A 68298-nucleotide genomic window follows, 5' to 3' on the forward strand; every position below is an offset into this window, starting at 1 on the left:
TGCTGGGGACCAGGTCCCGCTGGTCCACGCAGGGCTGGCAGCTCTGCCAGGTGGCCGGGGAGCGTTGAGGCAGCTTCTGTTTGTATGAGGCGGAAGGTGGCAGACACCTCACACAGCAGGCCACTGTCTGTACCATGCTCGTCACCCTGGTACCCAAACAGCTTCCACACTCACGCAGCATGCAGAGGGTGTCACCCGGTCCCCCCTCACCTGTCACTCAGCCAAACTCAGCAGAGCTAATTGTTTCACTCTTTGTGCGTCCATCAGTCCATCCAGCCCCTGATCATTTCTGTGGCTCATCTCTGAACATCCTCCACCTTGTCAGTGTTTGAGCACAATATCAACAGGGCAGGGGCCCCCAGGGCATTGTAATCAGCCTGACAACCTCCCTGCATGGTGATGGCATGGCTCTGATATGAAGGCCAAAACTGCCTTGGTCTTTTGTTCTGCAAACTCCTTTATAACTTGTTCGCTGACATCCGGAGATTTCTCACAGCTGTTACACCTTTCCAGGTTTCTGCCTTCCCTGGGGTAGCTGGAATGTAAATGATTTTCCCCCATCTGTGTTGGCTGCAAGACGCCTAACACCCCCACTTGTATCGATTTCAGAGAAAGTGATACGACTGCAGTTATATGGGTTACGGGTGCTTATTCCGGTGTAGCTATTCCTGGGAAGGAAGGGGAATAAGCTCTACTGGTATAAAGCACCTTTGGACTGGTACAGCAGCATCCACACGTGGGGCTCTATTAGTTTAACTATTCTCGTAAAAAAATCACAGCTCGATTCACTTCATTACACCAGAACAAACACTGTGTGCAGCCCAGGCCCCAGCACACTGTTGTCAAATGTGTCTAAGTGGTTTAGGAACCTCAGTCCCATTTTATCAGTGAGATGGGGCTCAGGATGCTGCATGACACTGACAGCCAGTGGGATTTAGGCTCTGGAGGGCCAATGTTGCTTGTGAAAATGGGACACCAGCTTGTACATTGCTCAGGTGCTTTTGAAACATTTGTCTTAAAACTCCCAGGCTTAGCTCCCGCTGAGGTTTTCAGCAGCCGCAGGCCCCTTTGTTTTGTTCTGGGTGGTCCCCGCTGTCTGTAACTCCATTCAGTTTTGCATTATCTGTGAATTTCATTACCCTGCTGTTTACTCCTGCTCTCCTGTTAATGAGACTGGTCTAACGCTGATCCCTGCAGGACCTGCTACACACCTCCCTGCAAGCTGATCCATAGCTCTTTATCTGTCCCCTTGTTTACAGCCTTTTAGCCAGCTTCCAGTGACAGATCCAAGCCACTGTGAATTAAGGTTTCAGGTAAGATGCTGTGGGATCCAGAATCAAACACTTGCCGATACCCCAGTACATCACTGTGAGGTCCTGCTTGGGACACCCAGAACTGTGAGCCACGGTGTTACCCCTCTGGCTCAGTGAGTGAGAGCTTTGCTGCCAGCCAGCTCCTCAGGACTCTGCTCATCCAAACCTTGTCTTGCAGGTAAAGTTCCCCACCCTTTTTATATAAGTGAATGTAAATGTATACATCTAGGAACAAAGACTGCAGGCCACACTTACATGATGGAGGACTCTATCCTGGGAAGCAGTGACTCTGAAAAAGATTTGGGGATCCTCGTGGATAATCAGCTGAACATGAGCTCCCAGGATGATGCTGTGGCCAAAAGGGCTAATGCAATCCTAGACTACATAAACAGGGGAATATTGAGTAAGAGTAGAGAGGTTATTTTACCTCTGTATTCGGCACTGGTGACTGGTGACCGCTGCTGGAATCCTGTGTCCAGTTCTGTTGCCGGCCACTGAAGAAGGATTTTGATAAACTGGAGAGGGTTCATGTAAGAGCCACAAGAATTATTAAAGGATTGGAAAACACGCTTTGAGTGAGAGACTCAAGGAGCTCGATCTGTTTATCTTAACAAAGAGAAGCTTAAGGGGTGACTTGATCATAGTCTATAAGTACCTACATGGGGAACAAATATTTACTAATGGGCTCTTCAATCCAGCAAAGAAAGGTCTAACACGATCCAATTGCTGGAAATTGAAGCTAGATGAAATCAGACTGGCAATAATGTGTCAATTTTTAAGTGGGAGTAATTAGCTACTGAAATAATTTACCAAGAATTGTGGTGGATTCTCCATCCCTGACAGTGTTTAAATCAAGATTGGATCTTTTTCTAAAAGCTCTCCTCTAGGAATTATTTGGGGGCAGGTCTCTGGCCTGTGTGATACAGGAGGTTAGACTAGATGATTATCATGGTCCCTTCTGGACTTGGAATCGATGAATCTATAAGAACCAAAAACAGAGAGAGAGAGAAAGCAAGCTGTTCCTTAAGAGAGAGAGGCACAGCTCATTCCACCTTTACTGTTAGGCTCTCTGTCTGCAGACTGACTGCTGCTAGGTCCAGATCACATGCATATCTAGCGCGCAAGCAGGAACAGGAAACCCCATAGCACTGATAGTGACAGCTGACAATTTCAGTACAGTTTTCAATACACTGCAGTACCCGAGTTGTCGGTACGGTGCTGGAATTCAATCTCTGTGCAGGTCAATCCAGAGCCTCCGGGAGGCCAGCAGGGCCTTTCCACTGACCTCACCAGGCTTCAGACAGACCCTAACTTTGTTAAAAAGAAGAAGAAAAATCCCTTTGGCTTGCCCCTTCCCATTGCTGGTGGCAGCCCCTAGGCAGCTGCTGAAGGCCGGCGTGAATCTGCCTGGCAGAGCTGGGTTTGTGTCACAGGAAGCAGAGGGCGAACAGTTCTGATCTGTGTAGTGTGTAGCCCCAAGCTTTGGTCCTTCCCTTCCGACAGCACAGGAAGGCTCCAAAATGCTATCCGCAGAGATCAAAGGGTTTCCAGCCTCGCGGACACTTCTTGATCTCAGGGAAGGGCAAAGCCTTTCAGGCCACCGTGGTTTGCTGGCTTCAGCTTTAGAATGAGGGCAGAGACATTACTTGCAGCATCAGACACAAGGACAGGCGCTCCAAGCACCATAGAAAAGACAGGGGTGAGATCCCCAGGGAAGCCGGCACCCCCGGACAGACAGAGAGAGCTCCAAGGAAATGAGCACAGGCAGGCAGCGTGAGACATCGCCTGCTGTCAGGGGACACTGAAGTTAGACCTCGGTTAGAGAGTGACTCTGCAGAAGGAAGCATGGGGCAGTGGTTAGGGCACCCACAGCTTGATATTGTGCCGCCATGAGTCCAGCCTTGCGGCCTCACCAGCTGGCGTGTGATGGGGCAGCAGTACCCACACGGACTGGCCTCGGCTGCTCCCAGGAGACGAAGGGTGGCTTGGCCAGAGAGGGGCAGTGCTCAGTAGGGCAGGGCTCTCCCAAGCACTGAGTCCCTGTGCTGTAGGAGGTAGCCTGACTTCGTGATTCTCTCTCCTTCTCACGCGGGGCTCAGTTCTGGCACCTGCCGGACAGAAGACAGCACCAGCCCGGCCCTGTCTGCTCCATGGAGACACGCGCCATGCAGAAGCACCGGGCTCCCCTACATCTCGTGCTGCCCTCCCCACGCCCACTCGCTGCCCTGGGGGTGGCACATGCCAAGACTTCAGTGGCTCAGGGTAGACCTGAGAGCAGCCTCCCATGCTGGATATGCCCCCAGCCCTGGGGAGCTTTCCTTCCCTGGGAGACGGTGACCCAACCCATGCCCTCCCCCATGCTCTCCCAGGAGCTGTGAGAAGAGACGGGGGCCGGGGTAGCTGAGAGTGAGCTAGTGACGTCCAAGGGCGGGCAGGCGCTGGGGGCTGGCACGCTGGCTTTCGAGGTGAGGCAGCCTCACGCACCACACAGAACTGCAGTGCCAAGAATCTGTTCCTCCCTCCCCTCACCCGAGCCCATCTCCCCGGTTCCCTCCCACGAGCCGGGCTTGCTGCCCTCTGAACCGTGCTGCAAGCATGCGAAAGGAGCTGGCAGTCCCCAGGGAGCAGCTGGTCCCCACCAGAAAAACTACCATCCCCCTGGGCACCCTGTCTGGTTGTGGCTGTGTGACCCCTGCCCCAGCTGCTATACAACTGCAGGGGGGCTGGGGGCCCGGTGCTCCTACCGCCAGCCACATGGGGCCCTTTTACTTTGTCCTAGCCCAGACAGGCCCTGAGCGCTGAGGCATGTGGAAAAGTGGAGAGGGGCAGTGCTGGCATGTGGCAAAACTGCAGCCCTTGCCCTCCAGGGCTGTCAGTCTAGCGCCTTGCACCCCAAAATAAAATCAAAATGTGGCCAGCTCCTCCCCTGGGGCCTCCCAGCCCTTCCGCGGCTCGTCACTAAATACAGCCACCGCCAAAGGTTTAAAATATGCAGCTCAGTGCGGTGTGGACATGGGGAAATGGCATGAGCCACTCACTGCCGATCCAGCCCTCTGCACATGGCTGTCATCTTTGGGGCGTCACTTAGAGACACAGCTTCCAACCAGCTGCTTCCCAAAGCACTGATCTACTCCAGGCCCCCAGAGCAGCAAGCCCACCCCTGCAACCAGGAGGGCCACGCATGAAGGGAGAGAGGGTGAGAGAGGAGAAGCAGTTCTCCTCCAACCCCTTCTCTGAGCGCAGGGTGCCTGGGCCAGGACAGGGTCACGGCTAGAACTAGGCAATGCCTACGAAGCAATCCTCCCTCCAGCTCAGTGTCTTCCAGGGAGTAAGAGCTCCCTCTAGAGTTCTCAGCTAGCATAGCCCCTTCCTTACCCTGTTCCCATGCAGTGCATCGGACAGAACATCCCCAACTTCATAAACTCTGGAATAGTGAGATCCCGGGGGCACTTCCAGACATGCTGCTGCCATGCCTCCTCTCCACAGGCACCAGTGAGCCATGCTCTTTGCAGGGGAAAAAACCCGGTGCGATCAGCTCAGCCTAGCACAGAGCGGGAAATGACACATGATGCTGCCAGGCCTTGCGCATGGTACGAGAGGGAGCAGCCGTAGAGCAGGGGCCTTGCTCTGCTCGGGGCTGCACAGGTCCCTCTGTGCTCCCCGCCTGCTCAGCACCTTCAGCTCCGTTCAATGCCCCACCCAGGCACACTGCAGCATCGAGCCCTGAATGCCACCGCTGCAAAAATTGCACATGGCCCCAAGGCAGCTTCCCATTGTTCGGAGGAGGCTGGCCATGCAGGGTCTGGAATCTGCAGTCTGTGGGCAGGTGCTGCTCACTGTGGTTGTGAACGAGGGCACGTGCCTCATTCAAAGCCCAGGGTGCAGCGATGCCCACCCTACAAGGGCAATAGGCCAGCGGGGAGTTAAACAATGGGCAAATCGCCGGGGCTTGGCTCTGCCTTCTGATATTTTAACCTTTCCAGGAATGCTCCCTGCCCTCAATTGACACGTGATCTTTGCAACTTACACACCAAGCACAGTCCCTCTGCCTGCTGGTGCAAGGGGGCTCTTCCCATGGGCGGGGTAGCTGCCGTTCAACCCCTCTTCTTCCCTTGCGGCCTCCTGCCCCTGCACTGTCCCCTGCTCTCTCTCTCTTCTCAGTTTGGGGCACCTAGCTTTTGAATCTGTTGGCTTTGCTGCACTGAGATTCTCAGATGTTAATGTTCTCAGGATATCAGCAGGAAAAGGACATTTCCTGAAAGCATCACGGCTGGTGGGTGTGCTGAGAAACCGTGAATGCGTTAGGGCACTGCCTATGTAGCTACCCTCTGGCCCTCTTTGCTGTAGTATCTGAGAGCACTGCTTAGTATGTCCCTGAACCCCAGCAGCACCAAAGAAAGGGACCAGCAAGTGCAATGAGCCGTGTCTCGGCACAGTTCTAGTGTGTCAGATGATCTCTAAGCCTGTGTCCTTTCAGACCGGGACAAAGGACATTATTGTGGTGACCTGGGAGCTATTCCCTTACGGGAAAAGAAGCAACCTTCACATGGGTGGAAGGTTCTTCCCAGTCACCTAGAATTCTTTATTGGTTAACCACTTCCCTCCACCCGTGGTTCAGCCATGCCCCTCGCTCAAGGTGATGGGTCCAGGCCAAATTGGGGATCTCAAGCCACAGCCATTTTTCATTATCTAAAGGACCCAATACATTTGACCTATGCATATAATTGAGAAATGGGTGAACAGAATTTGGGTCAAGACAGAGCAGGTGCCATTTCAACCCCAGAGGAAAATGCAGTAAGAAATGGCTGCATATGGGGTTCTTGGGGCGCTGGCTCTTTGAATATATCTAGCTATATGGTGACATAGCCACTAGCAATCCCCACGGGGATGGGTGACCAGCAGAGGTCAAGGTTCTGCCACGCTCAAGAGATTTTACAAGTATTCTCTGAACTAGCAGAATGAGGTTGGGCCGAGTATGCGATCCCGTGGCTTTCATAGAATCATAGAATATCAGGGTTGGAAGGGATCTCAGGAGGTCATCTAGTCCAACCCCCTGCTCAAAGCAGGACCAATCCCCAATTAAATCATCCCAGCCAGGGCTTTGTCAAGCCTGACCTTAAAAACTTCTAAGGAAGGAGACTCCACCACCTCCCTAGGTAACGCATTCCAGTGTTTCACCACCCTCCCAGTGAAAAAGTTTTTCCTAATATCCAACCTAAACCTCCCCCACTGCAACTTGAGACCATTACTCCTCGTTCTGTCCTTGTTCAGTGGCGATGTGATTAAAAACCCCAGGGAAACAGCACAGCAAGACCATTGAAGGCTGCATGCACATTACTGCCGTACCCAGTGCTGCAGTACGGCGGGGCAGTTCCAAAGCAGCTGAAGAGAGCTGGACTAATCGCCATCCAAAGAGAATCTGCTGGCTGCCCAGTTCTGCACTCGGAAGCGAGGAAAGGCCACCACTCAGACAGCACTAGTGCTGCCCTATCTGCATTGCAATCGTCATTAATGACAGGCTCATCCACTAGTTATCGAGCAATGCAATGCAACCTCCGACAATTCCTTCCATTGGCTTTGCTATGCATGTGCAGCCTCCCACCTTACCGGTCTGATTCTTCTTTACTGAAAGGAAGTTTGCTGTCAGAAGCCTGGCCTGTAAGATGGGAGGCGGGCTTGTGGTTAAAAGACTCCAGCCATCTGGGTTCGGCACCTAGCTCTGTCACAGATTCACTGGCGAAGTCCCTCCAGCTCTCAGGCACGGCTGTGAAATGAGGGGGGATATTTCATTCCTTTTCCCCACCCTATGTGGATTGTGAGGTCTCCACCAGCTCTCACTGACTGTAGGTATAGCACCTAGCACACGGGGCCCTGCAAGGAGACCCTCCTGGAGATTTCCTGCCATTTAGCCCCTCCCCGTGTCTTTATAGTAAGATGCCTGAATGAAGCTCCCCTGAGGGTGCTGAGCCTGTAGGGACTGAAAGAATTCCCGCTGTCCTTTGATCCCAAGCCCCTCCAAGTAGCAGCACGTGGCCAGGGTTGCTCTTGGGGGTGTGAGGCAACACACCTCTTTCCTCATGCCAAAACTCAGTGTTTCTCCCTCTGTCGATGGTGGGGGGACGGGCTGGAGTAAATCCGTCCTTTGCCAGAGGTTTAATTAATGAGGTTGGTTCATTTATAGGGTAGGCCCAAAAGTTGGCCAAAGAGATTTCTTCAGACAACAGCAAACAACGAAGATTTCTGAACTCCCACTGCAAGCCCCCCGCTCTAATGCACTCTAAGCCCAACCACGCTGGGAACCAAGGCCCCCAAACACAAGCTGTCCCCTTGATAGAAAAGGGGAGTTCTTAACCCAGAGAGGCCTTTCCCCCTGGCTGCACACAACCCTTCGGCACCTTGCTTCTCATCCCTCCTCTCCCCTCTCGCTCACTGGCAGCAGAGGTATTGCAAGGTCACAAGCAGCCCTGAATTGAACTCGGGTGCCCATATTAACCCAAGGTTACCTCTTGCGGTTCATAGGAAAACGGGCTTTCACCATTCTACAATGGACGTACCTGCCTTCGACTGCCCCGCCAGAACTGTCAGGTCTGACTTTGTCATACGGCACTTGCAGCATGTTGTCCAAGCACCGCAGTGGGTGAATTTCTCCTAGGATTCCCTTCCCTGGGGTGCTTGTCTGGTGAGCACAGCGCCCACTCTGTGTGTGTCTCAAAGGCCTCACCCAGTGCCCCGCAGCACCACCTAGGCCTAATCAGATGGAATGTAAAATCCTTCCAGCCTCTGATGGGGTTGCTCAGTGAAAAATAATCTCCACGAGAGCATCAGTGATTCCCAGATGAGAGCAAAGCAAACACCCTCTCTCTGGGCCGCACGCAAAGCGCAAGCACTAGGTGCCAGATTCTGCCACTGTCGCGCTAGCTGAACCTTCCTGCACAAGTGACAGCTTCTGACCCTACGTGAATTGCCTGAGTGATGCCTCTGTGCCCAGCGCCACACGGCTACAGGCGGGATCTGTGGAGACCCCTGAGCTGGAGCTGCCCTGGTGTAGATGGAAGGGGACCAACACAGGGTGGTTTCCATGAAGGCACGAGGAATGTGCTTCCCTCCCTTGGCCCAGCCCAGATCTATGAACAGGCTGCAAGACTTGCTTTGGCCGTGGGGGGAGGGGCAAGATGGGTTATTTTACTGCTTAGAATCATAGACTCTCAAGGTTGGAAGGGACCTCAGGAGGTCATCTAGTCCAACCCCCTGCTCGAAGCAGGACCCTGGTGAATGGTGGTGGGTTAGAGATATCTGGGCAGCCTATTGGTATGTTATTGTACTGTGTCTTAAGTGCTGATGGTTATAGTTTAATTATTGTGAATATGAATTGTTAACGTGCCGAGAGCTTTGGATGGGCACTTTGATTTGTTGTATAGTTAAATGCGTACAAGTAATTAAAAGACAGAACACACAACATACAACAGGTTTGGAGTAGCAGCCGTGTTAGTCTGTATCCATAAAAAGACCAGGAGTACTTATGGCACCTTAGAGACTAACAAATTTATTAGAGCATAAGTTTTCGTGGGCTACAGCCCACTTCATCGGATGCATAGAATGGAAAATATAGTAAGAAGATATATATATATATATATATATACATACACATACAGAGAAGGTGGAAGTTGCCATACAAACTGTAAGAGGCTAATTAATTAAGATGGGCTTACTTTAATTCATTGTCACTAGGTGGCAGCATTGTCCCCTAGAAAAGTGACCCAGAACACGGGAGCCTTTGGCCGCCAATCTTCCTCCATGTTTCGTGGTCTTCACGCAGCCTCAAGAAGCGCTGTAGAGCATCCTGTCCAGTCAGCCACCTCCTGGACCCACGCTCATCGCGAGTGTCCCCTGCTCCTGGCATGTGGCACCAGTCCCTGCAAAACCAGCTTCAGCAAACTTCCTCCGCTCATCCACCCGCCTGGCCCACAAACTCAATTTTCCTTCGTCCACTCGTCCTGACAATGTCAGGTCTCCCTCTGGGTATGCTGTAAAATTGGGCGATTGCGTGTGTGAGGTAGAGCTAACGCGCAGCAATCACCTGCAGCATTTCAGTCTCTTTCGAAGTGACGTTCAGCGTCCCTCGTAGTCACACTGCCCAGATATTCCACGTGCTCAGCGCACTCCAGTGCCTCCTCAGATTTGGGTAAGAATATCTTCGCCTTAGATGTGACCATTGTCTTTGTCTATTTGTGGGATATCTTTAGATCTAACTTCTCTGCTTCCACTGCTAATCCTTCTAGCAGTTTTTGCACCTAATGACTAATGTCATGCATAGGTGACTAATTTCCCCCGCAACAATGGGTACACCCTCATGCAGGTTTCCATCTGCGGCTCTTCTGTCTGACACCTGCCCTCGATTCCAACCGACTACGCAGCTCACACCCCACAAACACTGAAGCACCATGTTCCATAAAGATTTTGTATATGCCTTATTGCATTGGACCAGCTCCACCCAGACATACGATTGCCCCACTAGGTTTGTGCCATATGCTGTCAAACGCCTTAGCAAAATTCCCTCAAACAGGGACCGCCTTCCCATCATTCCCCAATGTTTTCTCACTGCACATGCAGATGGAATATTTGCTCTGCCGTACCGCTTTTGGGTCTAACCCCAGCTTGCCCTTCAGCCAGGAAGTTCTCTCTCCTGGGTGCCATTCTCTTCCAGCTGACGCACAGCGCTGTGTTGCTGGGGAGTGGCAATAACAAGACTGTTTGGTAATTGTCACAAACAGCGAGCTCCTCCTTTTTGTAAACAGGAATCATCAGGGCCTGTGTCCAAGGCTGGGGCATCTTCCAGACCTCACAGGGGTTGGGAGCTCGTCCCCAACCCCAGCCTGGACATACCAGCTCTTTGGGAGGTGAATCAAGATTGGAGGGCTCTCCAAGATAGGCTCCAGCTCAGCCAGACATGGGCTTCATGCCGGGCTCGCTGGGTGGGGCTCTCTGGCATGTGCAACGCAGGACTCAAGAGTAGATGATCACACAGGTCCCTCCCGACCTTACACTCTATGAATTAAGACCTGGGAGCTGTGCATGGTGGGGCACATGCATCAACAGCTCCTCCAACAGCTGGGGTCTAACAGCAGAGGAGCAAAGGCCAGGGAAGCAGTCAGGGTCAGGACCGCGCGCCCATGTTCTGAACGAAGGAAATCCTCCAGCCCACGTTTTCAGAAGTGGGCAGTACCCCAGTGTTTGGGTTCCCCGCTTATGACAGACTTGGGCCTGACTGTCTGAAAACCAGGCCAGTGGCAACTCGGGAAAGGGAGCTGTTTTGTCTCCACCAAGGGATACTCATCGACACACATGCATGTCATGAGGTTCTCTGTTCTTAGTCAATCTGTCTGCGTGCGATGACTGGGCAAGGGACACCCCCTCATGGCTTTATCCAGGCGAAGTGCCACCCTCTGGGAGGCTGCCAGGCCCAGGAGGTCTGTGGAAGTCTCCTTGGCTTTCCTTTGGGGGAACAAATAACATATTTCAGTCTCACCAGCTGGCCTGAGAATCCAGGGCAGTCAGCGCTCTGGAGTCATCCTGGGGTTGGGGGCAGCCACCCCTGGCCAGCCCATCTTGTGATGTCCACAGTGCAGTGAGGATGCTGATAAACGGGAGAGGGCTCAGAGATGAGCCACAAGGATGACTGCGGGACTGGAATGCTCGCCCTGCAGTGAGAGGCCCCAGGAGTTTGGTCTCAGTTCAGGAGCTGACGGCTAAGGGGTTTATGCCCATATGTGTAAGGACAGGCAGGGAGGCTGTCTCAGAGCAGGGACTTGAATGGGGCTCTCCTGAGTTCTAGGCCCCGTCTTTAACCACAAACCCACCCTACCCCTCTGGCAGCGCCGGGGGCGGATGCTGTATCCATGCTAAATCTAGTAGTTCCATCAGCAGCCTTGGCATAAGCTGTGGCTCTTAGGCCTATGGGCTGGGAATGCACCTGCAGAGGACCCAAAAGACAATCTTTTCTTCTTCCTCTGCAGTGTCCTCCAGAGTCAGAGATGGGCCCTTGTTTTTCCCCATAAAGATGACCTGAAAGGCTTTGTTAAAAAATCTCGCCCGTTTTAACCCTTAGACGTACCAGGAATGCCGAGTTTGGGGCTCCCTGGTTTTCTGGGGACTCGCCGGGCTCTCACAGGGTCCCTTTCCCCACTAGCTCAGGTTGTGCTGCCTTTCCTCCTCTTTTCCTTGGGCTTCCTTCTCTTTCAGTTCCACGGTTTGGTGGCGTGCTTCCTCCTGCTTTTGTTTTTCTGCCCCTCTCTGTCCGTCCCTGAGTCAGCTTCCCGGTTTTGGTGCTCACGTCCTTTTTCTCTTTGTGCAGCTTCCCAGCTCAGCCGCTTGCTTGGCTTCTTGTGCTATATCTTTTCAAGCAGCCTCTAATCTGGCCAGTTCTAACTTTGTGGTTGCTTTGCTGTTGCTCATTTTATAGGTTTATTTGTTCTGTTTCCTCACCTGAAATAACCAGACAACCACAAACTAACCTTTTCTGTTTCCAGCCCGTCACTCTGAATTACGTAAGGATTTAGTTTAGCAGTGCTTGAAGTGTGAACCTCCCTCGACCAGCAAGCTGTGTGTAAATCCTGCTGACTATGCCACTGTGACATCATGCTCAGGGCACCCAGAACCAAGAGTCACCATGTTACAGTCATAGGTGTAGTTTGGCTTCTGTATTTGCGGGGACAGCTCCAGTCAGGCCACAAGGGCTGTTTGGGGGGGGGAATTCCACACCTGCCTGAGGCTTGCAGTTTGAGGGGGCAACACCCCCCTAACACCCTCCAAACTATGCCCACTGTTATCATTCTGTCTTAGCTTCTAAACTGCATATCAGCCTGTCTGCTTTGCCAGCCAACTCCTCGGGACACTGCCCGTCCAAACCTTGCCTTGCCAGTGACAATCAGTGAACCCCAGTTCCTGAGTTCCCCCGAGATGTCTCCCTGCAGTGTCCAGCCCCTCTCCCTGCAGCACTCACAGGAATGATCAAGTTCACTGCCTCCAAAGAGACAGAGCACTCCCCAGCCTCTTAGGGTCACTGAAAACTCGCACTCCACTTCAGTACAGCAGCACTGAGATGGTTTATAGTAAAACTAAGAAAATGTTTATTAATGAAGAACAGAGATTTAAACGATACAAAGCAAGAACAAAAAAGGCATGTCTGGTTACAAACAAAACAAAATGCTTTCTAGCAAGTGAAACATAATTTTAGCAAGTTACAATCTTTGCCTAACCAGTTTCCTTACTCACATCAAGTTACCAGCATCCCTAGACTGCCAGACTAGGGGATCCAACTTTCATAGGCTCAGAAGGTGCTGTACCCTGTGTGCCCTCTAATGGATAATTAAAGGGTTTTTTGCTCCCTTTTTATTACCCAAAGTCCATTGTCTCTGTCTCAAGAGGCAGGAGGCCTTCCTGGGGTGCAGATTCTGTCCTCCGGTGTGATTATTAAACACTCTTCTCTCACACTCATTCAGCCTGATGGCTTTGTTTACCTTATAAGTAAATGTACTTTCATTGTCTTCTACCTGCAGCCATGCCGGTCAGACAGGTAAATACACATTCCTTTGTCTAAAGCAGGTGGGGTTCATACTCTGCCTCCCACACTTATTTCAAGAACATATTTCTAGCACAACACGAAGAATAAATAAAAATGATAATAACCGATTACAATACACAAGAAAGAACTTGGGTAAGAACCAGCAAGCATAGAGCGATTACTTCTGGAAGCACACAAGCATGAGATGACCTTTCAGCTGCAATAGCATGTTAGCTAGGAATTGCAGGTGCAGTATAAAAAATGTCATGTGCTCCACTTGATGAAACCCAACCCGAGGATCTTGAACAAGCAGTGACAATAAAGGTAAGCATGATAAAGGCATTGCGAGGAATAGGCGATGATAAATAGCTACGAATGAAATGCTAAAGCAATAAACAAGCTCTAAGTGATGTACACTTCCCATCTGCCCAATCTCACTACAACAGTGAGCTTTCAGTGATTTAAGGGGTTGTGATGGGGCGTACTGGCCAGAAGGGGGTAACGAAGGTCTGTGGGCCCTATTAACCCTGCCCTGCTACATCTGCCATACATGTAGGTCAGACAGGAAGGAGAACAGAACATATCTCTGCCTGATTACAGCCAGGAACCTAAGTCCACTCGCCAGCTAGACACTCGTCCCTCGGGCCCAAGAAACTGGGCCCAGGGAGACTGACTGGGTGACTGTTTGTCCAAAGACAGGCACTGAAGGGAAGCGTGGTGTCCTACTCTGATGAAGTAGGAATTTTCTGCGATATTTTTATAAATCCTTGGCTTGCCTCAGTTTCCCTCTGCACATTGCATTGTTACCCAGTGGGTGCAAAAGTGTTAACACTGCTCCTGGACCAGCACAAGAGACAGAGGGGTGTGTATGTGTGTGTGAGACCTCGCTGTCTGGGCAGAAAGAAGAGAGTTATTATGTAACTGGCTGAAACCAACCCAAACCAACAGAAGGTCCAGCAAGACCAAGGGACACCCCAATGACTGAACAATCAGTACATAAAGACTGCAAGCAGGGCTTGGGAACCAAGCGGAAAAACAAGGTGTCAAGGGACTGGAATGAGGACTGCTCGTCCAGAGGGTCTCAGGAGCCTGCGGCCCTGGGGAGATGGAGAGGATGGAGAGAGAGCCAGAGACAGACTCCCTCACAGCTTGGCTGGCCCCTCATGACACTGGCTTGACCAGGATGATCTCTGGCATAACTCTGCCTCTCTGTGCTAACCTCAGGATGTTCAGAGTCTGTAGCCAGGTGACTAAGAAATGGTCCCTTTGTTTGGAAAAGGCTGCCTGTAAATACTCAGTGAAAGCACTGCACCCTGGAGGGGCCCAAAACAAGCATCTGGCTGTGCTGCATTCATCACAAGGAGAGACAGGGATGGCTGGGGCTGAAGGCCCCATCTTGGAGTTGTGGAGGCCACAGGCCTGCCTCGGTGGGACTGTGTGGGTCCTTGGGATCTGGCGCATGAAAGGGGTCACTCCCAAGAGACTTGTCAGAGCTGGGCTATAGACCGGACCTAGGACCCCATGACACCCTCTGAAGACTCACCAGGCATTTCTCTTTGGAGACCCTTGTTGTAACTTGGCTTTGGACTTGGCTACCCTGGAAAGACTGGAACTGCCGTGTGTCTTAGCCAGAGGGCTACAGCTCCACAGCCCTGCTCCTGGCACGTCATGGTGACCAGGCATTGGAGTCCCGTGTGAGTAGCACCATGTTGGTCCCCAAGGGACTGCCCTTAAAGCTACTGCTACAGGCCTATTTGGGAAAGGAACAATAACTGTGTTCCCTCAGTGCTAAGAAGGGAAGTGGTGGTGAGAACACAGGAAGGGCACCTTGGAATGAGCCAATCCAAAGGAAGATCGGGATAAATTGGATTTTGGCCACAGATGAACAGTGATATTGATAAAAATGGCGAGCAAGAGTGGAACCCACCTGAGATTCAGGCATGCCCAACGGTCTGAGTCTGTGGCACAGCATAGACAACCTAGAATTTCTTCCCTGGGTCAGAATCTGAATTGATTTGTTTGCTCTAGGAAAATAGCCTATCTGGTCATAATGGACTATAAGCCCTGGTCTACACTAGGACTTTAGGTCGAATTTAGCAGCGTTAAATCGATGTAAACCTGCACCCGTCCACATGATGAAGCCCTTTATTTTGACTTAAAGGGCTCTTAAAATCGATTTCCTTACTCCACCCCTGACAAGTGGATTAGCGCTTAAATCGGCCTTGCCGGGTCGAATTTGGGGTACTGTGGACACAATTTGATGGTATTGGCCTCCGGGAGCTATCCCAGAGTGCTCCATTCTGACCGCTCTGGACAGCACTCTCAACTCAGATGCACTGGCCAGGTAGACAGAAAAAGAACCGCGAACTTTTGAATCTCATTTCCTGTTTGGCCAGCATGGCAAGCTGCAGGTGACCATGCAGAGCTCATCAGCACAGGTGACCATGATGGAGTCCCAGAATCGCAAAAGAGCTCCAGCATGGACCGAACGGGAGGTACGGGATCTGATAGCTGTTTGGGGAGAGGAATCCGTGCTATCAGAACTCCATTCCAGTTTTCGAAATGCCAAAACCTTTGTCAAAATCTCCCAGGGCATGAAGGACAGAGGCCATAACAGGGACCCGAAGCAGTGCCGCGTGAAACTTAAGGAGCTGAGGCAAGCCTACCAGAAAACCAGAGAGGCGAACGGCCGCTCCGGGTCAGAGCCCCAAACATGCCGCTTCTATGATGAGCTGTATGCCATTTTAGGGGGTTCAGCCACCACTACCCCAGCCGTGTTGTTTGACTCCTTCAATGGAGATGGAGGCAACACGGAAGCAGGTTTGGGGACGAAGAAGATGATGATGATGAGGTTGTAGATAGCTCACAGCAAGCAAGCGGAGAAACCGGTTTTCCTGACAGCCAGGAACTATTTCTCACCCTGGACCTGGAGCCAGTACCCCCCGAACCCACCCAAGGCTGCCTCCTGGACCCGGCAGGCGGAGAAGGGACCTCCGGTGAGTGTACCTTTTAAAATACTATACATGGTTTAAAAGCAAGCATATGAAAGGATTAATTTGCCCTGGCATTCGCGGCTCTCCTGGATGTACTCCCAAAGCCTTTGCAAAAGGTTTCTGGGGAGGGCAGCCTTATTGCGTCCTCCATGGTAGGATACTTTACCACTCCAGGCCAGTAACACGTACTCGGGAATCACTGTAGAACAAAGCATTGCAGTGTATGTTTGCTGGCATTCAAACAACATCCGTTCTTTATCTCTCTGTGTTATCCTCAGGAGAGTGAGATATCATTCATGGTCACCTAGTTGAAATAGGGTGCTTTTCTTCAGGGGACACTCAGAGGAGCCTGTTCCTGCTGGGCTGTTTGCCTGTGGCTAAACAGAAATGTTCCCCGCTGTTAGCCACAGGGAGGGGGGAGGGTTGAGGGGGTAGCCACGCGGTGGGGGGGAAGCAAAATGCGACCTTGTAACGAAAGCACATGTGCTATGTATGTAATGTTAACAGCAAGGTTTACCCTGAAAGAGTGTAGCCACTGTTTTATAAAATGTGTCTTTTTAAATACCACTGTCCCTTTATTTTCTCCACCAGCTGCATGTGTTTCAATGATCACAGGATCTTCTCCTTCCCAGAGGCTAGTGAAGATTAGAAAGAAAAAAAAACGCACTCGTGATGAAATGTTCTCTGAGCTCATGCCGTCCTCCCACACTGACAGAGCACAGACGAATGCGTGGAGGCAGACAATGTCAGAGTGCAGGAAAGCATAAAATGACCGGGAGGTGGCGGGCTGAAGACAGGGCTGAAGCTCAAATGTGGCGGCAGCGTGATGAGAGGAGGCAGGATTCAATGCTGAGGCTGCTGGAGGATCAAACCAGTGTGCTCCAGTGTATGGTTGAGCTGCAGCAAAGGCAAGTGGAGCATAGACTGCCACTGTAGCCCCTGTGTAACCAACCGCCCTCCTCCCCAAGTTCCATAGCCTCCACACCCAGACGCCCAAGAACGCGGTGGGGGGCCTCCACCACAGAGGATTGCCCAAAAAACAGAAGGCTGGCATTAAAATAAAATAAATTTTAAAGTTGTAAACTTTTAAAGTGCTGTGTGGCATTTTCCTTCCCTCCTCCACCATCCCTCCTGGGCTACCTGAGGCCAAAGGCAAACTTCAAGGAGAAATAAAAGACAGATGAAAAATTGCTGTTCTTGTTTTTAAAGAATTAGTGGGATTTACAAAGACAGATGCTAACGGATGAGTGTGGCAAGACAGAAAAAACCACCTGACTTTTGCAACAATATACCCATCTGCAGAGCCCTTCACTCCATGTATGTAAAATATTACACCCAAAAAGCTACACTAAAGGAATGGTCTTAGGTTGCAAATCAAGCCCTTGAAAGTTAGGAAATGCCAGATTTATAGTTGCCAGTGCAATGTTAGTTCTACCCCTTATGTGTCCACCCTGAATGCGACTGGGGATCTGATCATGTCATTAGTGATTGTATCACAATGCATAGGCACCAGGGAGCAGGTCTGGCATTGCTCAGGCAACCTAAACTCTGGTATTACCTAACTTTTGAGTGCTTCACCTTGCAACTTAAATAATTTTGTTAGTGTTTCAATGGAATGTTTACCTCCCCCCGCCCCCGAAAAAAAGGTTAAAAACAAATTCTATGATGTGCAACTGCAACAACTTCCCCACACTATCAGTAGGGCTTCAACCCCGAACTGTCAGCAGTGCAGCACAGACTATTATCTCTTGAATTGCAGGACATTAGCTAGCAGCTGCAGAAGGCCCCCAATCCTGAGGTCAGGGTGTAGGTTGCCACTCATCTGGTTTTCGACCAGATCGCCTGGTCGAAAAGGGACCCTGGCGGCTCTGGTCAGCACTGCTGAAAGTCATTGAAAGTCTGGTTTGCCGCCCGCAGCGGGGCAGGCAGGCTCCCTACCAGGCTCTGCGTGGCTCCTGAAAGTGGCTGGCATGTCCCCCTGGCTCCCAGGACAGTAAGGGGGCTCGCTCCCCACGTGCTGGCTCTGCAGCTCCCATTGCCCAGGAACCGCGCCCATTGGGAGCTGCAGGGCGGTGCCCGCAGACAGGGGCAGCGCAGGGAGCCAAGACATCCAGTGCCTGCACCCTGAACCCCCTGCCCTGAGCCTCCTGCCGCACCCAAACTCTCTCCCGGAGCCCAGGCTCCCCACCCACTCCCGCACCGCACCCCCCTGCCCCAGCCCCAAGCCACCCCCAGCCCCTTCCTGCCCCCCAACTCCCACCCCCTGGGAGGGGAATGGAGTGGCCAGGGGCGGGGCCTCAGAGAAGGGGCGGGGCCTCAGAGAAGGGGCGGGGCAGGGGCGGTTTTGGGGTGCCCCGCCCCTTCTCTGAGGGTTTTGGGGTGCCCCGCCTGGAGGCGCGACGCTGGTCTCAGGTTCGCTGTTAGACGGGCGCAGGGAGCGGGCGCAGCCAAGCCCAAAGACACCCCCTCCCCTCCCCCCCGCGGCCCTGGAGCCCCGCCCCGCCCTGCCCTGCCCCGCCCCGCCCCGCCCCGCCGTCGAGCGCCCCGCGAGCGCGCGCACCCGCTCCCCAGCCCACGGCACGTGCTTCCCGCGCGCGCTCTCCCCCTCCCTTCTCCCGCCTTCCTCCCCTCTGCCGGAAGCCCCGCCCCCGGGCGCGCGTCATCTCCGCCCGCTCGGCTCCGCAGCTCCAATATGGCGGCGCCCTGTGGCTCCTCGCAGCTCCCGGCCGCCGAGTCGCCGCTGAAGATCCCCAAGATGGAGGTCCTGTCGCCGGGCTCGCCGGGGGCGCTCAGCGACGGCAACCCCAGCCTCTCCGACCCCTCCACGCCCAGCGGCGCCTCCCCGCTGGGGCCGGGCGGGCCGGGCTCTGCCAGCGCCGCGGGGGCCGGGGCGGGGGGCGCCGGGGCGGGGGGCCGCGGCGGCGGCGCGTCGCCCTCCGTCTCCTTCTCTCCCGGCGGCGGCGGCGCGGCGGCGGCGGCGGCCGCGGCCGCTTGCCGGGGCATGTCGTGGACGCCGGCCGAGACCAACGCGCTGATCGCGGTGTGGGGCAACGAGCGGCTGGTGGAGGCGCGGTACCAGCAGCTGGAGGGCGCCGGCACCGTCTTCGGCAGCAAGGCCCCCGGGCCCGCCATGTACGAGCGCGTCTCCCGCGCCCTGGCCGAGCTGGGCTACGAGCGGACCCCGTCCCAGTGCCGCGAGCGCATCAAGGTACCCGCCGGGCGGGCAGGGGGGCGCCCCGCGGCCGGGAGGGGCTGGGCAGCGCGGCCTCGCCCCGCCGGCCGGGGCAGGGGGCCCGCGCCCTCCGCCGGGGCTGGCGGGGCGCGTCCCGGCCTGACCCCGTGGACAGCTCCCGGGGCCGGCGCCGGCAGCTCCGCCACGGGGCTCGTCCGGCGGGGCCGTCCCGCGGGCGGCTGCTTCCGGCGGGCCCCGCGGTGGGGCACCGGGGGGCCCTGGTGCCGGGCTGCGAGCCGGCCGCTACGCAGACGGCGGAGTCGTGTCTGGTTTGTGGTCGCCTGAGCGAGGGACGGAGGGACGGACGGGCGGATTTTCTGCTTGGCGGGGAGGCAGTGTTCCCTCCTCAGGGCTTTTCTCCCCTTGTCTGGGACTCTGGGGCAGACGGGGGAATGGGCATGCACATGTCGTGATGAGCGAGGCTCCAGAGGCAGGCTGGGTGTCTTGCTTCGGAGCATCCTGAACTTCAGATAACCATCCTATTCTCATGGGGCGGGAAATCTCTTGCAGGCTACTTTTCTTGCAAGAGTTTTAGTCAGGTCATAAATATGGTGAAAATAGCTGTGTTTCTTGAAGCAGGTGCTGGTGTTATGCTTCTACTTGGTCATTTGATGCACTGTAAAACTTCTTTAAGTCCCTTATTCTTGGGCATCTTCCAAGGATTTGCTGTGTAAATCAACTGGACTTCCCTGCAACATGTGCATTTCTAGTTTTACTATAGGTACTAGACCTGGTGAAAAATTAATTAAAACTACTCCTCACTAGGGCTGCATTGTTTGTCCAGCTTTCTTTCATGACAGTCTTCCGCTGTGTCTACACTTAAAACGCTACAGCGTTAAGTATAAACACTTCCTATAGCAATGGGAGGGATTCTCCCATTGCTGTAGGTAGTCCACCTACTTGAGAGGCAGTAGCTAGGTCGAAACAAGAATTCTTCAGTCGGCCTAGCACTGTCTACACAGGCATTAGATTGTCTTAAATACATCTGTGAGGTGTGGATTTTTCAGATCCCTACAAGACATAGCTCTGTCGATGTAATTTTTCAGAGTAGACCAGGCCTTGGTTGCTACAGGATGTGGAGGGAATCTTATGCAGTGACTGCGGAAGACTGTTGGATTAATTCAGCTGTACTAGTTACACACTCTGGAGTAAATGTAATGTTTCCCAAGAGCATTACGTAGTAGGTTCTGTGGTGAAAGGCTGTCACATTTAGTGGCATTTGGGGCACTTGGTTTGGGTGAGCCTGTTGGTTTGAACAGGTCAAAAGATTGCCAAAAAAAGTATCTGTATACCAGAGTGAACGTTTTAATGATTAAGTCCATTCACGTACACTGTTCTAAGCTTATTTCTAGGAAGAGTCTCCCCTGCCCCTTCCAATTAGACTGAAAGTTTTGAACAGAACTTTGTTAGCCTGAAATGATCAAGGTTGGCAAAGTCAATGAATTAGCTACATTATTTCATGCTTACGTATCACAGTGATAAGCAGTTGAGAAAAACTAAAGGTTTTCTGTTATCAGGCTTGGACTTGTCATGTAGCGATATCTCCAGCAGCATCACTTAGCATTTTTGTCAGATACTTGTCTATAGACCCTTCTGGATCAATCTGATACATTTATAATGAACTGCGTGGGCTATTCTAAGCATTAGAAAGTGTCACTTAGGCCCTGTCTGCACTGCCACTTTACAGCGCTGAAACTTTCTCACTCAGGGGTGTGGAAAAAACACTTCCCTGAGCGATGCAAGTTTCAGCGCTGTAAAGTGGCAGTGTAGACGGTGCACAAGCGCTGGGAGCTACTCCCCTCATGGGGGTGGGTAGTTCTTTGTTTTTTTACAGTGGTGGGAAACCTCTCTGCCACCGCTGGTGTCGCGACTACACAGTCATGTTAAAGAGCTGCCGCGGCAGCACTTTCACGTTGGCAGTGAAGATACACCCTTAGTATCTGTTAAAACCATTTGATTTACTTTTTTTGTGAGAGTGGTTCCCATTGATACACTTTCTGTGAGAGGCTAAGCCTAAGGCTTGCTGCCAAAATGGACAGGTGAAGAACAGCAGCTAAGTGTTGCTGCTGTCCAGTAATGTGACTCAGCTGCTGCCCCTTACTCCACGACGATGACTTTTTTTGGTGCATTCTTATTACATCTTGAACACATTCCATAACTGCGCTTAATGCGTGACAGTGAGATCATGCCGATACCTAATCTTCTGCATATCCTGGAACCCTGCTGTTACGATGCTCTTTAGTAGAGTCATCTGGGAGGATGAGAGTCTCATATGGAAAACCTGTTCAGAGGACCATTCAGGATAGTGCTGGGGTGCTCAAAACCAGAATTTTCTCACTAATTATCCAGCATCAGCCAGGGCTGGCATTTTTTTTTTTTTCAAAGGAGCCAAGTGTTGGTCTTGATGCAGAAATTACTGAGTGAAATTCTCTGGACTGTTTATGCACAACACCAGGCTAGATGATCACAGGGATTCTAGTTTTCCATGATATAATATTAAAAAAAAAAAATTCTCTGATGGAAAAAACAGTCTGAACTTTAGTTTTCCTAGCCACGCTATATTAGTTGAACATAATGTTTTATTGATACGGTGGAACCCCATTTATCTGATCTAATTGGAATCAGGCCCAGCTCAGACAATCAAAAATTCGGATAACCCAGAGAGCTAAGACCCAGGTGACAGGACTCGGGCTCTCGGCCCCAGTTCAGTTAATACAGAGAGCTGAATAATGGAGGCTCAGATAAACAGGGTTCTACTGTATGGATTTTTTTCCCACAAAATGTAAAAACTAAAGATTCTCCGTAAAAACAAACATTCTATGTTTTGTGTCGTCTCCTCCCCCCCGCCCCTCCCCGGGCAGTCCGATTTCTAGGATCCCCGATTATCACAATTGTACTTTCTGGCTTTAAAATACCAACTCCCATGGAATTTCAGTGAGATGTGGATGCCTGGCTCCTTTGGAAATGTCGGCCTAAATTACTTAATTAAATGAAGTTATAGCCGAACCTCCACTTTGATTTTTATAATCTATTTTGACTGGTATCCCTTGACATGCATTGAACAAAAACTAAAATTAATGATGTTGCAACTATAGTGTATAAACATAAAGTATTTGGGATGCCACTTAAGTCAAGATTTATGTTTAGTGTTTTTAAACAGGTTTCAGAGTAGCAGCTGTGTTAGTCTGTATTCGCAAAAAGAAAAGGAGTACTTGTGGCACCTTAGAGACTAACCAATTTATTTGAGCATAAGCTTTCGTGAGCTACATGCATCCGATGAAGTGAGCTGTAGCTCACGAAAGCTTATGCTCAAATAAATTGGTTAGTCTCTAAGGTGCCACAAGTACTTTTCTTTTTGTTTTTAAACAAAAACTTTATTTTGGTTTTCCTCAAACACTTAAATTCCATGGAATCTAGAATCTTGATTCACCTCCACCCACGAACTCATTTAGCCCACTCTTCTGAAGAATAGTGTTTTCCCTTTTTCAGTTGTATCAGATACATGCATCATGTTTGAATTAGGGTAAAATGCAAAGCATGATTACAGTTCAAATCGCCTGTCTTTTAACATCTGCATATACTTTTCTCCACATATGCACATCTGGCCTGCAGTCTAGGAAGTTCTCTGGACCAATCTGCTTGGTAACCACGAAGCACAGAAAATTCAGATCTTAGTTTCCAGATCAATGATATCCCAAAAGATTTTTTTTGAGCACGTATTTTCCCTGTTCTATAAATTTTAAATGATATCCTTAATTTTATCATTTCTTGGTCATTGATACTTTCTACTGATTGTTCAAATTGCCTGTGGTCTCATAGTTCATGTTAACAGAAGAACTATTTGCTAAAATACATGTGGTTGTTGCCCTGTACTACAGTTACTCTTCACTTGTATGTGAACAAAAATTATTCAGTAGAGAAACCAGGCAAAGTGGTTTACATGGCGTTGGCCTAGCTACCCTGGTGCAGTAATGTGAAGAGAGAGTCTCTACTGTTTGATTTTGATTCAGAATTAAAAAAAAAAACTTTCTCCAGAATATAGCTATCACAAAACATCCCACATCCTGCATGAAGTACAAATTTATTTTTTAAGACTATGTATCTTCCCTTCACCTAAAACTCTCTCTGCTTTAGAGAGTGAACAAGAGCTTAGTTCTTAATCTCTGCGCTTTGCGATTCAGGTTAACTACCTAAAAACTGAGCTTTTATATAGTGCTTTGCATTGTCAGACTGATGTATGTACAATAATGTGAAGATCAAAAGCTGATGTGTTCGTGAAAGTGGTGTTCCTCAGGATTAGTTATAACTGAGTTACAATACTTGGGTTATGTGGTCTCATCCCAGTCCCAACATTTAAATGCATCACTAAAAACAATACATATAGATGCACTGTGACAGTGGGCACAGTGTGTGAAATCTTAGATCAGTCAATCTCCTCTGGCCAAAACAGCAGAAATGTTCAAAGGTTCTGCTTTTAGACTTTTTTAGAAGGGAAAAAGAGTACTGTTAAATAGTATACCTATATCAGTTTAAAAAATACTTTGCAGTAATCTTATACATCTTAAAATCCTTTTAAACAATTTCTCCTCCAGTAACATTTACACTCTTCAGCAAAGGAAAAATTGTTTATCTTGTGCATTTGACAGCATTGTGTTTATATGTTTGACTCACAGACAGAATTTTCATGTTAAGTTGTGTCAGTTTATCTGTACCTACTGTAGCGACAACTATCACCATCTTTCAGATTAATGTGCCTTTCCAGGTGGACAGTACCCTTCAGAGTTGCAACTTAACATTGTATTGATGCTGGTAATTTGTTTGAATTTGTCTCAGTTTTTTAATAAATGGACTATTTATCTGCCATTGTTGTATTCAGTATTGCCATGTTGGTCCCGGATATTAGAGCAGGGGTGGGCAAACTCTCTGGCCTCAGGGCCACATTGGGGTTCCAAAGCTGTTTGGAGGGCTGGGTAGGGAAGGCTGTGCCTCCCCTAACCCTATCCACCCCCTTCCACTTCCTGCTCCCTGACTGCCCGTCTCAGAAATCCCGACCCATCCAATCCCCCTCTACTTCTTGTCCGCTGACCACCCCCTCCTGGGACCCCCGTCCCCTATCCAATCCCCCCTGCTCCCTGACTCACCCGTCCCCTATCCACACCCCTGCCCACTGACAGGCCTCCTGTGACCCCACTCCGTATCCAAACCACTCCCCCCAAAGCCCCTTTCAGAATGGGGCCCTGCGAACATGGGCGGAGGACTCGGGAGGAGCAGGGGCAGCTGCGCAGCCGGAGAGAAGCGGTGGCTTCCCCTTCAAAGCGCCACTTCTCTCCGGCTGGCTATGCGGCCGCCCGATGCTCCTCCTGAGTCCTCCGCCTGTGTTTGCTGCACTCCCACTGCCTGCCTGCTCCCCTGTGGCTGCAGGTGAGCCTCCCTTCCTGCTCTCCCCTGCCCCTGCAGTGCAGCCCCCTCCATGCTGGCGCACAGCAAGCTGAGGCTTCAGGGAAGAAGGGATAGCAGGAGAGGGGCAGGAGGATAGCCTCCCCGTATGAGAGCTCAAGGGCTGGGCAGGATGGTCCTGTGGGCCAGATGTGGCCCACCTCTGTATTCGAGAGACATGGTAGGTGAGGTAACGTCTTTTATTGGACCAACTTCTGTGGGTGAGAAAGACAAGCTTTTGAGCTACACAGAGCTCTTCTTCAGGTCAGAAGAAAGCTCAAAAACTTCTCTCTCTCACCCACAGAATTTGGTCCAATAAGATGTTACTTCACACTGTTTGGCTTCAGCTAGGGTATGAATCCATTACAAAATACTGACGCTATATCTATCCACTGTTGTGACTGAGCCCTGCGTGGCCAACCTAGTGTTGATCTCTAGCTGTATAATGCTGATCTGAAGGAAGAGAACTTATGACACAACTCAAGTGATGATTAGATTACAGAGTAACTACCTCCACTGATCTGTCCACATGATTCCCATGATCTTAGCTGAATACTTGTGTCTAGCAATCATACCCCGCGCTCCAAACTGTTTGGTGGATTTCTGCTGGTCTTCAGATATTCTCAGCAGACATTTTATTTTTTAATTGTAAGAGTATCTTTTAAACAGTTTTCCTATGATTGATCCATTTAATCTCCAGATGTGGTTTAAATCACAGAAGAAAAAAACGCCCAGTCTGGCGTTGGAAAGTCTTCTGCTAGATGACTGAGAGATACAAGTAAGGGGGAAACAACAATCTGTATTTGAATATTAACTTAAAGTGACCAACACTAACTCTAGAACACATCTCTTGGGCATCCCATCTTCTATTGAGCTGTTCCAGTGGCGAGTTACTCACTTTTAAAAATTTGAAACTTGTTTTCTGTTTTTCTAGCTTCAACTTCCAGTCACTGGCTCTTACCCCTTTTGTCTGATAGATGAGAGCCCTGTATGGTATCCTCCCTGGGCTGATACTTATAGACCATGTTCAAGTTACCTCTTAACCTTTTCTTCAATAAGCTGAATAGATTTAAATGCCTTAAGTCTCTCAGTGTGAGAGATGTTTTCCAGGACTTGATTGTTCTTGTAGCTCTCCTCTGAATAATCACCAATTTCTGAACCTCCTGTATCTCTGAATAGATGAGAATAGTTCTTCCTGGTGGCACCTGTAAGGTGGGGGGAAATTACAATAGACAAATACAGCAATGATTGGGATGAGTTTTGGAACTTCCTTGTGGACATCTTTTTGAACTATGGTGGAGGAGCAGCTCCTGGAGATTGCAGTGGGCTATTGCTGATAATTGTTGTATGTCCTCAAACTATGACTAGATCCTGTTTTTCAGAACTCTTAATATTAAGGTTTTCAAAGTATAAACTTCTCCAAGGTGACTGAGCCCTGTCTGTTTACGCAAATATACAATGGAGGAATCTTTCTTCTGGAAATTGACTACAAGAATATTGAAATATACAGGGTAATCTGCACTAGTCACTTCCAAGTGGATAGTATAGTCTGTCCCAGGTGACAAAAATCACATGAATAATTCCGTAAGTGTTGGTCTATTGGCACTTAGTTCACTTTTTTAATTATGTGTCCTTAACTAATTAAGGCAGACTATTATTTGGGCCTCCTGTCTTTGACAATGATGTTCCGGATTACTTTGTTGGTAGGTAAAAATCTGAATGGCCAAGATGCAATAGTTGCTGCTGGAAGATTGAATGTTTCTGTTCTGTCATCTTCTACATTCTGTTAAGTGTTTCAGAATTTACTGGATGCACCTGAAACTAATGAAACCCACAAATTCAGAGCAAAGTTAACTGTGGTACACTGGAATTGTGGGTTTCTGTTTATATGGCTAAATGTACATCTACATTAGTTTCTTGAGCAAGGATGGCTAAGACTGTGGTCTTGCCTGTTACCTTTTCCTGTCTAACTTTTTGGTTTTGGGCAAGATTGAGAAGGTGGTATTGGTGTAATTTCTTTCATTAACTGAATTCCACACATTTCCATGATCTCAGACAATCTGGTTTCAGATGTGTATGTTCTCAATGGAGGCTAATAGCTCTCTAGTGATGCCTCAGGTCAAAGTGTCAATGCTTATCCCGGTATGTCAGCAGCTCTTGATGGTGTTGACTAAATTCTAGGTTCTTCTAAGGGTGGATGAAAGAGCCTCATGCTGGAGTAAGGCCTTCTTTCAGAGGTTAATGCTGGTCTGCTTACTTCCAAGAGCCGTGAAATGCATGGGTTCCATTACATCTGCTCTCTTTGGCTTCCTGTGAAGCTACAAGTGAGTCACAACAGGATGTAGTGTCACCTAGGCATTAATATTGAACAATGTCCCCTCCCCATCATTCCTGCTCTCAGCAGTCTCTTTGCTCTCCAGTGCTTCAGGGACTGTGATCTGCATGATGAACCAGCTGTGATTCAACCCAGGTCAGAAACAGCTGATCTCATGTTAGAGAGAAGCACTTAGAGGAATGGATGGAAGCAACATCTGCAGAGGATTTCAGCTTTTTGCCAAAGTGGCTTCTGCTCTCATGGTTCTATTTGATCCACCACGTCTCAATTCTTAGATGATGCTGGCCTTTACTGCCATATATTCTGCTGCTAGCCAAGAGGCTTGACCTATCAGCAGTGCTTTTTGTCACTTCTGTACTGGGAGCTGCCCTTGAAATCTGCCTGCATGACCAGACCGAAGGAATTTGATAGGAAGGTATAAAGGAGGCCCTAATACAGTCTAGGATGAGGAATGCATCTGAAAAGTAATCCTTGATGGCCCTTGAACAGTATGGAGGGTGTTTTCCTTGAAGGCAAGCAAATCCACTCTGGGATGCCCTTATTCATTAAAGATCACCATTAGTGCTTTTTAAGGACTGTTATTAAGTAGTCTGCACAATGTCTTGGTCAGCAGGTGAGAGTGCAGTAGCAAAGATCTGGTGAAGAAAGTAATCATCCCCTCCAGCTCGCCCCAAATGCATGAGCTAATGCACCATGGCTTTGTTTTTGCTCAAGGAGCTGTATCTTGAGATACAGCTTGACACAAGGAAGGAATGCTTTTAATGGTAGCTGTGTTGAAGTTCAAGTAATTCATTGATATGGAGTCTAGTTTTTTCCCTTCCTTTTACAGTCACATGCTCAGATCTAGATCTGTTTAGTGCTTATTGCCATGATATTGGTGCCTAGATGGGTTCCTCATACCAAGTTTGAAGCATTTTTTGTACTCATTAATGCCTCCATTAGTACCAGTAAGACTTTCTGTTGTCTGTCTTCGACTGTAGCAGGAATCCTTCCCCTGTTACTCCACTTCAGGCTTTGCCACCAGAGCCTTAGCACCTAGGAACACTGATGGTTGTGTTGCCATGAGGGGTGGCACTGACAGTCCATGCCAGACTTCTTTGGTGCCTTGACTAAGTTGGGACTTGTTCTGCTTGCTCCACTGGGCTGGATAACAAGCAAGGGTCTCTTCCCTGAATATGCATCTGCCCCATCTTTGCCCTTTTTTTTTTCTAAAGCCTTCTGTACTTGTGGAGATCTTCCAAACTGCCTCATCCTTATGGAGCCATGGGTCCTCAACTTTTGTGGAAATGGACTAGACAGAGGTCTAGATCTCCATCCTCAAAGGTGATGAGGTCTAGCTGCTATTCTGCTGCTTCCAATTTGGCTTCTCCGGAGCTGTCATCTCAGACATGATAGGTTAGTAAGTAGACACTTCAAAACTTCCTATCATTCTAATTTTCTTCAGGCATTACTGTGGACTTCTCATTGCTCCTTAGCTGACAATGTCTCCACTACTAATATCAAGTCCCTCAGAGGATAGGAATGGTTTTACTCCGCAGCAGCTCTGGCTACTGCTGCTGCCACTGATGGAAAAAATCAAGCCAGTTGGATCTCCTTGGGGTCTAAAGCATGTGCCTCAGCCATTGCAGATGAGAATCACTAACAAACTACTGCTTTAGTTAAATGAACTGAGGATGGAAGAAAAGTTCAGCATGTCTGAGGGCTATCTGGTGACCAAATAAGTCCTAAGAGCAAATCAAGAAGTGGTGGATCTGAGGTGGTCCAAAATAAGTCAGAGCTATCTCAGCTTTCTATCTTCTTGTGTGCGGGTTGTTAGTCTTAACTTACCATACAAATGACCATTTTTGATGGGTTTGAGCTGTGTTCCCATGGACTGCATAAAGTTCAGATCTCAGGACAGAGGCAAATGGAGCTCATGAGGTCATTTTCCCCTTATCTCTTCTATCTCTGTAAAGACAGCATCCTCTCCGCTATTGTAGTAGATAGTGGACATCCCTTACACTGTTACATTGGATAGAGTGGTCCCGTTTCCTCACCCCAGATTCCTGTCTCAAGTGATCTCTGGTGCTGGACATCAACCTGCTGGTTTTGTTCTCCAAGCCTTAGTAGCATCGAGGGAAGTGTTTTTTCACATCAGGGTCCCTAGTGTGGACAGAAGACTCTTAGCTATTTAAATGAGACCAAAACAATCCAAACATCCTTGGTCACTCTGGCTCATAGGGATAAGAGATAGGGTCAGTCCTGCTCAACCCACAGGGTGATTTATTTTCACAGTCTGTGTATAATTGACGGTTCCAACTTGGCACATGTTCAGCCACCTCTGGGGGTTGGATCACATTCAGATAGGTGTAAGGCAGCCTCTGTTACTTGCTTTTTTCAAATTCTTTCTTGCTGAACTATGCAAGGCTGCTCTGGTCCTTTGGAACTCTGGTCCTTTACTCAGCATTATAACTTGGACTTGGTGGTCTTATGGCAAGTTCTGGACACTCTTAACTAAGCCCTGCTTGCCTGCAGAAGGTTGACTACTACTTATTTATTTGCTGAGAGAAAGTCATATGGCTAGCTCTCAAAGGGTCAGCAAGGATTCCTGAATTAATAGATGGAACTGATGGTGGTTTTGGCATCTGTCCCTTTTGTGCCTTATAACTCCAGAGCAATGGGGAGGAGGCAAGTGTCCCCAATAGAAACTGCTTGCTTGAAGCTTCTGAGCTGAGCGCACACTTCTATCAAGATTGTAGATCTAGATGAATAATTTGAAGAATCAGTGTTACAACTTCTTGTTCTGCCAGGATGGTTTTCAACTGGATTTTGGTATTTGCTCCCAATAGGCTCTAGTGACAATTTTGAGTAAGCATGTTGGACTCTGACACTAATTCCAGTCTCTTGAATCATCCTCTCATTAAAAAGTTCTTCAGGGCACTAGTTACTGAAAGCATTTCTAGTACAGAGATGTTAAACTCCAAACCCTTTCAGTCCCCTCTGTGTTGCTTTGCTTGTATCTGCTACCATGGCAAGAGGACTTCTGAGATGGGAAGTTTAGTAATATAAAGATGTTTAATGTACCATTCATTGGATGGGCTCTACCCACCATTCCGAACTTTATACCAGAAGTAGAGTTTACTGGTCTCAGAAAACAATTCCATTCTTTCAACCAAACTGTCTTATATTAAAAAAAAAATAAAATAAAAACCTGCTTGCACAACCCACCTGAGCAGAACAAAAATTCAGATCATCCATGTTTTTCATCCAGTATGTAGATTTTTTTCAGGCCTAAAGGGACCATTATGATCATCTAGACTGACCACCTGCTTAACGGAAGCCAGAGAATTTCACCCAGAAATTCTTGCATCAAGCCTGTAATTTCTGCTTGGACTAGCACATATCTACGGCCCTTTGTTTTCAGTTGGGTGTTTTTGTTTGTTTAAAACTTCCTGGTAATTTTAGTGTCTTATTACAAAATTAAAGGGCATTTTCTGGATAAATATTCTTCTCCTGTATCTTTTGTTTGAAGTTGTTGTTTGTTTGTTTGTTTGTTTTAAACTTCCACGTTCTGAAATGTAACTGGATAGCTTTTCATTTTGAACCCATTTTAGCACGAAAAGTAGTTCACTAACATTTCATTTGCTCTGAATGCTGATAGCACGGATAACCATCTCCAACAGTGGTAACATGTATGTGCTGAGCATTGGATTGAAAACAATACATACACCAGTGCTCAAGTCATTCTGATACTTGTGAATTGGCTCCCCCAAAGTCTGGACTGGCTCCTGGCTCCAGAAGGAGAGAGACCAGTTAATGAGCTACCATCTCTCCTTCCAAAGTGGGAAGCTGTGTTCAGAGAGTTCTGGCACTTCCAAAATATGGGTGAAAATCAGTAAAAACTGAATAATAGCTCTGGCAAAATCTGGGAAATTTTCAGTAAAAATCAATAAACTGAAAACAAAGGGTCATAAATCTATTTTTGATCAAGATCTGGAGTATTTCACAGCAAAGATTTGTAAGACCATTACCTGGTCATACATAGACTTTTAGCAAGCACTACAAAAGACCTTCCCTTTGAACTTTTTCCCTTTAATTGGAGACAGTTGCTTGCTGTTGGAGAAATAAACGAGAAGCTGAGGATCACCGACTTGTGTGAGCTTTTCTCTGTTAACACTTTCAGCGTGTATGGCAGCTCCTCAGCCCATTGCCTTTCAGTCTTTTCCAGGGAACTTGTTACTTTTGCTTAGCTACGCTGGTGATTCATAACGAGATCAGGTGAGTCAGGTATACAGCTTCAGAAAACATAGCTGCAGTGGGAAACTGACTGGTGGGGATAAGGACATCAGTGCCCATATTGACTGGTTGGAAACTGTAGCTGCTGAGGGGAGCTTGGTTCCAGCGTTGGCGGGTAAACTACTGGAGGTACCTGTATGCCGCAGCAGCGGCGAGGGGTGACCTGTTTCCAGTGTGGCTGAGCATGAAGTGCAAGCGTCTCTGGATTTCCTTGTGTCACATTTTCTATGTATGGCTTTTAAGTTATAAATGTTGAGCAGAGATGGTCTTTATTTTCTGAGCATAGGGCCCCCAGTCCCAGTATTTGTTTAGTAATAAAATCTGAGAAGGCATCTGATGGTTAGCACCAGACATTGAATAGTTATATTAAAAATAGACTTTTTTCCCTTCTGAAAAGACTTACGATGATATAAAGGTGCTGACAGGACACTATATGGAGATGCATTGTTAATGCCCTTGAGCAGGAGTCCAGTTGCATTCTGGGAGGGACTACAACGCTTGAAAAAGCCACTCTCCAGTGATAACACAGGAATCCTTATAGATGTAGGGAGAGTTAAGGCTTCATTTTCAAAAACACCCCCTCCCCCACTCCTAGTTGTAATAATTATGCAGAAAATCTGCAGGATGTTGTGCTGCATTCTTGAGCTTGCAAACACCTGCAGAGTGAAATGAATAACTCTTGTTAGCGTCAAGGTGGTCATGCAGAATCATGTGGGGCAGCAGTGAACCAGACCAGAATATGCCAGTTTTAGTTCAATGCTGTTAAAACCGTGTGCTGTAGAGGCACAGAGATATCCATGATGAAGAGAATGGAAAATGCCTGTGTGGAGTAGAAAATAGTGGTAGTCCCCTCTCTCCAGGGAAAGAAAATAGAGGTCCCACCAACCGTTTTTAGCTATGGGTTGTTGGCAGGAGGAGGGAACCTTTTCTTTCAGAAGCTAGTGGGGTTGTAGAAAGCTTTGAATTTATCAGACCTCTACTAACCAGAGGTGGATATGAAAGATGGAATCATCCTAGCAAGCTCCTGGGTCCTTTTGGCAGTAATCTCAGCATATGCTTTCCATCCTACCAAAGTATCTGGAGATGTGTTCTAACCAGGGCACTGCCTCCTTCATCTTTTGCATTGGTCTCTGCTGAGTAGGTGCTTGGTGAACTTCTGCCATGGTCTTAGCAAAATAACATTAGAGTGGGGGCTGAATGAAATAAATGGCTGCTAATAAGATTGCCTCTGCTCAAGTCTTAAATGGATAATTTGGTAACATCCGTGCAAGGGAGAACTCTTTTGAAACATAAAATTGAGTTTTAAGCATTTAAGCCAATGTTTGCAGATGTTGAGGGCTCCCAAAGGACCTAATCAGAGAATATGGACGCTTCTCAGTTAACTTTGCTGGAGACAACACTGTGTTTATTTAGGTTGTCTATTAATAAAGCAGTTAGAATCTCTTGGGCCTTAAAATTGAGACAGCTGTAACATTGTTTCTCAGTTGGATAAGGAAATATTGTAAGGCTTGTAAGAACATAAAATTGTTAGGAAAACTGTTTTAAAATTTGAGTACACTGATTTCTAAGAATGATATGCAGCGGTGGAGTAGCTGTGTCAGTTGTAGGATCTTAGAGAGACAAGGTGGGTGAGGTAACATCCTTTATTGGACCAACTTCTGTTGATGAAAAGGACAAGCTTTTGATCTTACACAGAGCTCTTCTTCAGGTTACAAATGATATAGTAGTTTACATTTTCCCCTATGAAACTGTAATAAATGAGGTGGAACATTAGTCTAGAGTGAGACAAAGTATCTATCTGAAAATGTACTTCTGCTCTGCAAAGTGACTGTTTAAAACTGGTACTTCCTACTCACGTATTCTCCTTGCACCTGGGTATTACCTGCTTGGTCTAAACACTGACCTATTTAGTGTTTACTTCTTTAGCCTTGCAGTGCCTTCTTGCCCTGCCCTGCCCCTCAAAAAAAAAAAAAAAAAAAAAAAAAAAAAAAGGATGCAGTTCTCCTGTGGATCATCAACAGATTTAAGCATCAAATGCAGGATCTAGTTCTACCCACAATTACTCATCCAGCCCCACTGAACACAGAGTTGTTAGACAGGTAGAAAGTGATGATCAACACTTGAAAAATTTACGAAATGGAGGACTCTGCCTAGTAACCAGCAGTAGATACGAAAGACACAAGTGGAAGGGGGACAGTAGCCCTGCGATCAGTACCCCATTGAGAGGCCAATGCCTCTGCTACCTTTGCTCGTATTTCAACTAGAATATTGTCCTACAACCTTGCTTGGGAGAGACGGGGGTTATAGCTCTGACACTTTAAAGCACCTCTTTCCATTTATGGAAGAAAAGGAGTTTCTCTTCCAGTCGGGTCTCCTGGCTGTTGCATCTTGGGTGGGATGAGATCTCTGCTACTCTGCACTGTCACAGTTTCCATTTTTTGACTCTTCACCATTGAATAATGGTGCGCCTGCTGTTGGTGCTGTTTGTAGCTTTCCCAAGCAGCGGCATGGAACTAGCATGGGTTTTTGATAGCTGCACTCCTTCCCTCCAGATTTCTGAATATCAGCCCTGGAACTGATCAGAGTTGTTCGTTTCCCACTGCTGTGGCTAGAGCAAGCTAAGAGCCACACTGGAGCTGTCTTGAGAATCAGGAAGAGACATCAGTGTACATTCTTGGCTTGGAAGGCTTTTTTTGCAACCAAAGGTGCTAGAAACTTGGTGGCTCTGTAGAAGGTGACATAGTAGGGCCCAGGAGTGCATCTTTCAAGCCCTAATGGTTGCTTTTGTGAGAGAGAACGCAGCTTGATTTTCTTATTCAAGGTTCAGTTTGAAGTGATGGCAGTTACAAGAAAAATGTTTTGTAAATTGAGTACATCTGATAGGAAGTCCTTGAAATACAGTAAATATGGAATCCTACAAAGCAATTTTTAGTCACTTTTCAAAGTAGAACCACACTTTGAATTAAAAACATTAAGGGATATGAATAAAGACTTTCTAAACCAATCCTCCTTGACTTGGAAAATTGGAAGCAGATGCAGAAGAGTTAGATTTCATACTGTATCTTATAATAATGCATAGTACTTAGCCTCTAGAATAAGAAATCAAATAGGTACAAAAAACCTGGTCTAAACTTGGTGATACGTCTTTATTGGAGGCTTCAGAATCTAGACTGGACTCTGTTGTAATGGATTATTAGATGTGGCCATCTTAGTATTGTTTCTTGATGATTTGATGTGTGAGTCTGGGAATTTGGAGCATTATTGATTTGACCTCTTTTAAATTTCAGCAGCTTCCCAAGAGACAGAGTGAGTTAGTAAGGAATGCAAAATATGTAAGTAATAAATTTTACTAGCTAACTAGTTTAGGCAAACATTTTTTACCTTGTATCTCCTTACTAGAATAAGGAAGGTTGGACTGTCTTTGCTTTTGGGGACTCTTCTTTCTTTCTCTCCCTCCCCCACCTTCTCCAAACTGTGGGCACAACAACAGCTGTACTCTCTCCTTCCTGTAGAAGGTGTGTGCATTCTACGGGCTGGCTGGTATATTGGATGGGATTTGTGTTTGTTTTCCTGTAATATGTAGCAGATTTATGTATTCTCTCCCCTGCCCTCAAAATCCCCAACTTTGAAACTGGTGAACCTGTAGATGCTATACAACTTTATTCTTTGTAATTGATATTCAAGCTAAAGCATCGTGTGTCAGGAACATCAAAGTTGTGATGCTTCCTGTCTTACAAAGGTTAATTTGGCAGTTTGGTGATTGGATTATAGTACTTGAACACATGTGACAAAGATTGAGCAGTATAAGTAAAAATAAACAGATTGTCTAGCATTCTTATTCTATCTGCACGTGAGTGTGTGCCGTTCTGGAAAGCTAGCACCAATTGAGTAACACAAGGTTTTGTGTCTTAGACCCTTCGCAGGTGTTACAGTCGAGTGAAAGAACATGGTGTTGGGAAAAGGAAAAGCAGTTACACATTTGAACAATTGGAACAGGTGTTTGGTCAGGGAGGATGGGACTCGCAGCCCTGCCAACCTGTACTCATTAATAGTAGCGGCCTGTACCAGGAGCTGGAATCGGATGGCAGCACTATGGAGGAATATTCACAGGAGGATTGGGGGAACCACAGTCAGGATCTTCACTGCTACCAGGGAGGAGACCCGGAATTGGGTAAGAAATTGATTATTGATCCTTCTGTATGTTTTGGTTTTGCCTGTGCTTGTAGCCACTCTAGTGCTAATCCTACTCCATGATCCTAATCCATCCTATGCCATAATGCTGCTGTACCTACTTCTGTGCCTTTCTTATACTTGCTGGCTTAAGACTTGTCACAAGCCAGAACAGTTATTGGGAAGGAGGGGAAACGAATTCCTATAACTTGTATAAATCTAAGGTGCATAATTTGCAGGGCTCCCTAAAGCTGTCAAACACCTTCTCTGTGTAACTGTAAATTGTGGACTGAACTGATTTACTGCTAGTGAATTCTAACAAGTAGAATATTTGAAATAAGTAGACTTTAACTTGTTTGCATTGTTTTATTTTAAAACAGGTACAGTAGCTCTTTTGTTCCTGACAAGATGCTAGAGTGGCCCTTTGTTTAAAGTTTGAGATTTGAGTTTTAATTTGAATGAGGGGTGGGAGGGAAGAAAATATGAATTGTTGAACTTGATGTTAATTGATCTGTACTGCTGATGCTCATGGTCACACAACAACAAAAATCTTGCAGGTAGATCTCAGTATAAATTCATAATTCGTTAGGAGACCTAAAAAGCTAGCAAGCCACACACCACAACTACTTTTATGCTGTGCAAGCAAAATTGCCAAATTTTTGCTTTTTCCAAAAAAAAACTCGCTAGTCTTCCAAATGTTGTTGTTGCCCAGCCCTGACAGATAGATATTACAGAAAGATCTACTTTCCTGAAAATATGCTTACATTTAACGTCTGAGTATTTTACACAGAGGTACATTCTTGCCTACAATAAATAGGAGGGGAAAAGGTTTATGTATTGACTGAGTCTATGGAAGCTTATCAAAGTTAATTTAAAAAATGATTCCAGTGGGATTGTAAGAGTGAGGCAACATTTACAGGGGAAGATGAATAAAGGCACTGTTCTTCCTTTTTCTATCCTATTTGTAGGTTAGATTGGGGGGTGAGGGGAAAGGCACACAAATATACCTCCATCTGTAGCTGTATTCAGGGGACTGGTAAATTCTGACTTTCACCAAGAGATGGATTAAATTGTATTTTCAAATGAAAATAGCAAACCTCCTCAAACGAACTGAAGTATGAGAAAACTAGGAATGTTAGCTCTTTAGAGGATCAGAATGTATGGGGGGCTTGGGGAGAAGAACGCATAAAAGGGAGCTACTTGAGATAAAGGGGAAGGAGTTTCTTAAACCATGTATTTTAAAATGTACATAAATGAGGACTGTAATTCCATATAGGGGTTCTGGTGACTCGGGCTTTGCTCTGATGGTTTGTCACCATTATCCTTCAGAAGAATTACAGCAACATTTACGTGCAGTTGGGGCTCACAATATTCTTTATGTTCAGTGAATGGTGCACACAGTTTAAATGGGATACAGATACATTTGTTCTGGTGCTTACTCTTCGGATGTGCTGTTGAAAGCAGAATGGCCTTTCCCAGAATGTAGTTTACAATGAAATCAACTTGTGACTTAAAAGCAGGAATTACTCTTGTCCTTGAACGATCTTGCCCATGTGAAGCCAGGTTTTGATCCTGTAGCTAAAAATTCAGTCATGGTGATGTAGCTTACATAGTAGCTGGTTTTAAGAGCTGAAGCAGTCTTCTCAGAGTGTGACGTCAGAATTTTACTGGAAAGCACGAAGTGGACAACTTATTACCTTTCAAAGTAAAAAGCTTTGGGAAAGTTTTAAATATATAACTATCTGTCTGAACTTTGCTTTTCAGATGAAATGCCTGCCACAAAGAGAACATTAAAGATAAAACAGGAATCTTCAGAAGAAGCACAGTAAGTAACTTATGAATGCTTTGCTATTGAGTGCATTTCCCTAGGGGTGCTGCGCGGGAGGAGAGATGTTTGAAACTTCTGACTATAATTATAAATACATTGTGCAAGACTATTGAAGAATCTGCTTTTTGCATCATTCCAGTTACCTCAAAACATGTGGAAAGCTTCACAACTCAAGTCTCTTTTGGCTCTGTTATACAGCACATGAAACAGAACTCTTTACATGAATGCAAAAATTTGAACTGTGTAAAAGACGCATCCTAACCTTTGGGGATGTGGGCGGGCAGGTCTTGGGGTGCGCTGGCAAAAATCGTGACTCTTGGATCTATTTGTAATTTGGTTTCCATCTGCCTAAAGTTTTGTCTCTTTGGGCATGCAGGAAAAGGAGCATTTTAAATGTAGGTTTCAGAGTAGCAGCCGTGTTAGTCTGTATTCGCAAAAAGAAAAGGAGGACTTGTGGCACCTTAGAGACTAAACCATTTATTTGAGCATAAGCTGCATCCGATGAAGTGAGCTGTAGCTCACGAATAAATTTGTTAGTCTCTAAGGTGCCACAAGTCCTCCTTTTTCTTTTTCTTTGAAATGTAGATGTTCATTAAAGTGTATGGGTATTCCCACTAATGAGTATAACTATAGTAGCTTAAAATTAGTACACAGACCTTTATCTAATACCAGCATAATGCTGGGGAATACAGAAAATAGCTTAGAAGAGGGGGGAAAATCAAGACAAGGAGGAGAGGGGTATTGCTAGTTGAGCAATGTACATTTCTGTTGGCCTTGAGCCTTACTTGCCTTATACTTGAGAACAGGCAAGTAAAACGTTTAGCATTATAAGGGATGGGCAAGTTTACTCTGTGCCTAGATGGTAACTTTTTCTGCAGTTTTGCAAAGCTAGATTGTAATCTTTTGCTGCATTGGTTTAACGTGGCAAATGGTGGGACGTTTAATGTGCCTTTGCTCTTGCGGGAAACACATGAATCTCACTTTCTCCACCACCCCCTATTTTGGGGGCCGGGGCGCACATGCTATGTGTGGATATTCTTTGCTGGAGAATGGGCCAGTGTGGAATAATAGTTTAATCTTATTTTGGGGCAGCATTTTTATGTAATGGCAAGGTGACTAAGTGATGACTACCTTACATATTTCTCTATACACTTAACTGTAGAGGTCAACGCCCCTCCTATTAAAGTAAGCACCGTGATTTTCATTCTACTACCCTGTTTTCAGTCTCTAATTTTTCAAGCTTTCAGGCTGGGATTTTCCAGACTTGGTGTATGCCTCAAAGTGAACTTCAAATCTGATCTGAATCATTTTAGCAGATGGAGCGTGAATTAGGAATTTTCATTTTCCCCCATGTAAACATTTGTGGCCTCTTTTTGAGCCGCTCTGCAGCTGGAGGTCAAAATTTATATTTAAATAGTCCTGAGAAGTGTCATTTCCTTAGAAAATGGACTTTCATTTTACTATGCTCAGACTTTGAAGGACATGTTCTCCATGATAACAGTACACTTGACACTGTTCATACAAGGCTGGGAAGATTGATTTGTTCACAGATGTATGGCTAAATTACACAGTGGCTTTACATCCTGCATATCTTAAGATACCTTTTCATAAAAAGCAGAGGAGCTTTCTCTGAACCCCTGCACACTTTGCAAAGTCCATAGGAAGTAGACCTGCACTGAAGCACTTCAGGAGCTCCACAACTGAGAGGTGTAAAGCATCTTCCATAGCCAGACTTTTCCTGAGATTGTGGGGGAGTTTGGTTTTTTTCCTCTCGCCAAGGAGCCTTTTAATTATGCTTTAATTCTTTATTTAAAACAGGCTTAAATAAATACAGAGTTAACAGGATTTGCAACCTTTGCTGGAATTTTGATAGCATTGCATTAAGCAATCAAATTCTGAATGAACATCCTTCACTCTGTCCTTTGTACTTATGAACACGATGTAGGCTGTAATTGGGTTGCTAGGGATGATCATAAATGGGTGTGCATGTAGAGTTGTAGAAAAACAGGGTCTGAACTAGAGGCTGTAGCATAATGCTCACAGTCACACTAGGGCAGCACGTACATTGTCCAGTTAGCCTTAACTTCCACATTCTTTTCTCCTGAGGGCTAATTAGTGCTATATTAGAATTGGAAAAGGTACAGAGAAGGGCAACAAAAACAATAAGGGAATAGAATAGCTTCCATATGAGGGGAGATTTAAAAGGCTGGGACTGCTCGGCTTGAAAAAGAGACGACTAAAGGGAATATGATAAAGGTCTATAAAATCATGAATGCTGTGGAGAAAATGACGACTAAGAGAAAGTGTTTATCTCTTCGCATAACACAAGATCCAGAGTATCCAATGAAAGTAATAAGCAGCAGATTTAAAATAAACATAAGGTAGTACTTTACACAATGCAAAACCACCATGTGGAACTTGTTGCCTTGTTGTGACAGCCAAACTACACTGGTGTTCAAAAAAGAATTGGATAAGTTAATAGAGGCTAGGTCCATCAATGGCTATTAGCCAAGAGGAATGCAACCCTATGCTCTGGGTGCCCCAGCCTCTGACTGCCGAAGCTGGGAGTGGACAACGGGATGGATCCACTGGATTGCCTGTTCTGTTCATTTCCTCTGAACCACCTGGCATTGGGCATTGTCAGAAGAAAGGATATTGGGCTAGATGGACCCAGTATGGCCATTCTTATGTTCTAATTTTACAGCAGTTGCAGTTCAAACATATTTCATATAAAATAATGCAGAACTGTGAGATAGCTTGACTACTTGTAAAGCTACTAGCTAACACAATTAAATTGCATATCTACTGTTGCACGGCTTTCTCATGATCACACACGCTAACCTTTTTTGTATTTGCTTATGTATCAAACAGTGTCTCCGCTTTCTTTTTGGAAATAAGACAATAAGATAAGCTTTCCAGTTGGAATGGTTAGAGCAGAGTCTGGGAAAATTTGGCCTAACATGTAGAAATGCCAGGTTTCAGAGTAGCAGCCGTGTTAGTCTGCATTCGCAAAAAGAAAAGGGGGACTTGTGGCGCCTTAAAGACTAACCCATTTATTTGAGCATAAGCTTTCGTGAGCTACAGCCTGACGCTTATCTAAAAACTTGTATAATATTAAAGTGTACAGTGTGTTAAACTCTTCTCTGCAATGTTAGCAATGCTATGCTAATGCATGAGAATTCGTGAAACTGACTAGAAACACAAATGAGATTAGTTTTATTTGCATGGTCCAAAATGAGATTGCACAAAACAAGCTACATAAATAGAAAACTAGAGAATGTTATTTTTAATCATGTATTAGGAATAGCCAGTGTTCTTAAACTGTATGGTTGGTAGAGCATTGGGGCCCTGAGTCAGCAAGGTACTTAGGCTCATGCCTAATTTAAGCAGGAGTAATTCCATTGAAATCATTGGACTTAATCACATGTTTAAAGATAGGCAAATACTTAAGTGGTCCTTGGGCCACTTACTTAGTACCTAAGTATATGTTTAGGAGCCTAATTCTTGGCCCTAGCCTCTCTTCCATTCCACAGGTCAGCTTAAAGTACCCAGGAAAGGAAGGGAGAAAAGCCAGTGTAGTATGCTCCTTTTTCCCCCTAGCTCAGAGACGACCTGTGTCTACTCTGCTCCTCTGGGATTGCCCTGATTTTAGGAAAGTGGGACTGGGGGGATGTTCCCCTGCAGACCCTGGAGGTTGAGCTTGAATTTCAGGTAGATGTTAATTCTATGACTGCTGCTTTTATCAGAGACAGGTGGGACAGGGTAGGCATCCAGCAGTAGCATACTTCCATGGCCAAAAGCAGCTGTAAGAGTAGTGTGGAGGAGCTGATTCTTTGCTCTGCAGATCTAGGGGGCTGTGCCATACCTATGCACTTTTCCTTTAGGGAAGCTTGGGGGAAAATTCCACAGGGTATACCTTGTGTGGTGTCCTAAGGCCTTCATACCCCTTCTGCAGTCCTATAGTGAAAGGACACACCATAACACATGTGGTGAGGTTTTTCCGACAATGGCCCTTTGCAGTGGAGGAAATCAATGCAGCTAGTGAGGGGCAACTTTCTAGGAGACTTGTCGCTGAACCATGCATTGGAATTAGTATGGCACTTTCTGGACACTGGGGGTTCTGACTAAGCCTTTGTGGCTGCACACGTACATACATGAAAACACCTTTCCCATCAACCGCCTGCAGAAGCAAGGAAAATGGTACATCGCTTCTACCCTGTTCTGTGAATTAATGGAACAGCTCCACTTTGGGCACTTTTCCAGTAGAGGGACCCGGTGCATAGGTTTAATACATAGTCTCTCTTCACTAAACCAGTCGTGTAAATACACGACTCATCACACTGACTCTGCTGCCTCTCTTGACTTAAGAACGGCCAGACTGGGTCAGACCAAAGGTCCATCTAGCCCAGTGTCCTGTCTTCTGACAGTGGCCAATGCCAGGTGCCCCAGAAGGAATGAACAGAACAGGATCAAATGATCCATCCCCTGTTGCATATTCCCAGCTTCTGGCGACCAAAGGCTAGGGACACCATCCATGCCCATCCTGGCGAATAGCCATTGATGGACCTGTCCTCCATGAACTTATCTAGTTCTTTTTGAACTGTTATAGTGAGCCTTGACAACACCCTCTGGCAAAGAGTTCCACAGGTTGTCTGTGTTGTGTGGGGAAAAAATACATCCTTTTATTTGTTTTAAACCTGCTGCCTATTAATTTCATTTGATGACCCCTAGTTCTTGTGTTATGAGAAGGAGTAAATAACACTTATTTACTTTCTCCACATCAGTCATGATTTTATAGACTTCTGTCTTATCCCCCCTTAGTCATCTCTTTTCCAAGCTGAAAAGTCCCAGTCTTACTAATCTCCACATTAGAGACCCCAATTCATTTTTGTTGTCCTTTTCTGAACCTTTTCCAATTCCAATCTTTTTTTTTTTTTTTTGGAGATGGCGCGACCACATCTGCACGCAGTATTCAAGATGTGGGCGTACCATGGATTTATATAGAGACCATATATTTTCTGTATTATTGTGTGTCTGTCCCTTTCTTAATGATTCCCAACATTGTTTGCTTTTTTGACCGCCACTGAGTGGATGTTTTCAGAGAACTATCTACGGTGACTCCAAGATCTTTCTTAAGTGGAAACAGCTAATTTAGACCATCTTTTGATATGTTAAGGTGTCAGACAGTAAATGCCTCCAAGCTCTTATGTGAGATAGGTAATGATAATTTTCCCCCTTTTATAGAGGTGGGAAGTAGGGAACAGAAGTGAAGTGGCTTGTCCAAGGTTACACAGCTAAGTTAAGAACATCTGTGATAGAATTCAGGAGTCCTCCCATAGTCCCTTGCTCTGTCAGTAAGCCATTTTCTATCTCTTCCAAACTTAGCTTTGACAGTTGGGCCTATAATATCTTTACCCCAAAATGTACTGAATTTATGGCATAGCGTGCTTGTGCTTCTCTTGCTAGACCAGTATAGTGCCTAGGACTGGCTTTCTAAATTTTTCTGCAGTACCTACAACAGGATCACAGGGTAGGAAGTGCACATGTGATCGTGCAGTGTTAGCTTTCTGCTGTGCTGCTTGGAACTCTGTATGTGAAGTCTGACGTTCAGTGGGACCCTTTCTTAGTTGATATGGGCCCAACCATCATAGGACTTGGAACTTACTAACTCCATGAGCTACTGTCTCAGAATAAAATGAAGGGGGAAAATATTTAAGAATTTGTTCTGCTATTTTTATTCTCTTGTGAGACAAAATAAAGAGCTTTGAAACATGTTGGCTCCTTCACTGAAACGGCTGTGCTAGCCGCTGCTGCTTGGAGTCTGATTTGTACAGAAACGGTTTAAAATTCCCACCAAGCTTTGAATCACCACTCATTTGAATCATGTAAGATTTCAGCAAGACCAAGGGAGCCATTCCACCATCAGTGGTCAGTGTCCTACCTGCAGCCATGCAGTTGGGAATTCCAGCTCTACCGGTAACTTGCTGCGTGGCCTTGGGAAAGTTTACTGAACTCCTATCTGTCACTGAGTGACCTACCTCACTGGCTGTTTGGAGCATTAATTCATGGTTATAAAGTGGTTGGGGAAGCAGTTGCAGCGTAGCACACTTTTCTCTGTTTTGTGTGCACATGTGGTCACTATTACATCTGAATCTGAAATTCACAGGTAGTTGGTACAGTACAGCCTTTTAAATTGCATGATCCCTATTTATAACTTCCCTATTGGTTTGAAGACTTCAAGTCAGACTGAGATGCTGGATATAATCGTAGAAACCCTGAGTTAGAAGGAACCACTGCTGAACCATCTGAGCCTCAGGGAGATGTCAAACTTTGGGTGTCAAAATAGTTTCCGTCATCCTTGTAGCTTTCAGAGTGCTTGGGTTGGTGATTCTGTCCTTGGCAATCCTTGTGTCTTCTCTAAAGCTCTTCTTTACCTATCACTGTCCTAAGTGAAGTCACACTGGTGCCTGCCAGCACTGGCCTGTTACAAGAGATGTTGTTGTTGGTTGTTTTTCACCAGGAGTCTCCTTTTGAATTCATCTGAAGTTAGTTTATTAATCACCTTGTGTAGTACTATTTTACAAAAGACTTTATTCTAAGCTGTCTCTTCCACTGTTCAGTTGAAAATTACAAGTTCTGGTTTATCAGGTTTTGAACAGAAGTGTTTCTCTAAGAGAAAATTGAGGCTGTCAGCTGCCTTTTAACAAACAAATGTATAAATGCTGCTGCCAGCATAACTCTGTACTCAGACAGCAATGTACTTAATAAGACAGCCAATTATAATGTCACCTTGTCTGTCTTGTCCCTAGAAGATGATGAACTTACAGTCCCAAATGTCTAAAGTGAAAGTTTGAGATGGCATATTCCAAGCTGTAAGTGACAGTGCTGCTCAGCATCTCTGAGGCTTGGAATCTGAAGAACCAACAGCAAAGCCATATATAGAAGGCTGTCTTTCCATCTTTATCCATTGCAAAAGTACAGGCTTGTATGCTATAGTCTTTCATGTGTAAGTGTAAATGTGTATCTTGTATAAATACTTAGGAATATTGTAAAGGTGCATATCTTTATCCTCCTGTTCCATGCTGCTAAACCTGAGCAGGTCCAGGTACTCCCCCAGCCGCCATTAACACTGCTTCTAGCATGAGAATGGGAGCCCTGGCACAGCAGCAAATGGCTGGCTGAGTCATAACTCTGCTCCTGTGGGTTCTCAGCGGGTTCTTTCAATGGCTTTCTCGTAATTAGGTGCAGCTGAGTAAAATGTTGATTAAAAAAACTGTCCAGAAATCATAGTGCGTTTATGGTATAATTACTCTTGATGTGTGGCTGAGACACACTGGATGTTAATGACATAAAGCCACTGCTGTGCTGGCTATTAAGTGCTCTGTGAAGTGAGTGGTCTGACTACTCTTAATAGAGCTGTTGCATCATTAAATCCTCCACCAAAATTGCACCATCACCCCCTTGTTCATAGTCTCGTCAAGGCTCCAAGGCTTGACTGGAGCTGGGCACACACTACCCTCTCACCTGGAATTGGCCCCCGTAGGTCAGGGGTGGATACTGTGGGGAAAGCGCCATTCCCGTTCATTAGGGTGTGAACTAATGCTTGACCTCCAGGGCTATCAGCCAGGCACCATTCACTATTCTAAAAGTGCAAGTGGGAGAATCGGCTGTTGCACCCATTCCCAGCTTACATCCCCTGTGGAAGGGGTCCTGGCTGACTTGTGCAGCCTTAAGGCTCACATTTACAAATGCTTACTATGACATCCGTGAACAGTGGTTATATAATGTCTTTCCTGTGTATAACCCAAGTATTGCAACTATTTGAGGTCTTCAGTAGAGGCGTGTGCATTGTGTTTGGTAAAACATTCAATGAGTGCCTATCCAAGGCTCCAGTTTAGGTTAAATGTCTGTCAGTGTCCCACTCTTACCTGATGGAGTTAGTTCTCCAATACCCTCTAGCAAACTAAGGGAAGCCTGTCTCCTCATTGCCATGTCATCACTCCCACCAGTGCAAAGTGCCATAAATGCATTTGTATTGCACTGGTGTAAATGACACAAGGTGTAGGCCAGTGGTGAATTGGGTTCCCACTACCCTTCATCTTGGGCATCGTGCTACCCCTTCAGCCTGTGACCCATCCTGTCCCCAAACGTCTGGAGAAAAATATGGCCTCTGTAGCTCGGGCAGACGTTGGCAAATCTGGGCTCTGGTGGTGCAGAAGAGGAGAATTCCAGAGCTGCAAGGTTCCATGGAGATTGGCTTCCTCTTGGTTGTATAAGGCGGGCTATAGGTCAAGCACCGCTGCTGATTCACCTGTGGCAGTGTGCCATTGGGTGAAAAGGGGGGCCTCAAGTAACCTGGGCCCAGTCCACGTAGGGCTTTAAATGTTAGAAGCACCACCTTGAGTTTCACCCAGCTGCACTTGTCTGCAGCTTGTGGAGTGATGCTCTCTTGGCATGTAGGCCTACTTAATACTCAGGCTGCTGCTTGTCTCCTTCATTTCCACTTCTAAGCGATCTTGAAACAGCCCCGAATTACAGATGTTATGAGAATCTGATCTTGAGGAGTGTAGCCTTCAGTGGAGTGATCTCCATCCTGGAGAAGAAAATAATAAATCATTGCGGAGCTGGCCCAGGCTCAGAATAAAGAGCCTGGACCAGCTCCGCAGTTGGTGTAAATTGGCATAGCCCCACTGATTTCACTGGAGCTATGCTGTGGTTTCTGACAGCTGTACTCTAACCTGAATTTCTATGCCAGTTACCTTGGTGGACACAGTCTGCATATATGGTATTTTCCTTTTTCAACAGAGTACGTATGAAGCTTTCAGGGAGGCATCAGTAGCTCTTTAAATTCTGAAATCTGTGGGATACGCGAGGAAGAATCTGCAAAATAAATGAGTTTTTTCTGGTTTTTATGTAACTAGTGGCCAAATGTGGAAAATGGCAACATTTTAAAATGTACTGCTGGAGGAAATGATTGATTGGGCACTCTGCCGTCTCCTTTTGAGAGCTCTCCTGAGCTCACTGTAGGCCTTTCCCACTGCTGAAATACCAGCTTCAGCTATAGAAACATTACTGATCCGCAGCCAGAAAACACCACCTAGTCCTGTTAGTCTATGCAATATGGAATGTCTGTAGTCAGAGACGCTCTGTGTGAGGACGGAGTACAGAGCATGTTACTAGGTGTACACGCTGAGTTTGAAATTCAAAACAAAGTGGTTAGCGAGTTATCTAAATACAAAAGATTCTTTGTGTTTAAATTCTCAGATATTTTTTTTAAATGAAAAAGTACAATTGCATAGCGCATGTCCAAAGGACTGCCTAAGGCGAGGATTTAGGTTTCCTTCCCATGTCCCCTTTCTCTGTCTATCTCAGGCACTTACCTGGCCCTGTTGTAGTATTTGGATGCCCCACAATTTTCAGCGTCTTCATAGAGAAATGCTCTTACCCCCATTGTATAGATACGGAGCTGAGGCTGCCTCATTTCACCATAGCTCCTCCACCACCCAAGTTGGTACAGGGAATCTGTAGCAGAGGGGGAATTGAACCCAGAGCTGCTAGGGCGTAGCCTAGTGCTCTAGCCACTGGCCTGTCAAGAGTCTCCCTTGCTAATTCCTCTCCATGACACTTCACAGCACCAGGTTGGCTTTTCCAGAGTCGGTGCTGCTTCTCTCAGATTCAGGGGCATAGTTTCATAGAGTATCAGGGTTGGAAGGGACTTCAGGAGGTCATCTAGTCCGACCCCCAGCTCAAAGCAGGACCAACCCCAGCTAAATCGTCCCAATCAAGGCTTTGTCAAGCCAGGCCTCTAAGGATGGAGATTCCACCACCTCCCTAGGTAACCCATTCCAGTGCTTCACCACCCTCCTAGTGAAATAGTGTTTCCTGATATCCAACCTAGACCTCCCCCACCGCAACTTGAGACCATAGCTCCTTGTTCTGTCATCTGCCATCACTGAGAACAGCCTAGCTGCATCCTCTTTGGAGCCCCCTTCAGGTAGGTGAAGGCTGATATCATATCCCCCCCCCCCCACACACACACACACTCTTCTGCAGACTAAATAACCTGTTGCCTCAGCCTCTCTTCATAAATTGTGCCCCAGCCCCCTAATCATTTTCATTGCCCTCAGCTGGACTCTCTCCAATTTGTCCACATCCCTTCTGTAGTGGGGGATCAAAACTGGATGCAGTACTCCAGGTGTGGCCTCAACAGTGTCGAATAGAGGGGAATAATCACTTCCCTCGATCTGCTGGCAATGCTCCTACTAATAAAGCCCAATATGCTGTTGGCCTTCTTGGCAACGAGGGCGCTGCTGACTCAGATCCAGCTTCTCATCCACTGAAATCCCCAGGTCCTTTTCTGCAGAACTGCTGCTTAGCCAGTCGGTCTAAGTTTTTTCTGATCAGACTTTGCTGTCTCCTTCTCTTCTAATGCTACTTTGTTTCATTTCTCCCCTTCATTTCTTATTGTCTCACCTTTCTCTGCACCTGTTTCCAAGAGGTCCCTTCCCCTTATCCCCAGCTCTGTAGTAATAAGGGACACGTGTGCAAGGCCTGCACACCAGAACGCATTGATGCAGTGCCTCCCTTCTCCACAGGAGGAGGGGCAGAGACTCCGTGCTTTGTAGGAGAAGGGAGAGCACTTCTGGGCGAGCACTCTTGGGCCCTCCAGAAAGAGCACTTATTCTCTGCAAGTTTGAAGATTCAGAAGAGAATTTCCCCATGGTGGCGGAGAAAGGAGATGGCCACTAGATCCAAAACACACACTCTCCTGCTTGTGCCCAATTGTAGGGGACCAAATACAAATTCACTACAGTTGATCAAAGCATGAGAAGAGTTAAAATGGCATGTGTTTCGCAAATGGGATTTAGCGGACTGAGATGGATTTCTCAGTTACTAAAAGAGCTGTAATACCTGCTTGTGGCTCTGATATGTTAGCTTGTTCTTTACTACAGATACAAATAGAGTGCCTACCCTGTGTGAAGCTGCTTACGCTTGCATCAGATGTGTGCAAATTAGTTATAAAAGTACTAATTCTCTTATTGCTATTTGCTTTGACATTGTTAGCTAACAGGGTGGATTGATTTTAATCAAATTGATTTAAATCACCAATTGTAACCATGATTTTGATCAGTAAGCAGGAAACGTTGATTTTAATCATGTTTTGCATTTTTTAGTTTTTCTACAGAAAGTTTGATAACCATTAAAACATGATGATTTCCAACTAAATATAGTCTTTACGGTAAATTTGGTGTTTCTTTTTACTAACGAGGAGGACACGGTATATCTATGTACACATTTATTTAAGCAATTATATCATTTAATTTACATTGATTTAAATGGTTAATTTTTATTATTTTTAGAGGATGGTGAATGATGCATTTCTTTAATTACTTTTTTACTTGTGATTTGTGAGAGACTATTTGGAAATTCAAAATCAATCCACAGAAACCGTATGTAAAATTACCTTAAGTGTGCTGGAAACATAAGAAAAAAGCTTATAAAAGTGTTTCAAAACATGTTTTGTATTTAAAACTAACGTTAATTAAACAAAGTAGTTATCTGTAGCAAAATTTAACTGATTACTTCTGGTCACCGTGTTGTTCAAGATTTTAGTACCAGTAGAGCTTGTCGTCTTGCATCTAAGTTTTGTGTGGGAGAGGAAGAGGAAAACTAGCTATCCTGCTTTTAAGGGTTCCAGTTGGTTTCTTAACTGAATGAAGTAGTCACTGAATTGAACTAGTTGAATAAACTGAAATGAAGGTTTCATATTTAAATCATTTACATTAAATAAAAAAAATTTGAAAATTGGTAGCAAATATGTACTAAGAAAGTCAAACCACTGAACCAGAGTTTGTTGAAGCGTTAAACCAGCTTTTGACAAAACAGTAGCGTCTTCTACAGGGCAGAGAAAATATTTTCTTCATTTCAGTTTATTCATCTAGCTCAGTTCAGTGACTAGTTCATTCAAAGTCAAGAAACCAACTGGGAGTTGCAGAAGTAGAAAGCTATTTGTTTTTTTTAGAAATGATTGATAGAAAAATATATCCAAGTACAATCGCTGAGAAGTAAGAACCTAAGATAATAGGAAAGGCAGTGTATTTATGGTAAGACAGGCATTTGAAATTTTTCTTTAATCCTGGTTGTTTGGAATATTCTCCAGCTTTCCATTTTGGCTGAAATGTCCCACGTGCTTAGTCTTGGCCCAGAAATAAACACTCTTTGGAATGCTTGTGCAAAATTCATTGTTCCTTTTGAATTATGGGAGCATGAAAAAAATCTTTTGGTTTAAGAAAAAGTTCTGTTTGCTTTTATAAGATGAAGTCAAATTGTTGAACCTTCACAATTCCATACATATGGACCTCAGTGAAGAAGTTAGAAGGCTAAATTTGGGGAAAGCTTTGTACCTTTGAAATTACTATGTTTAAAATTACATAATTGAGCATGCGCCAATAAGTAATATCTTAGTAGATTGTGGTGCTGAGTGCGTAACTCCCGGGCCATAGCAGCAGAGGAATGTTTGCTCAAAAGCGCTGTTAGTCAGTAAAGTTAAACTGTTTTGTTCTTGCACTGCCCATTTGCATGTCATCATGAGAATATGATGGGGGGTGGGGGGAGATGAAGTTTTGTGCAAAAGTGGAACTTGAAATACATCAGTAAGGGAAAAATGCACTTTTTTCTCTACCGATTTAACTACCATTCAGCTTTTGCAGAAAATTATGCTTGTCAGCAGAGACTCTAGTTTGCTTTAAAAAAAAAAAAAAAAAAAAAAAAAATTCTGGTGTCTTGGCTTGTGTGTTGTTTTGGTTTGTGTTTTGGGGGAAAGGGAGGATACATTAAATGATAAATTTACTGCAGTGTTAAGATTAAACAGATACAAAAGTAATATTCATACTGCAACATTAACTTGGCCTCTTCGCACAGAATGTGTATATGATGTGTCATGGGGCTACATTTTTAAAGGTATTTAGATGCCTATCTCCCATTGGGTTGTGTGCGTGTGTTTTTTTTTTTCCCCCATAGATTCCAAGGCCAGCTGGGGCCATTATGATCATCTAGTCTGAGCTCCTGTATGACACAGGCCAGAGAACTTCCCCCAAATAATTAATAGAACCATAGACCATCAGGGTTGGAAGGGACCTCAGGAGGTCATCTAGTCCAACCCCCTGCTCAAAGCAGGACCAATCCCCAACCAATTCTAGAGCAGATCTTATAGAAGAAGATTTTAATGGGAGTTAGGTATCTAACTGATGAAAGAGCATTCTAGAACACGTGTATGTTGTGTGTAATATGTGTAGGTTAAATGTTCCTGTAGGCTTCTGAATTTTAGGAAACTATAAATGCCCATTCTTGTCCTTGTATTAACATAGAATAATACTTATCTGCTTCACAAAGCTCTTGAAGACATTTCTAAAGCATTTTGAAAGAGTTAAATGCTAATGATGAATTCTATAAATTAGGGCTAACTATGACATTTTTGATGGCTACCTTTTCTCAGTTGGCTACCAGTATCTCAGATCATAGATGCTCTTGCTTTGGTTAATGTTTTCTGAAAGTTGATGTGCTCTTTCAAACTTAAGCAAAACTTTAAAAAAAAAAAAAAATCTCCAGTCTGAGCTGAGCTCCATCTTATGGTTTACATTTGTGTTAATTTTTCTAGGAAGCAAGACGTCATGCAGAACATTGTGCAAATCTTGGAATCCGTCCAGTTAAAATGGGAGCTGTTTCAGAGCTGGACAGATTTCTCCAGGCTACATCTTTCTAACAAACTAGCCATTTTTGGCATTGGTTATAACACACGCTGGAAGGAGGATATTCGCTACCACTACGCTGAGATCAGTTCCCAGGTGCCTCTTGGCAAACGGCTTAGGGAATATTTCAATTCGGAGAAGCCAGAGGGCAGGATCATCATGACGCGAGTACAGAAAATGAACTGGAAAAACGTTTACTATAAATTCCTAGAGATTACTATTAGTGAAGCAAGATGCCTGGAGCTGCATATGGAAGTTGACTGGATACCTATAGCTCATTCTAAGCCAACTGGAGGAAATGTTGTTCAGTATTTATTACCAGGGGGGATTCCCAAAAGCCCTGGCCTGTATGCCATTGGTTATGAAGATTGCCAGGAGAACCCCCACTCACCTCATGCAGACCGCAGAGGCCCAGATCCTGGGAAAGAGACTCAGGGGGAGGTAGATGTCCCTTCACCACAGGCCTCTCTCAGGGTGGAGATGGAATCTGCCAGAATTATCTATTGTTACCTTGGCATTGCTGAGGTTAGAACTCTCCAGCAGTGCTTGTTTTTACATTTTCAGGCCAACACCAAAACCTTCAGCAAAGAGTGGGTTGGAATCAATGGGTTTTTGTCTCAGAACTGCATCGTAGAACCAGGGGTGTCGCCTAAATCCATCTACATCAAATTTGTGGAAGTGGAGAGGGATTTTCTTTCTGCTGGCTCTTTGGTAGAGTGCCTGGAAAAAGCCATTGGATACCCATTGAAGTTTAACAACTGAATCTCGTCCTTCATAAGGATTAGGGCTTCTGCCTCCTTTCCATGTTGCTAGCAGACGCTTACAGATCCTGTCTGTTCACAGTGGGGCAAGTAAGACTTTCAGAGTGAAAATGAACTTCAGAGTGAAAGATGCTTGCAAATGATTCAAAACAACTTGTCCTGAGCAAGTGAAATGTACAGCTAACTTGCTTGGCAGGTCAACTGGTTTTATAAAGAGATGAAGGCGAGCCTTGTAAAAATGACTGTAGGTACATTCCACATTGGACAGAGCGTATACTTTGCATTTCATATGAAAAGCTGTTTTTTCCACAATGTTTCATTTTTACACATCTGTCTCTATATAAAGTGTTATTACCGATCTGAATAAATAAGCAATAGATAATGGCAAGTTAAACCTTGGGTCACATGAAATGAGACTGTTTTTCAATGCCACCCTTAGCTACTATTGTATATAATTTAGAGTTTCACTTTTTTCACCCATCAAGTGTTTTACTATTTCCAACCAGTGTTGCCTGCGAAGACTTTTGTTTCTGTGACGTATCCCACTTCACTAGTAGTGTTGTCACATCAGCTTTTTTTACCATTAAAGTAATTCCTGGCCTTTTTGAGTCCTAGTTAGCCTCTTTGTGGCAGTGAGAATAACCTGACAGCTGGGAAACATTTTGTCAAACCGTGCTTATCAATACAATCAAAGCTGTGAGAATTTTGGGGGACAGGGAGGGGCGGGATGAGGGGAGGGGAGGGTTATAGATGGAGGGGGAGTAAACATTTAATGCCTTTTCAGAGCTGTTACTATATAAGCCCCATCCTCCTGCTGGCTGGTGCTGGCATTTTGATTTTTCTAAGACTCATTGATCAGTGGAAGTTGTGACATACAATGAATGTGTCAGTCCTAATAAAAAAACCAAACGCCTATGGACTTCTAGAAATGTGTTTCTCTTACTAACCCTGATTCCCCTGGACGGGTTTGTAGTAGAGATGTGCATGTTGAGTTCATTTGAGGTCACAAATCTTACCTGTGGAACCTTGCACCTGGGCTTCGTTCCATGGGCTGGAGCGGTCCTTCCGTCCTGGGTGCTGGTTTTCTTTTATCTGTGGGGAGGAGGAGGTAAGATTATAAATCTGTCTGTACATGATGCTGTAGAAAGCTGGGCATGTGTAAATCTTACGTACGCCAGCAGGGCACTTGCAATTGTGTTGTTGAACTGCTAAATCTAATCTGGACCATAATGGTCCATTTAGCTACCGGATCTTGATTCAGAATTACCACTCATTCTCTTTCAAATGTGTGTGTAGGAGGGAATTTACTGTGATTCTACTAGGCCAGTGTCCATGAAGGCAACAACACAGCAGTGTGTGTGAGTAAGCAGGGGTGATGGTTTTATTCAGCACTATTAAGAGAATAGTGAGTTTGTAATAAGTACATTCACCAGTTGTTAGTTTGAGTGCATCTTTCATTAATCTTGAGGTCACTGGGGTTTGAGGTGTGAATTCAGATGCTGGAGGAGCCCAGGTGAAATGAGACAGTGTGGTAAGAGGCCGGGTCAGCCTCTGAAGCCCTGTCTGCATTAGAATATTGGTGGCCCCCATCCTGGTCCAGGCACGTGGAACATTGTACAGCACTCGGTGCACCGAGCATCGTGCAGATATTCCACCTACTGGTGCCACGGCACCATCTCAGTGCTAATCTTGGAGACGCCTCTGCCCGCATCACTTCAATTCAGACGGTTCTGGCAGACTGGAGAACAGCCAATGGTGGCACTGAGGCCCAGCTCTCTACCTGGCCCCTTCAATTAGTGTCCCTAAGCCGTACTCGGGTGCTCTTAGTTCCACTCAAATCCTACCTTGCTGCCCTGTCGTCTTCACCCCCCCACCCCCCCAGCCTTGTTGCAGCAGTCCAGCTAAGACAAGAGGTTGTGTGTTTGCATGGTCTCTCCTTCCCCCAGCGTTGCCCCTTATGAACAATAAGCAAAATGTATTGATTCAATCTATTTTAGTTTTAAAATAATATGACGCTTGCTATGAAATGTTTGTGTAGCTGGAGAGCTTGTAACCAACTGTTTTTAGTAACACTTGCCTTTTTATTGACGGATTCTCCTGCCCTGTGTGTTTAGGTATGTATACATCAGCTGTGTGGAAATCACGTAAACTTGCATGTGGCCCATATGCCGAGCATCTCTTAGGAGTGGGCCTTTCCACTGCATCTGACTGACAGAAGAAAAAAAAAAATCTTACCTTCCTGCAATGCAGGGTTGGTGTTGCAGCTGGCAGAAGAATCTGCAAAGTGCCAGATGCCACAGAGATGTAAGATAACAGTAGCAGGCTACGCTGAAGCACCAGGTAACGGAAGTCACACCCCAGTAAATCTGAAACCTCAAACTAGGTTTATCAATCATGGCTTTCCAGCCACTAATATGTCTCCCACATGTACAGGAGTGGTAAAGCTGCAGTTGTCGTTGGAAGCTAAGGATGTTGACTGGGGCAGAGTGTGAAAATGGGTAAAGTCTTAAGGGGAAAAAAATGTGAACTACCTAGCAATTTATTTGCATGCCCCTCCTCCAGTTTGTGGAGGTAGATTCCTGCATGCGAGGCCCAGAGTTGGAAATAGACCCATAGGGATCCCTGCCATCATGCTGTTGGCTTGTGAGCGCATAGCACCTTGGACGTATGAGCAAGTTCTCGGGCCACAACAAATCAGTTCACTAAATCAGGGTTCCCAAACTTTATCATTTGTGTGACCCACTTCTGAGTGTCTCATTGACACCTGTCCTCCTGCTCACCACCATACAGACTCAGCTCCACCCCCCAAAGGCAACAGAATAACATCCCTGTGGCAACTAAATCACTTGCTTACATGGAAAGGTAATGTTAGGGAATTATGGTGGTTTTAGCTCCTTTTAGTGCACTTTTAGGACATGGAAATGAGGTGAGTTAGCATCCTGTGACCAGCAAGCTCTCTGGACTTCTGTGGGAACCACTGGCCTAAACCATTGGGACTACAAACCACTAGAAACCAATACAATGCATTTTAAATATGGGATTAAAAGATGTGCGTTATACGTTTGCCATCTGTGCACCTTTTCAGGGGAGCTTTGTGGGGATGGAATAGAAGCGTCCATGTACCGTTTTCTATGTTACAGCTTTCAAGGTCAGCAGGGGCTATTAGATCAGCTGGTCTGGCCCCCTGTATAGCACAGGCCACTGAATTTCACCAGTTATCCCTGTGTTGAGGCCAGTAATTTGCATAACTTGTGTTTTGGCTAAAGCCTCTTCCAGCAGGGCTGCCAGGCTCTGTCTGAAGACTTCCGGAGATGGTGACGGCACCACCAACGGCTTGGTTCAGCAGTTAATCACCCTCGCTGTTAAAAATGGACCTAATTACTAATTTGCATTTGTCTGGGACTTCAGCTCCCAGCCATTGGTTCTTATTCTGCATTTCTCTGAAAGATTAAAGAGACCGTTAGTACCTGGTACAGTAACTCCTCGCTTAACGTTGTAGTTATGTTCCTGAAAAATGCTACGTTAAGAAAAATGATGTTAAGTGAATCCAATTTTCCCATAAGAATTAATGTAAATGGGGGGGTTAGGTTCTAGGGAAAAAAAATTTTGCCAGACAAAAGACATGATATACATATACAGTATACGTTTTTTAAATTTTAAACTATTTAATACTGTACTCACCAATGATTGTGAAGCTTGGTTGATGCGGGGCGTAGTGGGGTAGGGGTGCAGGGCCTTGCCCCACTCCGCCTGTCTGGCGCTCCTGTCCTGGAGCGGGGTCGGGGGCTTGCCCACTCCCCAGCTGGAATGCCAGTGGGCGGAGTGGGGCAAGCCCCTGTGCCCTGACCCCACTATCTGGCAGGAGCAATGGGTGGAGCAGGGCGAGCCAAACAGCTTTATAACAGAACGTTGCATGACTTTAAATGAGTATGTTCTCTAATAGATCAGCAACCTAATAACAAAACAATGTTAACCGGGATGACTTTAAGTGAGGAGTTACTGTATTTAATCAAATCACCTCTCAAACGTCTTTTTGATAAACAGCTTGAGCTTGCACTACCTATGCCAACGGGAGGGGTTCTCCTGTCATGATAGGTAATCCACCTCCCCGAGAGGCAATAGCTTATGGAAGAATTCTTCCGTCAACCTAGCACTGTCTACACAGGGTCTTATATTGGCTTAGCTACGCCACTCAAGGATGTGGATTTTTTTTTAAGCCCCTGAGTGATGTAGTTAACCTAATTTTCTGTGTAGACCAGGCCATGGTGTCTCACTGTAAGGTATTTTCCCCAGCCCATAAGTCATTTTTGTGGCTCTCTGCTGCACCCTCTCCAGTTTTTCAACATCCTTTTTAAAATGTGGACACCAGAACTGAGCTCAGGGTTCCAGTATTTGTCTCACCAATACCATGTACCGAGATGAAAATCACCTCCGTATGGCTACTCACCCTCTTTGTATGTCCAAGGGTCTTACCAGCTCTTTGTGGCGTGGCATTGCACTGGGCACTCACATTGAGTTCCCTGTCCCCTAAATCCTTTTCAGAGTCACTGCTTTCTAGAATAAGGCGCCCGCCCCCATTCTGTGTTCCTTGTTCCTAGATGTGCAACTTTGCTTTTGGTTGTATTAAAATACATTTGTTTGAATGGGCCCAGCTTGCCAAGCGCTTCAGATCCCTCTGTCATCTTCATTATTACAGTCCACCAATAGAAAGCTGCAGTTTCAATGCGAAAGCCTGGCAAGGTGCAGTCCTCCAGCATCTACTAGGTGGATACTGCAGACAGACGTTCTTGAGGAAGCCTCGTGGCTTGATGCTGGCAGGTTCCAACAGGAAGAAACCTCCTTGAAGGGAAACGCAGAGGCTGGGCTGGAGCATGGTTATGGAAGGGCCCACAAGTTGCACTTGGAGTGCGTACAGCATGATTGTAGGGCTGCGTATTTCTGAGTGCTAGCTGGTCCTAGTTGCGGACCAGTTGTAGGCACTGGAATTACAGCCAAAGCTTTAGAGACAAGGCTGAGAAACCAAATTGGATAAGGGCATGGGGGGGGGGGGGAGGCCGAGACTGCAGATGGGGTTGATGTGGAGGAGGAAGAATGTGACAATGAAGACTAGAAATACTAGGGGGTCATACACATCACAGCTTCTGTTGGCTGATCTCATTGCACCCACCAGGGGGCGTGCGCACGCAACCCTCCATTCCCGCCTCCCTGGGTCCTGCCCCCCATTCCCCCTCTACTGCAGGGACTCTCTCTTACTCCCACCACTCCCTCCCTCCCTCATGCCTGGGACTGTGTCCCCATTCTCCCTTCCCCTGCCATGGCATAGTCTCGCTGTGCCCTCCCACTCTTCCCACTGTCACATGCCAGGGTCCCCCAGTCGCCCCTTGCCAGGGGTTCTGTGTGCCCCCTATTCCCCCTTCCTCCCATAAGTCATCCATTCTCCTCCCCCGTGTGCCAAAGACTGAGTACACCCATACCAGGGTCCCTCAATTTCCCCTTCACTCCACCCCCCTCCCCTCCCCAGCCTGCCAGGGGCAGGGCACATAACTCCCTTCCCCACCCAACATTGTTATTTGTCTCCTTTCTCTTTAGGAGATCAGACACTCAGCGTGTCCATGTATAATAACTCTTGGGAAGCTGGACAGAGCTGAGATTGGGGTGGAGGTGGGGGTAATTTTTATGCTGGAAGGCAGTAAAGGGTGCCATCAACCGCTCTTTAATCTATAGGCCGTTGCAGAGCTTCTTGAAGCTCTGGCCATGTTAAACAGAGGCTGAGGCACTGTGCGTACCCTATTTCCCCCTTTCCATTTTCAGATTTCCTCCCGAATCAATAGGGGTCTGCCCATTGATGCCTAGAACATTCCCTGAAAACCTGGAATTGATGGGGTGCAGTGTTTGAAAAGTGATGGCATGACGGACCACAAGTTGGGCGTAAGGCCTTGCAAGCTTGGCCTGCTAAGAGCAGAATGGGAAAGTGGAGCTATACAGCCCTGCAAGAGCTAGTCTGACCTTGCCAGGATAGAGGAGGACAGAGAGAGGTCCAAGTGGGGGCGGGGGTGGTGGTGGTAAGGAGCCAAACTGAAGAGGCACTCATAGAACAATGGAACCACTATCAGTGATCCTGAGCGGCACCTCCTGCATGGATGGGGAAGCTGACCTGAGAGATCTGACTCAGATAAAGAACAGCATAAAATCTGGCCTCCTGGGAGCCTGGCTAGATGTGATGAGAAGGGCGGCGTGTACCAGAAACGCTTGCACCATCCGTCTCTGCAAGGACAAGTGATGTGAGTATTGTCGGTTACCAGCAATTTGTTCAGCTCATGTTCAGTGTTGCGGGTGATTGGGCTCCCACTCTTTCTCTGAGCTTTTCCTAATATCCAGCCTGAACAGTCCCTTTTCTCTGCCTCTCATTACCCCAGTTCGAACTCTTTCCCTTCCACTAAACAGTTCCTCTCCTCCTTGGCTTTTGCCCTTTCCCCTCCCCATCCTTGGCTAGCTCATGTCCAATCCACACTGATTTAGTTCTTACGTTTCCTCATCCTTCCCCCCACAATCACTTGTGGTGTTGCCCTTAGTCTGTCAGCCTCTTCAATGAGGCGCTGAGAATTTAAGGGCTCAGTTCGGCAAAGTTCTTGCGCCTGGAGACCCAATGTCTGTTCTACCTAAGGTCTGCCAGCCGCAGTGTTCCCACTGGTTGCAGCTATCGTAGTGGCCTGGGGAGGGAGAGACAAACTATCTCACGCCAGCCCTTGTCTGTTAAGGGTTTGAAAGGCCCCTGAGACTGGTGCGGTATCTGATATGGAACCAGGGCAAAGAAATGGTGCCATGTGCTCCCGCCAGGCCAAAAGGCAGCTGCAGGGTGTTCACCCAGCTGTTTCATAGTGCCCTGCCCCACTAACCCAAGGCTCTGCCATTGCAGGAGACAGCTTGGAGCAGGGACGTGCCAGTATCACCATGGAAGATCAGTCTTCTGAAGGGAGCGCGTTTCTGGCCATTGTGTCTGTACGAGCAATGAGCTCAATGAGCCCCAAACCTCTGTGCTTCCCCCAGGGCATCCTCCTCCTCCAGCCTCCTGGGGTAAGATCACCACCAGTTACTCAAAACTGCCCTCATCTTCTGGCCAGCATCCCACAATATGTCCTGCCACAGGTACTGTGGGAAAGCATTCATTCTCTGTATCGTATCTGTTACAGGCACCAGACACTAAAATGCCAAGCAAGGCACAACTTTCCGAAAGGCTCTTGCAGGTCACAGTTACCAACACAGCGTGGCTTGGTTCTGTTCTGGGAGAAGTTTGGACAGTGTCTGTTCACATCTCACTTGCTGTACAACTTGTGTCCTCGCGAGAGGGTTTTTGGATTGGTTGCTTTGCTCTTTAGACTAATCAGTTACATAATGTAGCGCCAGAGAAGTGCTTCTGATTGGGGTGGAGAAGTGTCTAACCGTTGTGGCAATCGGAGCAGGACGAGTCTGGAGGAGAACAAAGACTGGAACGTGCCTTCACCGAGTGGCGTTTAAATTAGGCAAGCAGCAAGGAGACTCATGATGTTCTGTACAAAATAACGATTTGCTTCGTAAGTGGGGAAATACCTCAGGGCTTGGAGTTCTGCAGAGATTGTCCTGACCTTAGTCCTGCTGAAGATGATGCACTGAACCCTGGGCAGTTTACCCTCTCTCTGCATCTGTTGGACGGGATCATAAATGAAAGGTCCTGTCTGCTCTCTGGGGACAGGAAAGATGCCGTATCACTTCTTGTAGGCCAGGATTTGACCTAGTATCTTTGGCCAAATCGTCCCCCCACAGTACTGTCTATCAATGTACGCAACCTGCATCTCATAGTCCATTGCTCCTCCCTTACCCCACCCCCACCCCTGCCAAAGTCAGAGGCACTGAATGCCAGAAGGGCTGTTACTTCTCTGAACTGTACTAGTGTTTGTGTAGGGGTGGATGTTCTGGGCCACATGCAGAGGTGATGCGTACTGGGGGGGAGGGGGGTGTGGAGAGAGAAATCAGCTAAGACCAAGCTGCTCTAATGTCCCATTTTCATTTCACAGACAGCAGGACTGGGCCCTTGGTTTGCAGAGACCTTAGTGGGGGGTTTCACATTGTAAAGTAAACAGAAGTTCAAACTAGCACCTTGAGAATCCACCTAGTACACCAGCCTCATCCAGAGGCTTTTCTAGCAGAGCCAATGGCCACTTGGCTCCTTTAGTTTCGTTGAACACCATTGCTTCCTCTGGAGAAGAATCCTTGGTGGAGGCAAGTTTTCATCCCCTTCTCTACCCTGCCCCTGGCTGTGCTTTGACAGGTCACAGCCCCCCACCCTCAGCTCGCTGAGCCCAAAGAGGCTTAGACAGGGGTGTGGAGCTAAAAATCCTTTGAACTGGCTGGGTTCAGGCATCCTGTGTTGAGGTTAGGGTAGAATGGGGTTTGGAGAGCGAGTTGACAGCGGAAGCAGAGGCGCCAGTCCACAACGGGGTACGCTGGGGAGTGGAAGTGCCCATTCAGGGTCCACAGGCAAGGCTGTATGCACATCTGGGCACATTCAGCCCCGGCTCCTTGCGTATACAGAGCACCCACGGACAGTTCTCTGTGTGCATAGTGCCTCATCACACCCAGTTAGCACTCCCTACGCATACAGGGCACCTAAGGGCTCTGCCCCATGTGCATGGAGCACCCATCACCCCCAGGGACTGCTCCTGGGCCTATGGGGCACCCAGGGACTGAGCCCTGTGTGCATGGAGCACCCATCACCCCCAGGGACTGCTCCTGGGCCTATGGGGCACCCAGGGACTGAGCCCTGTGTGCATGGTGCACCCATCACACCCAGGGACTGCTCCTGGGCCTATGGGGCACCCAGGGACTGAGCCCTGTGTGCATGGAGCACCCTTCATACCCAGGGACTGCAACATAAGCACAGCGCCCAGCAAACATTTATGTTGCTGTAAACCAGATCCTGAACCCATGCACTAATGACCTGTTGTGGCGTGTATTGAGCACTGGACTAGCTCTCCATGGGACTCAGGCTCCCAAATGAGTGCTGAGACTCCCAGCCTTGCCCAGCAGTCCTCAGACCAAGTGATTCTGTTAAGCTACCATTATGGCCAGCAACCTCTGTGCCCAGCACGCCACCTGTGCACCCTCCCCATGCACTCCCTCTCCTTACCCTTGCACGTCTCCTTGGTGCTGGCACCAAGCACCCATCTTCCCTAGGAACCGCTCCATGGCACCCAGTAGCCATGGCAGAACACCCATTGCACCATGCAAGCTGCATGGGCATGCTGAGCAAGCTCTCAGTGCATGCCAGACTGACCAGTGACCCTTTCATGAGTGTAGCATGCCCTTAAGGGTCTGCACCCTCCATACACACTCAGACTCCCCTTTCCTTCGTGCTTAGAGGCTGAGTGATCCATTTTCGTCAGGAGTGAAGTGTCTGCTGTGCCCAGAGACCTTCCCATGTGCACCCAGTGCATTCAGTGTACACAGACTTGGATCTCTGTGTGCATCACGCGACTGGCCCACCTTGCAACAAGCAATGCACACTGACCTCCTGTGTGCGCACCAAGAGACTGTCACATCAGTGACTCCTCCCCAGGCACCAAGACTTACAGTCAACCTCTCCATGAGCACTGAGAGAAGCTACAGCAGCCACCAAGTGACCTCTCAGGGCCCCAAGATTCACCACGCCAGCCAGTGGCCTCTGCCTGCACCTTCCACACGTATCTGGCTTGGCTCGTTTATGCATCCAGGATATGGGTGAGCGCATTCTCCTGCTCCGCCATCATGAAAATGTCTCAAATTTGGGAACTAGCCAGTGGGAGGAGTCACGCCCAAAATTCTGAGACCAAGTCATGGCTCCATAGATGGGCAGCTGCTTGGAAATCAGCTATTCCATGTGTCACTCACCAGTGTGGCCTCATTAATAGTCTGCCGTTATTACACTCATATTTAAAATGGCTATAGCCCATTTAACTCAAGATCCCAGCATGCCTGACAAGCCACCTAGAGCAGAGGTGAGTAAAACTTTAACACTGAGGGCTGAAATGGCAACTTGTCAGGAGTCTGATCTGTTTAGCTTAACCTTCTCTTTGTTAAGGGGTGACTTGATCAGTCTGTAACTATCTACATGGGGAACAGATATTTGATAATAGGTTCTTCAAACTAGCAGATAAAGGTATACCAAGATCAGGTGGCTGGAGGTGGAAGCCAGACAAATTCAGCCTGCAAATAAGGTTCTTTATGTGAGGGTAATTAGCCATTGGAACAACTCACCAAGGGCTGGGGTGGATTCTCCATCCCTGGCAATTTTAAAATCAAGACTGGTTGTTTTTTTCCCTAAATGATCTGCTCTAGTTCAAATAAATAATTGAGGGAAATCCTTTGGCCTCTGTTTTAGAGGAGATCAGACTAGATGATCCCAGTGGTCTCTTCTGACCTTCTAAGCCATGAATCTAGATTTTTTAAGGCCAGAAACGATCGCAATGATCATTTAGTCTGACCTGCACCACACAGGCCAGAGAATTCCATCCAACCATAGGAGTCAGAAGAGATGAGTGTAGCAAGGAAAAACCGCTGATAGGAGCTGATGTTCAAGTAGTCCCCACCCAGCTTTAAACTCACCGGCTCTTCCAGCCCATCACTGTACAAGGTTTTCTGCTGGGCCTGGGAGGTGCTCAGGGCCTCTGCCTGGCAACCTCTGCTCCTGCTGAGCTCAATGGAAGGTGTAGGCAGCCAGACTGGATCCTGCATGATTTGTGCTGGCTCCAGCAGAGGGAGCCCGGCTGCAAAGAATGATCTGTCTCTGCTGCTCACAAAGCTTAGGGGAGCCAGTGCCGGATCTTGTTCAGGTTTAAACAAGCACCCAGCTGTGCTACAGGCTTATGTTGGGCCAGAGCCTGGTCTCAGCTGCACCAGAAGAAATCCACTGACTTCAGGAGTTAATCTGGATTCACATCCGTGGACCAGACCAGACCAGATTCCAGGCCTGTGCAGCTCATCAACTGTTACCTCGCTGGAGGCCAGCAGCATGGGGGGCACTGCACAAGTTATGCACTCTCTAGTGAGATGGCTGGCAACCACTAAAAAACACACTTTGTCTGTTCAAATATTCCAGGACAACTTGTTCATCTGGTGTTTTGTACCTAGCTATCACAGGGCCAGTGTGGAATGAGGTCAGCAGAGGCTCCGGTTTGAACAGTCCCCCTCTGTGCGGGTTAAGCCACCATTATGTTGGGGAAAGGCCTGTGGCTCTAAGGAAGCTGGTTTCCCATTTCCCATCCCTTATCCCTGCACCTGCATGCATGCACACGTCTGTCCCAGCAGCTGCCTGTCCTCTCCGTACAACTCCCCGCAGAGTAGCTGCTCCGGTGCCTTGATGCTCCGGCCCTGGGGAGTACAGCTCCCTTGGCAGGGCACCCTTCTTCAGGGTATTGGCTCCTAAATACCCTCAGCTGCACTAAATCCCTCCCAGCTGGCAGTGCCTCCCTGAGTTCCAGATGAGAACCCTCCAAAACCCAGGCAACTGGCTGGCTTGGTGGAGCCACTTCCTGTGGACAGTGCTGGGGTGGGGTCCCTTCCAGGGTGTGCCTAAACACCCCATCTCGCTAGAACACCCGATTACCTGGTTTCTTCCATTGCCCAGGCGTTATCAGACCGATCCAGATACTGATGGGGGAGCATCGTGCCTCCTGCTGAAGGAAGGCCCAGGGCCATGAAGGCTGCAAGGTAGGCTGTGCCCAGGATGTCTGGCGTAAAGCTGCACTGAGTTTGTTGTGTTCCTTGGCTGTGCAGAAACGGGGTGGGGCGTGATCTGAAATCACCCAGACCAGGGTGGGCTGTCTGACTCCACCTTCCCCTGGGTTCTCTGGTTCAGCTGGAATGATCTCTGGCTAACTGGGGCCAGAGACATGGATGGGTGCAGGAGGACAGGAAATAGATTTCTCTGCAGGTATAAAATAGATTAATCTATTGCTGGGGCCCCCACACAAATCTAATCGGTTTGTTCATATTTAGGGCTTTGGTTAAGTCCTGATTTGATTTAAGAACATGTTAAAGTTGTTACTTTGCAGTTCTAATCTGATTAAGCATCAAGCTAACATTGCCCATGTTCATCTGGAGGTTTATTTTCCTAACTAGTAATTATTTGGGGCATATTCATTCTCCCAGTGGTAGGGAAGCTGCAAAGCGATTACTTTAGAGAGCTCCCTAGACCAGTTCACATGGGGTGAAATTCACCCATCCGTGCCTAGGCCTTTTGCTAGCCCAGGGAACAGATGGATGTCTGCTCATCTCGAGCTAGCACGTGTGCTCTGGATGCGGGTGTTAAAACCCAACGGGGGTGGGATCTGGGGGTCCTGCCCACCAGTCATATTTCTTGGCAAAACGTGGCTTGGGGCAGTTGGTATCTAGACAGCGAGGGAGACTCCCAAAGCGGTCAGAGAAATGTATCCTTTTTCCTCTGTAGCTCAGCTGAGAAGTGCCTTCTTTAGTTTACTCCGAGGTGCATAAATCTACACATGTTAATATCATAGAATCATAGAATATCAGGGTTGGAAGGGACTTCTGGAGACCATCTAGTCCAACCCCCTGCCCAGAGCAGGACCAATCCCAACTAAATCATCCCAGCCAGGACTTTGTCAAGCCTGACCTTAAAAACTTCTAAGGAAGGAGATTCTACCACCTCCCTAGGTAACGCATTCCAGTGCTTCACCACCCTCCTAGTGAAAAAGTTTTTCCTAATATCCAACCTAAACCTCCCCCACAGCAACTTGAGACCATTACTCCTTGTCCTGTCATCTGCTATCACTGAGAATCGTCTAGATCCACCCTCTTTGGATCCACCTTTCAGGTAGTTAAAAGCAGCTATCAAATCCCCCCTCATTCTTCTCTTCCATAGACTAAACAATCCCAGTTCCCTCAGCCTCTCCTCATAAGTCATGTGTTCCAGTCCCCTAATCATTTTTGTTGCCCTTCGCTGGACTCTCTCCAATTTATCCACATCCTTCTTGTAGTGTGGGGCCCAAAACTGGACACAGTACTCCAGATGAGGCCTCACCAATGTCGAATAGAGGGGAACGATCACATCCCTCGATCTGTTGGCAATGCCCCTACTTATACATCCCAAAATGCCATTGGCCTTCTTGGCAACAAGGGCACACTGTTGACTCATATCCAGCTTCTCGTCCACTGTCATTCCTAGGTCCTTCTCTGCAGAACTGCTGCCGAGCCATTCTGTCCAAAGTCTGTAGCGGTGCATTGGATTCTTCCGTCCTAAGAGCAGGACTCTGCACTTGTCCTTGTTGAACCTCATCAGATTTCTTTTGGCCCAATCCTCCAATTTGTCTAGGTCCCTCTGTATCCTATCCCTACCCTCCAGCGTATCTACCACTCCTCCCAGTTTAGTGTCATCCGCAAACTTGCTGAGGGTGCAATCCACACCATCCTCCAGATCATTAATGAAGATATAACCCAGGCTTCCACAGTGTGGTGCGCTCCTCCCCCCCCCCCCCCCCATGGCTCAACCCCTTGGCCTGTGAGTGGGTGTGAGCCACAGGGGCTGGGTCTCTGCTCAGGCAGCAGAAATTCACACTTGGCGATCCAAAGGTCCCAGGTTCCATCCCCTGCTATCTTGGGTACATTAAGCAAATGGTTTCTTTTCTTTTTAATTCCATTGTCTGTTTGTAATAGCTCTTCTTTTTGTTAAGATTTCTTGTGTCTGGATAACTTTGCACAGACATCCCCAAAGAGAGGAGAACCCTGCAGCCTTTTAGGTGAGGTGCTGAAAGGCGGAGAGTCTTTGTAAGCTACAACCCCTGTCCATTTCAGGGCTTGTCTACCCAGGGGCGTTGTCCGCACTAACTCTAGTTAGTCGGTGTGCAGATGCCTGTGTGCACACAGTGTAATTCCTTAGAGTGCTGTGTGTACCATGAATAAGGCTGCGTGTCTGACATGGAAGTTACGTATTCCGTGACTTCTGCAGCAGCTGGTTCGGGCTGCCCAAGTCGGCCAGCCGCTGGGGCAGCCGCGGTTTGGGTGTGGGAGGGGGCTCAGGGAAAGGGGTTGGAGTGCGGGGCAGTGCTTACCTTTTGTGGGGGGCTCCCTGGCTCCCATCGGCATGTCCCTGCTGCTCCTAGGTGGAGGGGCCAGGGGTCTCTGCACGCTGCCCATGACCACATGCGCTGGCCTCACAGCTCCCATGGGCTGCGTTCCCGACCAATGGGAGCCACGAAGCGGGCCCTTGTGGCAGGAGCAGCGTTCGGAGCCCCCCTGGCTGCCCCTCCCGCTAGGAGCTGCAGGGGCATACCAGTTGGAGCCGGGTAGGGAGCCTTCGAGCCCCACCAACCCTCCCTCCCAGCACCAGCGTGGGTCCTGGACCGCCCTCACAGAGCTCCCTCAGCCCCCCAGCCCAAGTTTGTTAGGAATATGTAGTAAAAGTCATTGGCAGATCACGGGTTGTGAATTTTTGTTTACTTCCCATGACCTGTCCATGGCTTTTACTAAAAATACCCGTGACTAAAACGTAGCCTGAACCATAAGTACACGCTGATGGACATTGAAAGAGGGCACAGCAACCCCATGCACACAGTACTGCGCTCCATCCAGCTAAGCCCTCTGTGTGGTACAGGTCACCGCTCCCGTCACTGTCAGAGGGGTTCTTGGAGGGGCGGGCGACAGAAGTGGGACTCTGTCGCAGTTGCTGGGAGGAGCCAGCCGATGGATTTCCTGCCCATGCTGCTGCTGCCTATCGCTGAGAAGGGAACGCATGGTGCAAGAATGTGTTTGTCACCATAACCCCTGCCCCATCTTGCATGGCAAAATGAATCACTGACTGCAAAGCTCTGCCCGCTGAGCCCAGTCTGTGCAGCTGATGCGAAGACAGGCCCCGCTCCTGCTATTGAATCCACACTTGCAAACCTTTGTGCCTCTATGGAGTCTGGCTGAAATCAATGGAGCATGCCTGTGTGTGGCTCCAAGTGCAGGATTGGGCCCCAAAGGAGACCACCTGGGAGATGAGCGGGGTTATGCTGCACTCCTCACCATTGCCGGTGAAATGAAGAAAAATGCCCTGTGGGTGGGAGAAGAAGCCTGCCTGCACCTGGAGCTCCCATAGTCCTTGATTCCACAGCCTGGAACTTGCCACAGAATCTACCATTTCATATTTTTAAAAAGTACACTTCTAATCCTCGTGTGGCTATTGAGTAACTAGTGTGATTGAGTGTAACCAGGGCTGGAGTCTGAGGCAGCCTGAAATGATATAATGTGGACACAAGAACAAATGGGTATAAACCGGCCACCAGGAAGTTTAGACTTGCAATTAGCTGAAGGTTTCTAACCATCAGAGGCGTGAAGTTCTGGAACAGCCTTCCAAGGGAAGCAGTGGGGGCAAACAACATATCTGGCTTCAGAACAAAGCTTGATAAGTTTATGGAGGAGATGATATGATGGGATAGCCTAATTTTGGCAATTAATTGATCTTCAACTACTAGCGGTAGATATGCCCAATGGCCTGTGATGGGATGTTAGCTGGGGTGGGATCTGAGTTACTACAGAGAATTCTTTCCTGGGTGTCTGGCTGGTGAGTCTTGCCCACATGCTCAGGGTTCAGCTGCTCGCCACATTTGGGGTCGGGAAGGAATTTTCCCCCAGGGCAGATTGGCAGAGGCCCTGGGGGGGTTTCGCCTTCCCCTGCAGCGTGGGGCACTGGTCACTTGCTGGAGGATTCTCTGCACCTTGAAGTCTTTAAACCATGATTTGAGGACTTCAATAGCTCAGACATAAGTTAGGGGTTTGTTACAGCATTTGGTGGGTGAGATTCTGTGGCTTGCGTTGTGCAGGAGGTCAGACTGGATGATCATAATGGTCCCTTCTGACCTTAAAGTCTATGAAAGTCGGTATGTGAACATACCAGTTCAGCTCATTATGGAGACAACGTGGGGGAGGTAACCTCTTTTATTGGACCAACTTCTGTTGGGGAGAGACACAAGCTTTTGAGCTACACAGAGCTCTTCTTAAGAGTGGAACAGATTATTTAGCACAAGCAGTTAGCACATCTTATAAGGGATTGTTCAAGGCAGAGGGGCCTTTTAATACCTCTGCAGTCATAAGGCAATCTGTTCCACCTTGCAGTTTGAAGTACCTGTCCCAGCCCTGAAGAAGAGCTCTGTGGAGCTCGAAAACTTGTCTCTCACCAACCGAAGTGGCTTCAGTAAAAGCCATTCCCAAATCCACCTGGTCTTTCTAATATCCTGGGACCAACATGGCTACAGCAACACTGCATGCGGTTGAGATCACTGTATTGTAACTTCTGGACCAAGGCATGTTTCTGCTTTGGCTGCAGCTGGAGGAGTTGCCATAGATGCAGAAGGTGTAACATCTTCACTGGGGATCAGGGACTTGATTTGCTTTTTCATGCTGAAGTTGTGGTGTTTATGAGCGAGACCGATCCCAGTGTGCTGAGTAGGTCAGTGTTAAGGGGAAGCTGTGCCAGACTCTGAAGTGCTCGTAGGTCCTGCGTGGAGGCATTGCAGAAGCACTAAGCTTTGTTCTGGCTGGCTCTGTTTAGCTGTTTCCCCTTCTCTGTGCTGTTGAGTTTAGTCTCGGGGCTGTTTTGTTTTGTTTTTAATTTAGAGTAAAACTTGCCAGACTGAGAAC

The 68298-nt window shown here is 47.2% G+C and overlaps 1 protein-coding gene across 2 annotated transcripts; it reads left to right on the forward strand.

Annotated features, from left to right (window-relative positions):
- Window positions 1-18521: 18521 nt before the first annotated feature.
- Window positions 18522-52259, forward strand: MSANTD2 (Myb/SANT DNA binding domain containing 2). 2 transcript variants are annotated; one of them, XM_084611660.1, is made up of 5 exons: window positions 18522-19074; window positions 34432-34476; window positions 35057-35315; window positions 37079-37139; window positions 50800-52259. In XM_084611660.1, the coding sequence occupies exons 1-5, from the start codon at window positions 18559-18561 to the stop codon at window positions 51650-51652; spliced, it is 1734 nt and encodes a 577-aa protein (XP_084467786.1). In that variant the 5' UTR covers window positions 18522-18558; the 3' UTR covers window positions 51653-52259. The 2 variants fall into 2 exon arrangements, with proteins under 2 accessions (XP_084467786.1, XP_084467787.1); XM_084611661.1 differs by lacking the exon at window positions 34432-34476.
- Window positions 52260-68298: the final 16039 nt, after the last annotated feature.

Source organism: Lepidochelys olivacea, assembly GCF_965140295.1.
Source record: "Lepidochelys olivacea isolate rLepOli2 genome assembly, chromosome: 22".
Taxonomy (NCBI): domain Eukaryota; kingdom Metazoa; phylum Chordata; order Testudines; family Cheloniidae; genus Lepidochelys; species Lepidochelys olivacea.

Coding starts and splice junctions, on each gene's coding strand:
- MSANTD2 (XM_084611660.1), top strand. CDS start 18,559: ATGGCGGCGCCCTGTGGCTCCTCGCAGCTCCCGGCCGCCGAGTCGCCG. Junction 35,316..37,078: donor GGGAGGAGACCCGGAATTGG/GTAAGAAATTGA, acceptor TTTGCTTTTCAG/ATGAAATGCCTGCCACAAAG. Junction 37,140..50,799: donor GAATCTTCAGAAGAAGCACA/GTAAGTAACTTA, acceptor TAATTTTTCTAG/GAAGCAAGACGTCATGCAGA.